Here is a 72,089-nt window from a genome sequence, read left to right as displayed (position 1 = left end):
TGGGAAGATTTATTTTTACCTAAAATCTGATGGTGATGTAGATTTTAACCTGTCTGGTGGGACTAAGTACAATAAGATATGCTGCTTCCATGTGTTTAAGCTTCCCTCTGGCCTGATGGCTGTACAGTACATGTGTAAATGAATATTTAGTGCTTAAATTCCCAAATGCTTGATCAACCCCGATAACCCTGTGAACCTTTTTAGTATTGTTTTTATTTATTTATTGATACTCCAGACTGACGGTGATTGTACTAAACCCTTTACACTGAAGTGATCATATCCCAGGCATGTCAGAGCCCCTTGCTAGCCCCACCAATCCTCTGTTATCACCACTGTGCCAGTGCTTACATGGTGAATGATAAGTGATACGATGTGAGTTCTTGATCTTCGCTTTACCAATTACCATCACTGAACACGTACACTTTCTCTCTTACACTCTTTATCGTGGCACAACACACACTTACACACCACCACCGTGACAGTGTCGCTGCAATGCTGAGAATTATCTTCCACCCAAACATTACCTGCTCTGTGGGGGTGCTAACCATTAAAGAACAGGGTTACAAACTATGCAGAAAAACAGATGCACTACAGTCTGTAATTGCAGAACTACAACGTGCTCCTTTATGGTCAGTAGAGCTGATAAAATGGAGTGTGAGTGTAGAAACAAGGAGGTGTACCAAAGTGATACAGAAGAATATGTTAGAAATATCTATTTACAGAATGTCATGAAGATCACTGTTACAAAAATGTTTAGGGTTTGGTCATCATAGTAGTTTTAACTTCCGCTCAATAAAATAACTGTTACTTTATCAACTGTAGAAATTTACTGCAAATATTTGTGCCATGGTTAAGTTTCATCCACAGATATTATTTTATATTTCACATGATTTAAGGTACAGGATATAATGCAAGTATATATATATATATATATATATATATATATATATATATATATATATATATACTTGCATTATATCCTGTACCTAAAATATATATATATATATACACACACTACAATACTGTAGTGTAGGTATGAGCTGTACAAGGTTGTCTTACTGGAAGCAAGTAGTGTCCTAATTCTGTAAAGTTTACACTAAATCAGGTGTGCATATTGGCCAATCAGAAGAACTCCAGGATCGCTACTGAGCTCAGACAGTTACCCCAAAATGACTCTGTGCTCTGAAACTTTTAATTTTCCTTTTAATACAAAACAACAGGTAAGTAAATAAAACAAAACAAAACACAACACATTGGTTTTACTACTACCCGGGTAGAAAATAAACTATTAACTTAAGCATACCCTGTACCAAATTATCAGTGTGTACTTTAACTTGGTAACAGTTCAGTATTTAGGTAATTGATCTAAAGCTTTCACTGACAGTGCACAGTTTATGTATGTATAGGTATTAATCAATGTCTTTGTATCCCACAGGATATGGAACTCTTTGGAGTCCAGTCCGTGGAGAGTACAGAGGTATACAGTTCAACAAAAGGAATCAATGCACTGCAATTTAAGCGATGTCCAGGGAACTGAAGAATCACCCTCTAGATTAGAGTTTGGGAGGCTCACCATCAAAGGAAAGTTGAATCCATCACAATCACCAGGACAAAAGTACCTTCTCCGTCAGGGTGTGGGGGGGTGCTGGAGCCTATCCCAGCAGTCATCGGGCGGAAGGCAGGATACACCCTGGACAGGTCGCCAGTCCATCACAGGCCGTGTTTTATCATATAGTTCTAACCTTTAGCTTTTTTTCTCTCTTTTTACTGCAGGAGAACCTTCCGTCTCGTCTGCTGGGTGGACTTAGCTTAGTTTTAGTTTAGCTGCCATAACATTTAGTAATATTATGATATTCTGGTTCTATAACCTGGTTTACACAAGCGGGTACCATTTGGGTGCATCATTCTCAGCACTGCAGTAACACTGATGTGGTGGTGGTGTGTTAGTGTGTGTTGCGCTGGTCTGAGTGGATCAGACACAGCAGTGCTGCTGGAGTTTTTAAATACCTCAGTGTTGGACTGAGAATAAGCCGCCAACCAAAAATATCTAGCCAACGGTGTCCTGTAGGCAGCGTCCTGTGACCACTGATGAAAGACTACAGGATGACCACCACAAACCGTGCAGCGGCAGATGAGCTGTCGTCTCTGACTTTACATCTACAAAGAGGACTGACAAGATAGGTGTGCCTAACAGAGTGGACAGTGTTTAAAAACTCCAGCAGCACTGCTGCGTCTGATCCACTCATATCAGCACAACACACACTAACACTCCACCACCACGTCAGTGTTACTGCAGTGCTGAGGGTCCATGGGGTCCTGACCACTGAAGAACAGGGTAACAGAGTATCAGAGAAACAGATGGACTACAGTCTGTAACTGTAGAACTACAAAGTGCAGCTATACAGTAAGTAGAGCTGATAAGATGGACAATGAGTGTAGAAACAAGGAGGTGGTCATAATGTTAAGCCTAATCGATGTAAATAGGCCTATAAATGTCTGCCTTAATACTTTGGAAGAAAAAAACCCATCACTGTAAAGTTCTGTAGTAGCAGCACATTTATAGGGTTATTGTGGTGTCTCATCTGGAGATGTTTTCAGTCTGAGTTATCTTTTATCTCATTGTATGGTGGAGGTCTTTCCATTGGTGGACTGTTCATAGTGGCACCATTGACTGCATACATTAGATACTGTAAAGCAAAGAATATGCACATATTATAAAAGCTGTAGACTGTAAACTTTATACAGTAAGTAACCGGCAACCTACTTCCCAATAAACGGCTGTAAAAATACACCAGAGAACTGTAACGCATTTTAAAGTAAGTTTGCTCTAATGTTAAAGTATTAACTCTCAGGCTAATTTTACATGTTATTACCTGTTCACCGGGGTAATCAGGACATCCTGCTTGGTTTGGAGCCACAGTGATATTCACCTACAGACGTACAGAGAGATTCATAAGCTGCATAGTTTATACAGAGCAAGTCACTACACAAGGTCATTACAGCAGATAGAAAATGTATAAACTATGTTCACTGACAGTCATCTCGATCAAAGGGAGGCGATGTGAACGACAAAACTCAGCAACAGCAATGAAAAGGAAATCATTGAGAATTCTATTGCATCTATGAAATTGCACTTATTTTACTGAAATTGTACACCTACAGAAGGTTCATCACTGCAGGTGGCTTTACAGGCAAAGGCTGAGATGTAGATGGAGATGATGAACTGAATTATGGAAGAGATCACCAGCAATATACCAATCACAAAGTTCGGGCTCTAAAAATAAAACAAAGTAAAGTTCATTTCATCATAATATGGTTTGTTCTTAAGGTGTAGGAACTGAGCAGTTTACAAAGTCATGTGAAGACATTTTTTGGACACAGTAGTATATGTTGTGCAAAAAAGAAAGCACCTTTCATTCAAAAAACAAAATGGCAAATTCTTATTTTTTTCAGCAACAGATAAAAAGAAAATGCATACAGATTCACACACACACATAAAAACCTGTAGATTTAAAGAGTTTTTAATTAAGGGGGTAATGTGGGGAGGCAGGCCTACTGCCAGGAGAGAATTCTGAAGAATCCCTCTGACAGCAGTAGCTCACTCAGCCAATCAATTCTATCTAAGTATTTGATTTTTATGGTGAGAACTGAGATCTGCATTGCTTTCCTGAAGATCTCTGAATCCGGCCTTGACCCTGATTTTCAACACCGCCATATTCTACAGCAGCAAGCTGGTCTGATCGGATCTGGAAATCGGCTCTTTATTCGGAATGTTTGGGGCGCAAGACTGTACAGTTTGACTGATTATAAATCAAACCCTTGATAACTTAACCAGACAGATTTAAACGAAAAGTCTGAAACATCAACAGATGGTGAGGTCTAGTAAGTGGTAAGTTTTTTCTCCATATGTATGGTTGCTTTCTTTTTTCTAGTTTTTGAATAATGCGTGCCAAACGTTAATGTGTGTACATAATCATTTTTTGTAAATAAGTCGATCAGCTAATATTTCGTTTTTGTTTGTTTTGTTTTAGGGCATTAGGGCTTTAGCATCAGTGGGCATCAATGTACCACCATGAACTTTCCTGTTAAAATCACTCAATTTGTTTCTTAAGGAGTAAAACTCATCTTTGTTTTAAATATTTCCATATATTCCTCCACCTATAATCTAGTATTCTGCTTCATATTACAGTGCACTCTTTGTTTTTGGCATGTGTTAAGTTCAAATCTTTTTAAGAAGTCTTGTTGAAAATATGTTCTTCTTTTCTTTTCTTAATTAAACATCCTTAATTAAAGTATGTCATTAAAAAGTCATTCAAAGTAATCAGACAACATTATTATAATAGTCCTTTGGATATTGTTACAACTCCATTTTTAACATGGATGCTATGTAAAATGTAAATCAATGTGAATAAAATCAATGCAATGATTTGCAAATCTCATAGACCTATATTTTATTCACAATAGAACATAGGACAATGTCAGATGTTGAAAGTGAGACATTTTACCATTTCATGAAAAACATTAACTAAGTTAGAACTTGATGGCAGCAACACATCTCAAAAAAGTTGGGACAGGGCCACGTCTACCATTGTGTAGCATCCCTTCTCCTCTTAACAACAGTCTGTAAATATCTGTGAAGTGAGGAGACCAATTGCTGGAGTTTTGGGAGAGAAATGTTGCCCTATTCTTGTGTGATGTAGGGTTATAGCTGCTTAACAGTCCAGGGTCTTTTTTATCAGAGTTTTTGTTTCATGTTTTCTGAACAGCAGGCAGGTCAGTGAAGCATCCCAACTCTTCTTCTCCAAAGTCTTGCTGTTGTGATGGATGCAGTATGTGGTTTAACAGTGTTTTGCTGAAATATGCAAGGCTTTCCCTGAAAGAGATGCTGTCTGGATGGGAGCATATGTTTTTCTAAAGCCTCAAAATACTGTTCAGCATTGACAATGCCTTTCCAGATGTATAAGCGCCCCACACCATAGGCATTAATGCAACCCCATACCATCAGACACACAGGCTCTGTGCTCTGATAACAAGCTGGATGGTCTTGAGTCCACAGGACATGGTGGCTGTGGTTTCCCAAAATAATTTCAAATTTTGATTCATCTGACCACAAAACAGTTTTTCATTTTGCCTCAGTTAAATGAGCTTTAGCTCAGAGAAGGCAGTGGTGTTTCTGGATTGTGTTGACATGTGGCTTCTTCTTTGCATGATACAGCTTCATCTTGCATTTGTGGATTGTACGGTGATCACAGACAGTGATTTCTGGAAGTGTCTCTGAGCCCATGCAGTGATTTCCAGCACAGAATCATGCCTGTTTTTAATGCAGTACCTAATAAGGGCCTAAAGATCACAAGTGTCCAATATTGACCATTGGCCTTGTCACTTGCATACAGGGATTTCTCCAGATTCTCTGAATCTTTTGATGATATTATGTACAGTATAAGGTGTGATATCCAAAGTCCTCAAAATTTTACGATGAGGAACATTTCTGCAGATTGGTGAACCTCTGCCCATCTTTGCTTCTGACTGACGCTCTAACATGTTCTTTTTTGTACCCAGTCATGTGAGTTTCTTGCAAATTGCTCCTCCAGCTGTTTTTTTTTTATTGGTAACACTTACTTTTCCATTCTTTTGTTGTCCCTGTCCTAACTGTTTTGAGAGGTGTTGCTTCCATCAGGTTCTAAATGTTTGAATGAATGTTTTCATGAAATAGTGAAATGTCTCACTTTCAACATCCAACATGTTCTACGTTCTATTGTGAATAAAATATAGGCCTGTGAGATACATTGTTTTTATTTACATTTCACAAGTCTCTCTCTCTTTCTAATATGTATATTAAGGGTGTGGGAAAAACTCAATTCTTAGATGCATGTTGAGAGAATGTAAAAGGCAAAACTTAGAATTTTGTCCTTTCAACAAAGTCAAACCACCTTGGGAGACATTTCATGTCCAGTACGTCTCAGTATGTGTTGATGTCCTAATATAGGCTAAAAAATAATAATCGAGAGCTCAGATTTACTTTGCTCTGTTTGAAGCTTTAATTCAACTATAATCACTTTCCTCCCACCTCCACCAGAAAACCTTTTCTCAACACTAGAACAGTTTCTTGTAAAATGTCTCTCAATGTTCAACTGAAGTCGCTTCTTGTTCGAATTTTCCCGTTCTACCTTAAATTCTGCCTGAGGCACTGAATGTAACCCCTGGAAAGGGAAAATTCAATTCAGAGAGATACCGTCTCTCGTTGCACATTTAAAGTACCACAAAACTAACATTGCTGCTTATAAACGCTTGTAACCAGGCCGTTCACGCTATGTTACACACTTTTGAGCCAAGATTCAGCGTCCAGTCTCGAAAATATTGTACTGCCACAGCGATCCTCCTCCCTCTACAACGAGACCAAAACCGAAAACTTGCAGGGCGGCTGTAAAGTGCTGTGTATATACATATATGTATATAAAGTTTGAATTATCTTGAATTATTCTATATGTAATCTAGAGGTCCTGAAATATCGCCTTTGACTGTGAATCAAATAAAAGGATGTGATATACAATTGATTGTCATGCGGTGGCAAATAAAAAAATCTTACCGTAGGACAACCATAGTAGCAGGGCCTAAACACGAATGCCAAAAACAACGAAACAACGGTGATGGTTATTGTTGCAGTTATTGCGCTTATCACATTCATCACCAGAGCACCCGTCACCTAGATGAGAATCCAAAAACAAAATCAGAAGTAACAATGGGCACCGATAAACACATTTCAGTAAATGACTTTGATTTCCAAAATTACAGTCATACTGAAAGACAAAAAGCAACTGAAACATGTCAGAAGTATGACGCTATGTTCAGAGAGGGAGCGTATGCTCTCCACTGTACTTCAGTTTAGAGGCTTGCAAGCAAAACTGTTAGGAACATAGACCCTTAATGCTAACTGTTGAGCAAGGCTTGCCAACAGGGAGTTTGTTTCAGGAAAAATAAAAGGGCAGATTCCACCCATACTGAGACAGATTTTGCATCCAAAGGTCTTCAGAACGCATCTTGTAAGTAAATGCCTGGTTTATTTGACGTACCGGCAGTTTTGTAGTCTAACATTTACTCAAACCTAATACTATGATTTGTTAATGTTGAACTCATATGTTAAAGTGAAAATGGCCATCAGGGCACAGGCCACTTTCTGCACAATTAAATCCTTAAGATGTAAACAAAACAGATTTTAGGGAAATTGTTTTGTCAAGCACACGCTGAATTTTACAAACGATCGTATTTAGATCGTTGTTCCACCTCAGTGTCATAAAACTTTCCAATTACTTAAAAAGTATTAGCACCCCTGCTATTAAGTAATATAAGTTATCAGTGTATTAGGTAAAGGCAGCCAATAACCTATTCAAACGGCTTTTGTTCAGTACTAAATGCTTAATATATATCGTGTAACAACAAGGTGATGTATTCACGGTTACAGATGGATTACAGTAGTGCATCTTATGTAAACACACACATGGATCAACTTCAGGTTTTACTCATTCAGCTGCACAAGATTATCACAATAATCATAAAAGCTTATTGTCTCATATAATTATCAGTATGTCATAGAGTCATATATGATTGTAACAGTTGTGTAATTAACTGCATAATGAGAGTCACTAAACTAACCCTCTGACTTTAAAGCAATTTAAAGCACAACAACACTTATCTGTTAAAGTAAAGTAAAGTAAAGTTAATAGAATTCATTAAAATAGGTGTTGTTTGCAGTAATATCCTAAAAATAATATGTAGATGAGCAAGCTTCAATTTCACTGCACTTGCATACAGACCCACATGAACACATTCATTTCAGCCCTGTAAATTCACAGAACCTACATACATATCTGTAAATCAAATCAACAGAGAAATGGACATATGCTGTTGCTTTGTAAAGCATGTTAACTTAAAGTATGTATTGATTTACACAGCAACAGCTTATATACCTCCGCTTATATAAACATAACTACCATAACACTGTTACGTGTATTTACCTAAGAAGAAAAATGCTTTTACAAGAATATGCTTGTGTTACTACATGAGGAAATACTGACGTAGATAAATATGACTGCACAGAAAAAGTGGGACCAAATTATTTCTTAGTTATTAATGCTGAAGCTCCGTTATTTATGAATCCTACTTTGACAATATAGTAGTTTTAATGATTTTTCATGTAAAGTTTATTGAAACTCGTCTCAAAGCACCTTTCTGCAATTAATGTAAAAAACAATAAAACTGGTGTTTACATACCACACAGCGGTGAATGTTTGTACTTGCAGAAACAGCCAGAGAGCCAGTGATGATATACTGGGTGAGAGGAAAAAGGGAAGAGTTTTCCTTTAAATCAGTATTGGGGAGGGAATACCTCTATATCTCAATCTGATGGAATACCAGCAGATAAAACTTACCATCAAAGCACACCAAAAGGCAATTCCGATGATGACAGTGAGTGAGAAAGCGTTGAAGAACATCATAAAACCAAGCAAGAATTTCAACATGCCGATCATTATTTGAAGTGTCTTTGGGAAAAAGAAAGAGACAGGTGTTTGACTGATTTCTATATTGGTTGAATTGGAATACTGAAAGTTGTAGATGTCGATTGCAGCTGATGGAAATTTTCAGCAAACCTCAAGTGAGTCATTTTAAATAAACATCAGTGCTTTAGCGCTTTTTGGCTAAATAATGTTTCAACAAAATGTTTGAATTAGAAAAGTCATGCGATTTCCAGGGCACATGTTTATATTCACATAAGCAAATATATGACTATATTTTATAGTAAGTTTCATACTCAAGGCTCACATAGACATTAAACGCTGTTCTAATTGTCAAGTAACATTCAATCTTAATCTTAATCTCAAAATTCAAACATTCAGCAAATCTGAATTCCCACTCCTGAAATTCCCTCTTTCTAAAGCCATCACCACTTCACAGACTCTTAAATGGCTGTATGTGCAACTGTATTACATTCTGACATCCACTGACAAAAGTCTGACACACAACTGCGTGTAATCAGCATAGCTATCACAGCTAATCTCATGTCTTCTGATGACGACATCTGCCAAGAGGTAACATACACAAAGAGAAAAGCGAATGTCCGGATACCAAACCCACTGTGACCTCACAGGAAGTTTCACAATGTAGCCAAGAACTATTTATTCATTCCATGTAACCTGAACCATCCACTGACACGGTTAAGCTTCCGCAATAAACATTCAGGCTTTCTCCCTTCTTCCCTCCCTCCCTTCTGTAAATCTTATTATTATTTCTGGGGTTGTGTTGACTCACCAAGTATTTCTCAAGAAATTGAAACTAGTTTCTTTTTTTGTGTTTCCATGTTTCCTCATGCTCATCTGCCATAAATTACTTTGTATGAGGATCTGAAACAGCTTAATGTGACAAATATACAATAACAGAAGAAATCAAGAGGGGCCAAACACTTTTTCATGGCAGTGTGTGGCATCACAAAACCAACCAATGTAAAGCAAGCTGTATTTTTCTGCAACTAAATTTTCATACATGGACTGGAAAGTGAACTATATGTTTTAAAATAATAATAATAAAAAAAACATCAACGCTTAAACACTTCAAGAAACTTATTTCAACAAGGCAAGAGATTCTCTATGATGTGTGTTACAAGTTGGGTGACTTACTCCGAATAACTTTGGTTTTCCTTTCAGAAACTTCCGAAGTGGGCCTACAGCATAGATCATTTGCCCAGGTTGAGTTGATGTTGGTGGGGAGATCACTTGGGTTACAATTGTGTAGCCATTCCTCGCGTTAGAGAGCGGAACTGCAGTGGCCGACATCTTTAAAGCCAACTGAATTATTCACCTGTGAAAGACCAAACATTCATCACGATGTCAGTACAAGACAACTAGACCTGAACTGTTAAAGATCACAGTTAGACTGACCATGTCTGTGGGCAGTTAAAAGCTACTGAATGGCCAATGTTCACTTTTTATTTTACTTTAAAATCAATTACCATGTTTTGAAATGAACGTTGTATTTTTATGAAGACACTGTGTATTCCAATGGGCGGAAAAATCGACTTTTAATATTGCATTGAAAAGTGTGTTCGGATACTTAGGAGTTGCTATTAAAGTTAATATTAAATACTGAAAATTAGGTTAACACACACTAAATAAACCAAGACAAATGAAAGATGAACAGCAAACATCAAGTACACACAAGAGAACATCCTGTCAGACTGGAAATCAGTATAGTCGTATAGTTTTTCTGTATTTGAAATGGCAAAAAAAAAAAGCTATAAACATTCATAAAAGTGTTATGTTTTATTTACTGTAAATAAGACAAAAACTATAATAAGCATAAAACCAGGCTTACAGGCAAACAGCTATAGGTATACTTATTATAAATATATTATTGTGTTAAACACATGAATGCTTAGTACATATTCATGAAATAAGTTTATGAACCATAAAATCAATGAGTGTTACCTCGAACCTGTTTTCGTCGTGGAGTGCAGTCGGTGTTTGCTGCTCCTTCCTCTTCTGAAAGACTTTTCTGTATCCCTCAGGAGGAGTGGCTTACACATTGAATTCCACAGAAAATGAAAGTACGTATTCCTGCAGGCTGGAACACGTCCATGCAGGAGGGGCTTAACTCGAAATGACTCAGTCTGAGCTCCAAACAGGTTTGCATTGTGTTAAAGGTTTTGTTAGGGCTCAAAAACAAATATAAGCAAGCAGCTTGAAGTCTAGGAGGTCCAGCACTCATTATGATGATTGGCGTTGATTTAAAACTCATTGCTCATCTCAATGCTATGAAATGTTAAATGTTAAATATTGTACAGGAGGAGAAACTCAGAGATGTCACAATGTCTGTCCACAACTGGGCTTAGAACAACACACAGAAAAGGGAAAATCGCTGTCCTCATGTAGGCTTACTCTCACCGTCAGCCTCAGCTCTCCTGAAATAAAGGTTCAATTAAAGCTACAGAACAGAATTACTTAAGTAAAACTAAATTAGTGGATGCCAAGATGCCACAATAGCTTCAAATTGCAGTATTTTCTGGAGTAAAAATCTGTCTTGGCTTAATCTTTAGTGTGATCTTCCAACCAACCGACATAAGAACTCCTCTGGGTGAGAGACAGTGACACAATAATGGAAAAAAAAATATTATGATCTCATGATCCCTCGTCGACTGAGGCTACACGATTGGTTTAATGAAATAATATGAAACAGTTGTTTGTTTCTAATAAATACATAAATACAGAAGCAAATGTCTGCTTGCAGCTCAGGCCCTCATTACCAATTTTTTTAATGTACTTCATTTTTTTATTTGAGAAAGGCAAATGTCCACAGGTCACTTTTAGGTCAATATAAAATAGCAATGACACTGTTAGAATAATCAATTTCAATATCCAAAGGCATCCCGACTTTAAGACATTTAACAAGAAAAAGGCAGAAGAATTCCATTAGACTCGGGATTGGAAGGATTTCTCTGAAAATGTATTGGCAGTAAATTCACTCACAATAATAACAACAGGTTTAAGTGAATTCATAACCTTTACAAACTGACAATGTCACAAATTACAAGAAAACAACAAACATGAAAATGAAAAGACAAAAAAGGAAGGAAGAGCGTTTTTCACAGAGTTTTTACCTTAATGTAGAAACCTTAGCAGAATTCTTAAATGTAAAATCCAAAGCCCACACAAAAAGTTTAAGATTAAGAGACTCTTATGAGTCCCACAACAGGGAAATTCCACCTCTGCATTTAACCCATCCGTGAAGTGAAACACCAGAAACACTCTAGTGAGCACACACACACACACACACACACACACACACACACTAGGGGCAGTGAACACACTTGCCCGGAGCAGTGAGCAGCCCAAAACACTGCTGTTTTGTGGAGGTTTCACTCAGCATTTGAGTGTAGCTTCCAGCTTTTACTGCTAGCCTTACTGCTGCTTATAATCACCGCTGCTAGTTGTTTTTGCTGCAGTATGGATTATACAGAAGACTAATTACTTAATTTAGGCGTAAGTACATTTTCCTGAACCATGCTAACAAGTCATTCATGAGAATTTGGTACGTTTTGGTACATTGTTAATATTTATAACGTACCAATGTTAATATTTGTAAGCTGAATGTTAATGTGTGTGTTTTCATAGGTTTATTCAGCTTGTGCACTGAGGCAGCTCTTCTACTGTAATAGCTTTTGAATTTTACTGGAGATGCTGTTAGGCTAGATACGTTTTTCTAAATGTACTTTTATTTTCTATGTTTACTCCAGCTTGGGTGGGTTCACATCAGGGGAGATTGGGGTCTAATTGATAATTGAGGGAAATTGTGCTGTGTTTGTGTGTGTGTCACGGTTGGCCCCTCCCAGTCCTGTCCATGTGTTCCTGTTTTGGTTTTGTAACTCCGCCCCTGATTGTTTTCACCTGTCCCTCATTGTTCTGTGTATTTAAGCCCTGTGTTTGCCAGTCTTTGTATCTTTGTATCTGGTCTTTGTTTGTGTTCATTCTGGTTTTTGTCATGTCTGTCCACCAATCTGTCCGCATCGGCTACATGAACCTGGACTGTTTTGACCACGACCCTGGATTTACCCATAATAAATCTCGCTTATCTCAGCGTATGCGTCCGCCTCCTCACTCCCCCTTACACTAGAGTAGCAGGCATTTGCGGTGTGTTTGGGATGATTAAAGGGTTAGCATGTATTGTTGGATTTTTTTCATCAGTATCTGCTTTAAGAATTTATTGTCTAGTGATACTAAGATCATAATGTTTGGTAGTTGTATTAATATTTAATAATACTTGATTAACCCCAGTAATGCTGTGAACCTTTTATTACTGTTTTTATTTATATTTTTCAAACTGTGGTGGTATGACCTCAGGAACATTAAATAAATATTAGGTTTGTATTTTTTAAACCTGTCTTTGTGAATTTCTTGTGGAGAGAGCACCCATTTGCTCTAGCTATAAACCAAGGGGTGGTGTAGCCTGGTTTACATGAAGGCAGTGCCACAAAAAAGAAAGACGGTGTGTTTGCATTCATATATGTGTATTCAGCTTGTTTTCTCTACAAAGCATAAGTTCTCAGCCACAGAGTCCAGTAATATGGAAACCTTATACAGAATTATTATTTTTTATCATTTTTTTTTCATTTTTTTTCATTTTGGATGCTGCGTGTCAAGTGTGTTGTGGCAGTAGCAGAGGATATTCTGCGCACTGATAATACCCAACACTGTTGCTGTGGTTCTACATGCCTTATTTCATAATAACTGCTAGGTTCACAGGGGTCCAACACCTGAATATATCCAATCAGTAGCAGCTCTGTGCTCATGTTCACACACAGTGTGATCCAGCAAGCTACATGTGTCCAATAAAGTGATAGTAAGTCTGTATTATGGCGAAATATTGAGGTAACACATAAAAAGAATTCATTAGTTCTTGACATTTAAGTTGCATAAAGTAGGTAACTGTTCAGAATTAGTCAGAAGTTTGTAAATGCTTGTAAACTATATGTTGAAGCTATACATTCATCAGTTGTTGGCTTTTTAGCAGTACCTGGACTAAAGTCAAAACTCATCATTATTAGTTAGTGCTTCTAAAGGTTTCTGACCTATTCATGAATATGGATTTTAATGCCCTGTACAGCTTAACACTATCAATTACATGACATAAGCTCATGTACAATCGGGCATCTCCATACAGTAATTTGTAAATGGAAACATTCATTTATCATGTGTAAACCTTTTGCCAGCTATGCAATCTGTGTATTTCTCCATTTTTATCATTTTAAGCTAAGGTGGTCTTCCAAGTTGACCCATCCATTCTGTTTCCCCTCAACATCCACAAATTTTCCCTATATGTGCGCCTTGTTCTCTTAATATGCTGAGAATGGGCACCACTCCTGGGGTCTACATAGCAGACACTGTGGTTTACAGCGATCATATTATAGGCATGCCTTAGCCCTTTGATAGCTTCACCACTCCCCCTTATCACTGCTGAGAGTGCTCACATAGTGGACAGTAAATGATACGATGTGAGTTCTTGATCTTCACCAACACACACTGCCCTATTATCAACAGATCGTGAGTTTGATTCCTGGTGATGCTACAGTCATCCAGGGCTGGGAGTCCAGCAAAGCACAATTGTCCTCCCTCTCTGAGTAGGTAGGATGGCCTCGTCTCTCCCCGTTATTCAACATGATACTAATCAGTGCAGGTGTCTTTTAGCTGACATAACACGACTGGTAGTTGGCACTTTCCTCGGAGCATGTTCAGCTGTCCAATGACGCGGCTTGAGTGGCAGTTCGAAAACATGGTCTTGGAGGAAGACCTTGCTAGCCTTCACCCTCCCAGTGCTGGTGGTGTTGGAAGTTGGGCGAGTCCTAAATAGTGGGCGTAATTGCATATGATTAAATGGGGGAGTGTGGGTGCAGGTGTATCATGTAGATCTGCAATCAATCTGTGTCAGCTCTTCCTGCTGCATCTTTATTATACCATCCCTTATCATTAGCAATAATTTCGTCCCTTAGAAACATGAGTAACGCCTTACTGTAGAGTACTGTTCATAAGGCTACATGACACCTACGTAAGTTTGTCATGACAACTGACATTACCCTACATGAATGTTTAAAAATGCCTTATCTAACAGGCGTCATTCGCTATGAAGGTTAAATTTGCCCATTTTGATCAAGTAGCCTTTATGACAGATGATGCCTTATATCAGTTAAGAGCTTATGTAGGTGTGATCTAGCCTTATGAACAGTTCACTATGTTTAAAAAAAAGAGAAAGACTTCTGGACTGGTTCAGTGGACTGGTGAGTCAAAAGTGGAACTATTTTAAGACAGGAGTCTTGTTACACCTGGCATAAAGCTAACACAGTATTCCACATAATGTTTTGGAGTGGTCCAGTCAAAGTCCTAAGTTAACCTCATTGAGTTACTGAGGCAAGATGTTAAATGGGCGCTTCATGCTCAGAAGTCCTTCAATGTGGTTCCTCCACAGAGATATGAAAGACTCATCTCCAGTCATAAGAAGTGTTTGGCTGAAGCTGTTGCTGCTAAAGGTGATACGAATGGTACAACACGTGGCTGATACAGGTCACTTACTCCTGAGGCTTTGTGTTCTACTTTCAGAAATCTCTGAAGTTGTCCGCCAGTGGAGACAATCAAACTCAGTTTCCTGAAAAGAAGTGCTGTTGTTTTCTTTGTGGAGTGTGTTTTGGTGTGTCCCATCTCTCTTCCTCTTCTGAGTGAATTTACTTCCAATCTGCTGTTATCTTGAATGCACGGTAAATTTCAGATCTGACGTCTTGGGAAAAGCAGCTCTCTGTTCTTCTGTGAACCATAGATTCCGGGAAAGGGCATGCATGTAATCTACGAAGGCAGTGGAAGCTGATACTAAAACACACCCCAAGGCTCTGTGCTGTGACGCAACAGCTTGTTTTGTTCACTACATCCTCAGTGAGGAGTGGCTTATGCTCAGTTTTCCATAAAAAAGGAAGTGGGGGCGTGGGCTCATTTCTGTGGCTTTTCCCTGGAAAGCCTGTCATCAGTAAAGTCATATAACCTCACATAAAGTCATACATAAGTCCATTATGTATCCAAAAAAGCCCATTTTTCACAGTGCATGTACAGTATTAGGCTCAAATCTAAACTCCAGTGTCCTTAAACAGAAAATGTAGTTCTTTGAACTTGCACTTACGTAACAAAGCGTCAGCCTTGATTCTAACTATGATAAAAACCTGTGAGGTGGAAGCAGGTGGACACTTACATTTACTCAGATGTGCTCAAGGAAAAGTTCACGGTGAAAAGTGACTCATCAGATCTACCTAAAAACATTACTTTATGTAGTAACAAGCAACTGAACTCATTTTATTTGACTTAAAAACTACATTGCTTGGAAAAGTCATTCGTTCAATGTTATTTAGGTTGAATAAAACTAGTTCAGTTGCTTGTTACCACAAAAGATCTGATGAGCCATTAAGATACTGATATGGTAGTATGTGTGTTTAATACCCATTTGTGTTGCTGTGCTTCTACATGCCTCACTGTCCTTGCTAGGTCAAGAGGGGCCCAATACCCAAAGATATCCAATCAGTAGCTGCTGATCACCTAATGAGTAAAGCTAAAACTGATCTGCATCAAGAAAAGCATTCATTAATTCTAGACCTTTTTGATTGCATAAAGTAGGTAACAGAATTAGTTCAGAATTACTCTGAAGTTTATCTATGCTTGTAAACTACATGTTGAAGCTATGTATTTATCAGTTAATGATTTTTTTTCAGTATCTGAACTAAAGTTCAAACTCTTCATTACTAGTTAATATTTTTAATATAAAAATGTATCTATTTTTTCCTCCATACTGTAATTGATAAATAAAAAACAGAAATTGGTTATATTTAAACATTTCACAGCACCCGATCCAAAGGTAACCAGGTTAACCGTTTTTAAATGTTTATATCCCAGTGGTAAACATTTAGCAGACATTTGCAGAGTGAATTCAAACTAGGCCAAGAGTGAAATAAATTGGTGACTTTTAATTGGAAAAAAAGATGAAATCTGCTCAACAATTACAAAAATGAAGTCATTTACTCACTGAAAGTAACAATTCTGCTAACATTCTTTCTAAGAATAAACATATTTTTTCTCAACATTACACTTTAAAATTTCAGTATCAGAAATGCCCTGAATGTATTTCTCATTTTCCTTCATTTTTGTCTAAGGTGGTCCTGCAGGAAATCCTTCAGCCCTGTTTCCCCTCAACATCCACACTTTTTCCTTCTATGTGCACCCTGCGCTCTCAATATGCTGAGTATGCACACCATTTCTTGGTCTTACGTAGCAGACACTGGGATTTACAGTGATCATATTCCTGCCATTCCGGTGCCATTTCATATCCCCACCACTCATTCATCACCGCTATCCCAGTGGTCCAATGTTCTTGACTTGTTTGTCTTTTGCCTTTAATTACTCCCAGAATTCCAATCATCCATGTGTCCTCTTCCATACTTAATATGATATAAAAAGCCCTTGTCCACGTTTTAAGGCGTATTATTCAGTATTTACTTGGACCCCTATGCAAAAACACTGAACACCTACACTTAAACTCTTTATAGTAGCATTTCTTTAAATGAGTGACCACTGATGAAGGACTAGAAGGTCACACACTGTCTCTAACTTCACATTTACAAGGTGGACCCAAAAGGTAGGCGTGACTAATAGAGTGGACAGTGAGTGGACACATTGTCTAAACACTCCAGCAGCGCTGCTGTGTCTGATCCACTCATACCAGTGCAACACACGAACATACCCCCACCACATCAGTGTTACTGCAGTGCTGAAAACAATCCACCACCCACATAATACCTGCTCTGTGGTGGTCCTGTGGAGGTCCTGAACTTTGGAGTACAGGGTAACATAGTATGCAGAGAAACAGACGAACTACAGTAGAACTACATTGTAAGTAGTAGAACTAATTGTAGAACTACAAAGTGCTCCTATATGGACAGTGGAGCTGATAAAATGGTCAGTGAGCATAGATACAAGGAGGTGTATATAGTGAAGTGACACATATAGAGCTATTGTGGTGTTTTCATGTGGAGATTGTGTTGTGTCTCAGTTCTCTGGCTGGCATTTTATCTCAGTGTACTCCGGAGGACTTTCCATTGGTGGACTGTTCATGCTGGCACCACTGATTGCATACATTGGATACTGTAAAGCAAAGAATATGTGTGTATTATTAAAGCTGCATACTGTAAAATCTGCATAGCAAGTAATGTAATGCCATTTTTCACTTTTGTCATTTTTAGAAGTGCCACTGTTTGTGAAAATACACGGCCTTGAGATGTCTTCATTGAAACCAATATACGTACTTTTAAATTTATTATTACAATCTAAAATCTAGAAAATAGCCATGCAGACAGCCCACAAAATATAGAATTTTATCCATTTTTGTCAGTGAGACCCTGTTTACAGCTCAAAGAAAGACTTGATGCTGTCACTGATGCTGTTTCTTTCTCTTGGCTTATGGCCTTTGACCTATTTGTGTACCGGACTGTGTCTTTGGATTTGCTTTTGCCTTTTCTTGATCACGTTTGCCTGATTTTGTTATGCTTTTCACCATGTTTTGGATTTGAACTGTGTCTGTGTTCTGGCCATGAGTTTGGATTATGTTCTAACCAGTAAAGCCTTCGTTTCTAATTTTATCTGCAAGCGTCTGAATTGAATTACATTTGGCTGACGCTCTTATCCAGAGCGACTTACAATTTGATCATTTTACACAAGTAGGTGGTCTTAGGAGTCTTGCCCAAGGACTCTTATTGGTATAGTGTAGGGAGCTTACCCTGGTGGGGGATTGAACCCCAGTCTACAGTGTAGAAGGCAGAGGTGTTAACCACTACACTAACCAACCACAGTCTGGTCAGTTGAGTCGAGTTACAGATTTTTTTTTTTAAGAGGGTTGTTAATGTATAATTGTACTGGTAAATGATGCACTCGTAGAAAAAAGATTCTGTGCAGGAACATTTTTTGATCATTAAGGTACAAACCGTGTAAATGTACCTTCAAAGGCATAACAGTGGTTTTGAGGTTCAGTTGTGTACCTTTACTTTTTCCAAGGGGAAAAGTATATATTTGTACCTTTGGACATATTAATGTTTTAAAATAGAACAATACAACTGAGAGAATATAATTTCAATATATTTTGGTACAGTTATGTTCCTTAACTACTGAGGACATACCCATGTTGGTATCACTCCAGTCATAGTTTGGAACCTTTTTTCCGAGAGTGTAAAGAAATTATACAAATTTAGGACAATAGACATTTCAACGACTCAGCTGTACACAACTATAACCATAGCATCAACCTACTGATTCACTGACAAACATCTACAGTGCTTTATTGCTATTATGTAAATATTTATGTAAATTTTAGCCCATTAAATGGTCAGGGCCCAATGGCAGGCCCATTAAATGGTCAGGGCCCAATGGCAGGCCCATTAAATGGTCAGGGCCCAATGGCAGGCCCATTAAATGGTCAGAGCCCAATGGCAGGCCCAAAGTTGTGTTATACACTTCTATAACCTATTCTATAAGAAAAGCTTGACTACTTTTTATCGACATCCCTCTGGTTACTGAATAATAAGGCTTAGTATGTCATAATCCTGGGATTTTAAGAGGTTAAATGTATTTAAATGGTTCACTGGGTTCATTTCAAGAAGCCTTGAATGCTGTGGAATTTTAACCAAGTTCTTTAATTTTCCTGATTGCTTCTGTAGAATTTTTAGAGATCCTGGAATACGTACTATAACTCATGAAAATGAAACTCAGCTCTTGGACATTTCCTTCTCAACTCACACAATTAACACAATGTTAGCACAATAACGGTGACTTAGCATGATTAAAGAAAGTATAAAGTTACTGTAAATATTTACTGTAAAATTACAGCAGTCCTTTACAATGTAAGCACAAATTTTTGTGTTTATTGTCTGACACACAAAACACAAAATATAAGCACTAGTTTAGATTAGCATTTCACCATCAGTAAACAGTGTTTCTAACAAGGCTGAGGATGTTAGACGGGCACCATTGGTCATCTTTCTGACCACTAGAATATCAGCCAGCCCCACAAATGGAAATGTACTGTTTTTTATTCATACATCTTTAGTATTATTTTGTTTCATTCTGCTTGTAATGCACTTTGAGAACTCTAATACAAGTGATATTGAGTGAATATGTTAAATGAATAAGGTTTATTATTATTATTATGTTACAGGCTATGAACTTGCACCAAATGCAAAAGATCTTGAAAGTTGAATGTGTTGGATAAGACAGGAACTCTTATCAGATGTGTACAAGCCTCGCTTACCTGTTGGATGTCATGGGCAGGGAACGGATTGACCACTGAACAACATCCTACTCGGTTTGGAACCACAGTGACATTCACCTACAGACATACAATGAGTTTCATAAGCTGCATAGTTTATACAGGGTGAGGCAATACAGAAGGTCATCGCAGCAGACAGACAATATTTGTAAATCATCTCCATGGACAATACATGGTTATCTCCTGGACACAGTGAGGACAGTCAAAACAATAAGTAAATAATAATAGTAAAGACATTCTTTCATCTAAGATTTCAACTGGTATTAACTGACTTTATCCATTGTAATACCCACAGAAGGTTCAGCTTTGCAGGTGGATTTACAGGCAAAAGCTGAGACACAGATGGAGATGATGAACTGCATTATAGAGAAAATAAGCAGCACTGCGTTGATCCCAGTGCTCTGGCTCTGAAAAAAAAACAATATTTCATCATAATCTGTTTATTCTTAATCTGTATAAAACTATGCAAAGGCAAAACATCACTAGCAGGTAGTTTGACAGTGTTGGGCTTTATACTTTATATTACTGTGCAAAAGTTAGAAATCACCCTTCATTTATTTGATTTCCAGTTATTCATTTATCAGTGCCAGGAAACAGCTAGAAATATATATATATATGTGTATGTGTGTGTGTGTGTGTGTGTGTGTGTGTGTGTCCTAAGACAGCTGCAAGAACCCATGGGAAGGCAGGGCCTGAATCCCAAACACTGCTGAGGGATGTGAGTGACAGCAGGAGGAGGATATCAACGGGTGGACATTAGTCCAGAACTCCACTGCCCAGGCCCCACCTCCTCTGCTGCAGCGAAGCTGCTAAAATATGCCTTATAATTGATCCAGGTGGACGAGCTGTGGAGTGGGGATGGATGACGAGGAGGCAGAGCAACAAATTCTCCATCCTTCTCAGGTCTTTTTAAATAGCACTCATGCTGCCGTCGCCATATCAGCATTACCTGGCGCTCATTAAGGGCAGCATGAGCACCTGAGCTGAGAGGGACAGAGTTGCTTGTCGCACCACCTCCATCACCATCCCAGTTACAAATTTACAATTCATTAGCCCATGAAACCTTCCTCCACATCTCAGATGTCTAGTTTTGGTGTTCTAGTACGAATATTCTTCGTTTGTGTCTGTCTGCTTTTCTTTAAGTGCTATTTATCTGATGGGGACACCAGATTTTGGTGTCCACCAGGTCTTCCAGGTGGTTGTTAGGAGTCCCATTTTCTCTGTGGCTTTTAATCACTTTTTGTCCAGTAGGTGGATTGTCTTGTATCTTTTCTCCTCTGAAATTTCTCCCAACCAGTAAATAACTTGTATTTCATGAGCAAATGATAATAATTCTGTCTGTTTTTACTGTAGGGTGGTCTCTGACCTTTGCACAGCACATTGGTCAAAAAAAGGAATTAGTGCACAATTGAATATGCCACATGATGAAAGTCAAATTATCTCACCCTGTTACAGTTAAAAGTGCCATCATAACGGCAGGGCGCGTATAATGCTGATATGACAAAATCCAGGGAAAGCAGAATGATGGCTACTCCTGCAACTATTGAGCTCAACACGTTCATCACCAGAGCACCCTTCACCTAGACGAGAAACCGAACGCAAAGGTGCGGCTTTCAGTGTTAAGTGTTATTGAAAAATGTCATTTCTGCACTGAATATAAAAACACTAAAACTGTAGTTAGTGTTTACGTACCACACAGCGATGAAGCTTGTTACTTGCTGCAACAGCAAGAGAGCCGGTAATGATGTACTGAATGACAGAAAGTATGTAAGAGTTCACTGGCGGGTATTAGGATTTATTTTATTTACTATGGAAGTATTTCTATGTGGGGGGGATAATAAAAGACAAAGCTTACCATCAGAGCACCCCAAAATGCAATTCCACTGTAGACAGTGATGATGAGATCAACATAGATTGTTATCACAATGCCAAACATGAATGTCATCAATCCAATCATTATTTGGACGGTCTGTGGAGAAAGCAGATAATTGAAGTTGGGACGCTGTGTAAAATGTAAATGAAAACAAAATACAATGATGTGCCAATCATTCAAACTCCATATTTATTTGAAAATAGTACAAAGACAAAATACCAAATGTTGAAACAGAGAAATTTTATTGTTTTTTGAAAAATATTTGCCAATTTGTAAAGCTTAAAAAACACCTGATGGTTTATTGGCAACAGGTCAGTAATGACACTGGGTAGAAGAAGAGCATCTCAGAGAGACTTTCAGAAGGAAAGGTGAGAAGGAGTTCACCACTTTATGAAAGACTGCATGCAAATACAATACAAGAATACAAAGAACTGTTACTTTTATATAAATAATATCAAAAAAATTCTAATAATCTGTGGACGCAAGGCACAAGGCCAAAAACCAGTATAGGCTAGCCACGATCTTTCGGCCCTCAGGTGGCACTGCAATAAAAACAGACAAAATTCTGCAGTGGACATCCAAACATCCAAACTATTGTTTTTTTGCCGCTCAGATGTAAAATTTTAGATGTAAACAGTTGGGTTTAAATATATAAATTTAAACATTTTAAATGTGGAAACAGTGTTCCTTTGAGCTGCAGACAGGAATGCCAGCCTCAGCCGTCTCCTGTCTGGGTAGATGCATCATGTAGGCCAGATATATTTACATAAAGTTCAGATTCACTAAAGTTTTTATGCTCCAGATTCCCCACTCAACATGCTGAACCCCTCAAGTGTGAATAGGAAACATGGCCAGAGCAGCGTAAATGAAGCATTACAGGCTGTGGGGCAATTTATAAATCAATCATTTCATTCAAGGGTCCATATCCTAGATTTTATTTATGTATCTTTTTGTCCACTTAGACCGATGAGGCACAACATTATGACCAACATTAGGACCTTGTTTCTACACTCATTGTCCATTTTATCAGCTCCACTTACTGTATAGGGGCACTTTGTAGTTCTACAGTTACAGACTGTAGTCCATCTGTTTCTCTGATACTTTGTTACCCCCATGGACCCTCACAGAGCAGGTACTATTTGGGTGGTGGATCATTCTCAGCACTGCAGTAACACTGACATTGTGGTGGTGTGTTAGTGTGTGTGTTGTGCTGGTATGAGTGGATCAGACACAGCAGTGCTGCTGGAGTTTCTAATTCTAAACACTATGTCCACTCACTGTCCACTCTATTAGACACTCCTACCTCAGTAATCTACCTTGTCAGAAAGTCAAAGACAATAGCTCATCTGCTGCTGCAGGACGCTATTGGCTGGATATTTTGGGTTGGTGGACTATTCTCAGTCCAGCAGTGATACTGAGGTGTTTAAAACTCCAGCGGTGCTGCTGTGTCTGATCCACTCAGACCAGCACAACACACACTAACACACCACCACCACATCAATTTTAGTGCAGTGCTAAGAATGATCCACCACCCAAAGAGTACCTGAGGTGTGAGGGTCCATGGGGGTCCTGACCACTCAAGAACAGGATAAAAGGGGGCTAACAAAGTATCAGAGAAACAGATGGACTACAGTCTGTAACTGTAGATCTACAAAGTGCAGCTATACAGTAATTGGAGCTGATAAAATGGACAATGAGTGTAGAAAGAAGGAGGTGGTCATAGTATTATGCTTGATGTGTATAATGTTTGTGTGGTTTCATGCAGTAAACAGCTACAATTTATTAAAAATTGTGATGACCATTTTGCAACCTTTCTTTGTCCCTTAGACTAGGTTTTCTTTAATATATTTTATTACTGATGTGCCTTTAAGTAATATACAATATATTTCGAAAAGTATTCACTCACCCATCCCAATCATTGAATTCAGGTGTTCCAGTCACTTCCATGGCCACAGGTGTATAAAACCAAGCACCTAGGCCTACAGACTGCTTCTACACACATTTGTGAAAGAATGGGCCTTCAGATTAGCTCAAGAACAGCATAGAGAGCTTCATGGAATCTTCATGGAATCCATCCAAGCCTTACATCACCAAGCGCAATGTAAAGCATCAAATGCGGTGGTATAAATGCTGCCACTGTACTCTAGAGCAGTGGAGACGTGTTCTCTGGAGTGACGAATCATGTTTCTCCGTCTGGCAATCCGATGGATGAGTCTGGGTTTGGCGGTTGCCAGGAGAACGGTACTTGTCTGACTGTACTGTGCCAAGTGTAAGAGGGGGTATTATGGTGTGGGGTTGTTTTTCAGAAGTTGGGCTTGGCCCCTTAGTTCCAGTGAAAGGAACTCTTAATGCTTCAGCAAACCAAGAGATTTTTGACAATTTCATGATCCCATCTTTCTGGGAACAGTTTGGGGACGGCCTCTTCCTGTTTCAACATGACTGCACACCAGTGCACAAAGCAGGTCCATAAAGACATGGATGAGCGAGTTTGGTGTGGAAGAACTCGACTGGCCTGCACAGAGTCCTGACCTCAACCCGATAGAACACCTTTGGGCTGAATTAGAGCGGAGACTGTGAGCCAGGCCTTCTCGTCCAACATCAGTGTCTGACCTCACAAATGCGCTTCTGGAACAACGGTCAAACATTCCCATAAACACACTTCTAACCCTTGTGGAAAATCTTCCCAGAAGAGCTGAAGCTGTTATAGCTGCAAAGGGTGGACCAACATCATATTAAACCCTATGGATTAAGAATGGGATCTCACTCAATTTCATATGCGTGTGAAGGCAGATGAGCGAATACTTTTGGCAATATAGCGTATATGCAAATTACCTCTGCTCTGGTGATCTGCCTAGTCCTGGAAATCTACCACTCTAGGGAGTTCAGATCCAAACATGTCTGGCTCTTAGATTCACTTGCCCCTGAAGGCCTTCATTACCTGGATCAGGTGTTTTAGATTAGCGGTGGAGCTAAATTCTGCAATGTGGTGAATCTCAATCTCAATGGACAGAGCTAAACTATAATTTGGCTCATATATTTTAATACAATGGTTTCGTGGCATCACAAAAACAATTCATTCAAAATGCACTGATCTTAGTTTCCATGCATGGACATGGAAAGTGCTGGTACTACAGCAAACACAAAGAATTGAATCATTATGGAATAAAATGAGCTACATTTGATTTAAGCAGATGTGAGCTTGCATGACTTACTCCTAGTGCTTTTGGTTCTCCTTTCAGAAAATTCTGAAGTGGTCCTCCAGTGGAAATATTTTCCCCAGTTTGAGTTGATGTTGGTGGGGAGATCACGTGGGTTACAATGGTGTAGCCATTACCCGGGTTAGAGAGTGGAACAGCAGTGGTCGACATCTTTAACAGAATTATTTATTCACCTGTAAAAAATGTTATTAATTATAAACAATAAGTTAGCGGTGCAGAGTGTCATCATCTTATATTAACGCTGTCTTATTCAGGTGAACACTGAAAATATATCACTGACAATTAAGCTAAAACTTTCAACCATGGACAGTAAACAAAGAGCTTGCACAAAACAACACACTGGAAAATAATATAATAATACAGCTCCTTTATATTTGTACGGGTGAAAACTTCCTTATCATAACACATTCCAAAATCTGCCATTTATTAAGTGGTCATTGTAAACAAACACTTCAGTTGTAAAAATTGGTTTGTTTAAACCAGCCACCTGCATGGAAACAACTATATAGAGATGTCCATGATTAACAGATTAACACTTGTGTTAATGAAATAAATGTATCAAATAAACCAACAATTAAATGTTACCTGCTTTTGTTTTCTCCTTTGGGTGCAGTTTAGAGTCCTTCGTCCTCTTCTCTAAGTTGCGGTCGTCTCAAATTTATTATGGATTTCAGATTTGATGTCTCTTGCGAAACGGCTTAATGAGCTTTTGTGAAGGGTAAAATCCAGGAAAGCGGTTTGAAGGCAATGATCTGCTGTACTAAACCCTCTCCTAGCCTCTGTGCTGTTATGAGAGCAGCTTGTTTTGCTTACCGTATCCCCTCATGAGGACTGGCTTCTTGAGCTCAGATCTCAATAGAATATGGGCGGTTGGGAGGGAGGGCCAACAGGCCTTCCTTTACTTTTTCTCGGAAAGCCTGTTTACAGAAAACTCACATGACCTCACATCACATGGCCTCACACACAATGTTAACATCAGAGGCACAGGCGACAATAAATTATTGAGTGGGCTTGTAAAAAAGGAGGCGGATATTTAGATATCTATTTATCTTGAATGAAAAACTTCTTCTCCTTCTTTCGGCTGTTAATATGTAAAGATATATGATGTGGTCCTGCCAAATGAGTCCCAGTATCTCTGTCTCTAATTTTAAATGATCATTTCGTCCCTAATAGAGCTCTTGCAACATTCACGTTCACCATGTTTAGTGTTGTTTTCTTCTTAATCAGTAGTGATGCTTCTTTTAGTTTAAACAAAAAATTATTGCATAGTGCTGCTTTAGGTAAAATTAGATATTTACTCTGACATTTTTCTAAAGCATTTTTTAGGTTTTTCTGTCAAAGAGCAGCTTCAGTATCAAATTTTCAGTAAACTGACGACAATGTTTTTAAATTTGGTTTTGGTTTTTGATAGGTAGAGAACAACATACTCTTTGTGGCATTATAAAACTCTTGGTATTATAAATGTGCTTATAACAAACTAAAGGCTCAAGGCCGTGGATCGTAGCTGCTAAGCAATGATTGGAGGGCTGCCAGAGTAGGCGGAGCCTTGTGGAGAGGATAATGGTCTTAATAAAATTATAGAACTCACATAAAATACATCCTAACATCTTTTCAACATCTTAAAAAAGTCAGTATATGAAAACTTACAGTTGAAAACAAACAACATAAACATCAACAAACATCACCTCTTAAGAGGTAAGCACACACAAAAACAACAAACAAAACCCAAGACTAATCCACACCCACATCCAAACCCTATTCATCAACCAAAGAAAGACAATAAAATACAGAGGAAAAAAAGGCAGAGCTAACAAAAACAACACTAACTGCTTCATCAGAGACACATACAAACCACACAGCTCAAGTCATCTTTGTGTTACAACTCTGAAACACTCAGCAGTGCTGATTACATTAGTGCATTACTTGTGCGTAAATTGACAAAGCACAGAAATTACCAACTGAAAATTATCATTGTATTTGAGAATTTAGGTTTTATAGTCAGAACCATTTAAGAAGTTGGTTTTTGATATTATGGTCAGGACCATTTAGGTAGTTTGTTTTTGAAATATGGTCAGTATAACTAAGGAAAAAAATATTTTTGGTATTTTAAAAATATCCTTGTTTTTGATATTATGGTCAGTATCATTTAGAAATGCATTTTCTGATAGTATGTTTTTGATATTATGGTCAGTAACAGGAAAGTTTTTTTTTTTTTTGTATTATGGTCAATGTTCTTCTTCTTCTTTCAGCTGCTCCCTTTAGGGGTCGCCACAGCGGATCATCTGCCTCCATCTTGCCCTATCCACTGCCTCCTCTACTTTTACACCAACCATCTCCATGTCCACCTTCTCTACATCCATAAACCTTCTCTGAGGTCTACCGCTTCTCCTTCTACCTGGCAGCTCCATCTCCAACATTCTTTGCCCAATATATCCACTATTCCTCCTCAACACATGTCCAAACCATCTCAACCTGGCCTCTCTGGCTTTATCTCCAAACTGCTCCACCTTCACTGTCCCTCTGATCTGCTCATTTCTAATCTTGTCCATCCTTGTCACTCCCAACGAAAATCTCAGCATCTTCATCTCCGCCACCTCCAGCTCAGCCTCCTGTCTTTTAGACGGAGCCACAGTCTCTAAACCAAACATCATAGCAGGACACCAAGAGTCTGATGGAGTGGGGTAAATTACTCCGCCACTGGACTCTGGAGCATTGGAAACATATTCTGTGGAGTGACGAATCAACTTCTCTATCTGTCAGTCAGATGGCTGAGTCTGGGTTTGGCGAAAGCCAGGAGAACATTACTTACCTGACTGCACTGTGCCTACTGGAAGGTTTGGTAGAGAAGGGCTGTGGAGTTGTTTTTCAGGTGTCGGCCTAGACCCCTTAGTTCCAATGCAGGGAAATCTTCAGCAGAATTTCACAGTTGTATGCTTCCAACTTAGTGGGAACAGTTTAGGGAAGAACCTTTTCTGTTCCAGCATGACTGAGCCCCAGTGCACAAAGCAAGGTCCATAAAGGCATGACTGGGTGAGTTTGGTGTGGAAGAACTTGACTGGCCCTCACAGAGCCCTGACCTCAACCGCATTGGACACCTTTGAAATGAACTAGAACAGAGATTATGATCCAGACCCTCTCGTCCAACATCGGTGTCTGACCTCACAAATGCTCTTCTGGATGAATGGGCTGAGATTCCAACAGACACACTCTAAAACTTTTGAAAAGAATCCTGGAGAGAAAAGAAAGCTTTTCCAAAGAGTGTAATGCTTATGGATTTAGAATGGCTTGTCATAAAAGCTCCTGTAGGTATAATGTGGCCCAATACTTTTGTCTATACAGTGTATTCTAGCTCTCTACTAAGCACTTCCAGCAGCTTACTTTTCAAGCGGTGATCACTGGGGTCCAAGCACAGCATATAGAGCCAATATAGGCCTTTTAACGGATAGAACACAAATTATGGGCATTATGAGTTTTTAGAATGACTACTATTCATAGTAACTATTGAAGAGGAGATGCAAAACATTTGACATTGGTATTGTAAGCAGTAGCAACTGAAAAGTAGAAGAAAATTGGAAAGCACGTTCTTTGTAATGGCATAGTTGTTGAATTCAGCAAACTTAATTATGCAACAGTATTTACCCCTCTCCCTGTATTAATTCTCAAAGTGCAGAAGAATACTTAATGTCAAAGTCAATAAAATCTTCTCTGGGGGACCAAGCCTGTGGGCTTCTTTAAAGGGGGATGATTTCTGAACTGTGTATTTGAACAGGGTAATTGCATTAGCCTCATGATTAGATATTTTACTATGTCTGTGTGATTCATTTCAACAGCAATGCTATGAAGGAAATGAAGAAATCTTCGCCGACACCGTCTCTGTTGTATGTAAAGATTTGTTACAAAGAAGAGCAATATCAAACAAAGCCATCCCAGGCAGCTTGGGAGAGGTTTTGTGCCAATATGGAACACGTCTGAGCAAAAAGGCTTTGAGTGGCCCCTTTATAGGGTACTTGTTTACATGAAGATATGGCCCACATATGGTTCCTGTTAAATGACCTCCACTTATTTTGAAACTAAAAGAGAGAAAGGGAGAGAAAGGGAGAGAGGGGGGCAGAAGAGGGGCCTAGGGAACTAGAGCTTTTTAAAACGTGCCCCCCTTTACACATTCCTCATAATGCATATGCTGGATGCATATGTGAGGCCCCCTTACTCAAGCTAAACATTGGATTTCATATGAAGTGAAAAACCACACATAGAGTTTTATATCAAGGCTCAGACACTTCATCTGCAACCAAGCAAATAATTAATGCAACAAATGTATCTGTATTGTGGATTATATTTAATAAAGAATTAACTTTATCACAATTGTAATTAGAGATATCATGAGATTATTATGAAGCTCTTTGAATTTGAAGGCAGCTCTGGCCCCGTTATAGCCCCACCCTAAACTAATCCTAGAAGGGCCACTGGGTTCACTACACTCTGGTTTTAATTATTGCCCTAACAGGGCATTTTCAGGTATGTAGCCACTATTACTTGCCATTAAATGTTTTATCTTTCATCAACCTTTTTCATGTTTGCCAAATGACGAAAGTCTAATCCAAATGGTTCAACAAAGCCACCCAGTCTGATCTGTCCTCGCCTGTATCTCAAGGAATTTCAGGCAATAACTGACTGGGACTGACTTCTTTGGCACTGACAGTATAACATGTTATTAACAGTACTTATAATGCATTATATTAACAATTCATAATGTATAATAAACATGGCTATAAAGTTTAATTCAGTGTAATTCATTTTATCAAAAAATGATATTTATGAATGCATTATATCATGTTATAAATGTGTTTATAGATGTTTACAAATGTGACATTCACAGAAGGTTTTACCTATTATAAATGGCTTGTTTAGCAGATATGGAGCAGAATCTAGGAAGGTGGTGTGCAATTTAATGTATGTAGATGATGTGGGCTGCGCTACTAAAGCAGAAACAGAGCCTCGGGACCACTGCGAGAGAAAATGCTTGCTGTGATTAGTGAAGCCCCCTGTGAGAAGTACCGTCTTGTGCTGTGCTTTCGGTGGAAATTTCCAGCATCTCCCACCTCCCCACACCCCCTGTTCTGCGGGGTGTGCCTAGCCAGATGTCTGCTAGACTCAGGACTTTACTGTGGGCTGTTTTTGCTCTTCAAGTTGAGAAGAATCTTAAAGCAGTATCATTGCCAGGGATACAGGGTGCGGGGTGTTGAAGGGGCTCCAGCATTCCCAGCTTTCAGAACTTTCTTACTGCAACTGCTGTAAAAACAGAAACAAAAGCGAAACCAACAAAAAAAAATTACATTTTCCCCAATTTTGTCATGTGATATTCCACCTGCTAACTACCCACAACACAACCAAATGGGAAGGGAGAAGGCTAGCACAGGAATTGATTGTGGTTTTGTGAGGCCCCCCCACATTCCAGCAAAAAAACAAAAAACTAAAACAAGACCTGATTATATGAGATTTTATATGAGATTTCCATGCATTTCAATTAATATTTTGTACTATGACTGGGAATATTTTATTTTATTTTATTTTTTGCCCGTCAAACCAAGCCATGAAAGCATAAACGAAACAATAATAATATAAAACTTTAGAAAAGATTTCATTCATTCTCAGCTCTTGACTTACTTTGGTCTCTGGGATGTTGTTTTCATAGAGCACCTGCTATCCTTAGTTCTCTTAGCAAGCCTCAGTGGGCGTCCAGTCATTTTAGCTTTTTCAGCACTACTGACAGTCCCTGCTAGCTTTAGCCTGCGCTAGCTTCAGCCCTTTTTAGCCTCAGTCCCAGCTAGCTTTAGCCTGCACTAGCTTTAGCCCTGTTACCCTCAGTCCCTGCTAGCTTTAGCCTGCGCTAGCTTCAGCCCTTTTTAGCCTCAGTCCCTGCTAGCTTTAGCCTGCACTAGCTTTAGCCCTGTTACCCTCAGTCCCTGCTAGCTTTAGCCTGCGCTAGCTTCAGCCCTGTTACCCTCAGTCCCTGCTAGCTTTAGCCTGCACTAGCTTCAGCCCTGTTACCCTCAGTCCCTGCTAGCTTTAGCCTGCGCTAGCTTCAGCCCTGTTACCCTCAGTCCCTGCTAGCTTTAGCCTGTGCTAGCTTCAGCCCTGTTACCCTCAGTCCCTGCTAGCTTTAGCCTGCACTAGCTTCAGCCCTTTTAGCCTCAGCCCCTGCTAGCTTTAGCCTGCACTAGCTTCAGCCCTATTACCCTCAGTCCCTGCTAGCTTTAGCCTGCGTTAGCTTCAGCCCTATTACCCTCAGTCCCTGCTAGCTTTAGCCTGCACTAGCTTCAGCCCTTTTAGCCTCAGTCCCTGCTAGCTTTAGCCTGCACTAGCTTCAGCCCTTTTAGACTCAGTCCCTGCTAGCTTTAGCCTGCACTAGCTTCAGCCCTTTTAGCCTCAGGCCCTGCTAGCTTTAGCCTGCACTAGCTTCAGCCCTTTTAGCCTCAGCCCCTGCTAGCTTTAGCCTGCGCTAGCTTCAGCCCTATTACCCTCAGTCCCTGCTAGCTTTAGCCTGCGCTAGCTTCAGCCCTTTTAGCCTCAGGCCCTGCTAGCTTTAGCCTGCGTTAGCTTCAGCCCTATTACCCTCAGTCCCTGCTAGCTTTAGCCTGCACTAGCTTCAGCCCTTTTAGCCTCAGTCCCTGCAAACCTTAGCCTGCGCTAGCTGCATCCCCTGCTAGCTTCAGTATTGCTAGTTACAGTCCCTACAACCCTGACAGCGAGCATATACTGAGAGAGAAAAATAATGACTAGGCCTGATATAAAATTATTTTATAGAAAAAGTTGCTGACCCTGTGATTAAAAAGATTTACTAAACCCATTTAGAAAGTATAACTAAAGAAAAGAAGCAAGGGGAAATCTGTAAATTTGACTGTGAGGGAAAAATGAGAGATAAAAAGTCAAATTATGTCTATTATTCTGCTTTAACCGCTGGTGGGCTGCTGAGAAAACACTGCGCTAAATGCCAGTGGACCTCCTTTGGCCTCCTTTGCCATTAGCGGGCCAACAGTGGTCCATTATCCTCTTTTTTTTTTTTTGCTAGCATGACAGGGCATCCAGGCCATCACCAACTACAAGACACCTCCATCTGCTCGTGACAGTGTTGCCTCCCTTCCTGATGCACTAAATAACTTCTATGCTCGGTTTGAAGCACAGAATAGCACGACAGCAAGGAAAACCACACCTCCTCCAAATGAACAGGTATTGTGTCTGCCCACAGCTGATGTGTGGAGATTACTGGGCAGAGTGCACAGAGAATGTGCTGAACAGCTGGCTGATGTTCTCACAGACATTCTCAACATCTCTCTGAGCACCATCATCATCCCTGTGCCAAAGAAGTCTCCAGTGTCCTGCCTTAATGACTACCATCCTGTTGCACTCACTCCCATCATCATGAAGTGCTTTGCAAGGCTTGTCATGAGGCACATCAAAGACCAGCACCCCCCCCTCACTGGACCCACTTCAATTTGCATATATGCAATAATATTTGCATAACTGCTCAACAGATGAGGCCATCTCCACCACACTCCACCTGACTCTCTCCCACCTGGACAATAAAACACCTATATCAGAATGTGTGCTCAGTCCACTGCTGTTTACTGACTCATGACTGTACTGCAAAGTACAGCTCAAATCACATCATCAAGTTCACTGATGAAACGACTGTGGTGGGTCTGATCAGCAAGAATGATGAGTCAGCGTAGAGAGGTGCAGCAGCTAACGAACAGGTGCAGAAACAACAACCTGCCAAAGGAGATGGCTGTTGACTTCTGAAGAGTGCGAGGTGCCCATCTCCCACTGAACATCACTGGTTCTGCTGTGGAAATTATCAGGAGCACCAAGTTCCTCGGTGTCCACATCACAGAGAACCTCACCTTGTCCCTCAACACCAACTCCATAGCCAAGAGAGCCCAGCAGCACCTCTACTTCCTGCAGAGACTGAAGAAGGCTCATCTCCCCCCATCCTCACCATGTTCTACAGGGGGACTGTGGAGAGCATCCTGAGCAGCTGCATCCTCAACTGGTTTGGGAATTGCACCGCCTCAGAGAGCAAGACCCTACAGCGTATAGTGAGGACAGCTGAGAAGATCATTGGGGTCTCTCTCCCCTCCATCATGGACATCTAGACCACATGCTGTATCCGAAAAGCCACCAGCATTGTGAACGACCCCATCCATCCCTCACACTGACTTTTCTCACAACTTCCGTCTGGTAGAAGGTACCGGAGCATCCACGCCGTCACTGCTGGACTCTGCAACAGCTTTGTTCTGCAAGCAAACTGGTTTTTGAACTCACAATGACTGAACTGAAAGCCCCCATCACACACATACTACACTCACACACTCTACTCTTTTGGTGCTCTTTTGCACCACCTGGAACTTGCTGCTAATACAGTGTTTACACTTTGTTTACTTGAGCACTGTGTATATCTTACCTCAGGAACTGCTGTGCTCACAGCATCACAGCATGTTAAATAATCTTTGCACCTTATTTCACTACCTCATGCCCAGAGTGCTGTGTCAGCACTGCACTGTTCTGTCTTTTTGCCGTGTCTAACATCTGTTTTATTTATCGTATTTATTGTATTGTTTCTAATCTAATTTTTTGCACACTTATATTTGCACATTGCACCTTGTACTGCTTATTCTGTTTCATGTTGCACCGTGTTGTTCCTTGGAGAAATGTTCTTTCACTGTGTACTTGTACATAGATGGAATGACAATAAAAGCCTCTTGACTTGAATCTATCAAATCTGTCTATCTAGTAGTAGTAGTAGTAGTCTTGCTGTTACTGTAATTAAACATTTGATAGCATTATTTGAATTCTTTGTCAGTCTGTACAGTAACATCTTGATAAAAACTCTCATAAAGTATCATTACTAAGTGGGAAGAGTAAAAACAGGCTAAAATATGGTGAGCACACGCTGTTGTGAGTCACCCTGTAAAGCTTGAAATAATAATTTAAATGTTAGGGGCATCAAGTTAGGAGTTTTCACCCCGTGTTGTACATCTGTATATATAAGCATCTCAAAAAGAAGGTCCGACTCAATATTCAGGTCTCAAATGATCTCAAAATCAATGCTGATGAAGATATGATGACAATAGTAAATAATTCAATCATTTCTTCAGAAGATAAGGCCTCCACCAAGTTTAGACTGAATTCTCTTTGAGTCCTCTTTCAATAATCAGATTCATCTGCACAGGCAACGGGTGCAAAGCACAACCCACCTTACAAAATGTCTCTTTTGTAAATGAATATGAATATCTTTAACTAAACAGGAATGCAATTTGTCATTCTTGAATAAGAGATAATAATGAAGAAAAGTCTGTACTTACCCTGAATGCATTTACATACACTTAATACTCTGATGAATGCAAATCAATTGATAAATGTCAGTAAGTGGTTGAGAAATAGAAATCACTCAACTCAAATGTAATGCATCCAAAAGTGCTTTGTTGTCATCTCACAGATACTAGGTTAAACGCCGTTTGCTGTTTCCAGCACAGCGCTCAGTTTTTACACATGCACAGACTGAGAAATATGAAAGAAATCAGAGTGAGGGTTCACATGCGCTGAGAAATCTGATTACTGGGCTCCAGCTTTCTTCAGATTTCTCAATCAAATATCTAGAGCTTACTCTGATCTAAGAAGTCAGAGTGTGCTGTTAACCCAATCTCTCACTGATACTCACATTCACTGATAATAGTTAAGAAGGGGATCGCATTGCATTTTTCTGAAAAATATCCTAAAATCTTCTTGGCAACTTCAGGTCAATAAAATAAGCCTGAATGACTCAATATGCTTCAAATTGAAGTATCATTTAAGTACCATTTTCCAATGTAATTGACCAAATTCTCATTAGTGCAACGCAGTAAGATTTGAAGATGAATCTGTAAATCATCTTTGTTGAATAACTTTCTTTTCACACTCTGTTTATTGCTGTAAACCTAAGTATTTTAAAGCTAAAATTAAAACATATACAGTACTGTGCGAAAGTCTTAGGCACCCAAGACATTTTCAAAATCAATTTATTTGTGTAGTATGTGTTTATTTGCTGAGAAAAGTGTTATTTGAATAAACAAAATGTATAGAATATTAATTAATAAGGATTGTGTATGTATGTATGTATGTATATATATATATATATATATATATATATATATATATATATATATATATATATATATATATATATATATATATATATATATATATATGAATGTCACGATTGGCCCCTCCCTGTCCTGTCCATGTCCTCCTCTTTTGTTTACTTCCCAGTCCTGTCCATGTGCTTCTTTGTTTTGGTTTTTAGTCCAGCCCCTTGTTTTGTGACTCCGCCCCTGATTGTTCCCACCTGTGTTTCCGCCTGTCCCTCATTAACCCTTGTATTTAAGCCCTGTGTTTTCCTGAGTTTCTTCTTGGTCTTTGTTTGTATCGTTTTGATCGTGCTGTTGGTTTTGTTTGGTGTTCGTTCCTCCAGCCCCCGTTGTAGTTTACCTGTGTTTGTCATCATGTCTGCATATCATTCTATCCGTGTTGGCCATCTCAACCTGGACTGTTATGACCACAACCCTGGATTTGCCCTTAATAAAAGTTGCTTATCTCCGCATATGCGCCCGCCTCCTTGCTCCCCCTCGTTACAATGATTTTATATATATATATAATATAAATAATAAATAGTGCTTCAGTAAATTGAGCTCATTATGTAATTGATGATATTAACAAGTCTCAACAAGTGGCGGCTGTGAAGGTGTCAAGGAAAAATATGGACCCAAGAAATTCTGGTTACTTTTTATTGTTTTTATGTTTATTTGAAAAAGAATTATATCCGAAAAAACATTGTAATAGAAAAAATAATAAAATTGCTTTATTAAACTAAATTATTTTAATTTTAATCAAAGTGATACTTTGGCTCTCAAGTATTTATGAACTTGAGGCAGTTTTGTGAGAATGACCCATTTATAGTCATTGCAAAGGTTTGAACACTTCTATTAAAATTACATGACATCCTCTACAAAGAGCACACTTAAATATGGAACAATGCATCATTCTGTTTACTTCAATGTATTGGGACCCCCACAAGAGCAGGGCCTGAGACAATGCCCTCACCACACCACCCCTGCTGGCTCTGCCTCTGATGACAGTGTATGACAAGGAAGGCAGTTTTGAGGTCACTCACAAGGGCTTGTCTTATTTCCTCATTACATGTATTACCTCGTTTATTACTGTACTGGTATCTAGTTCACGGATAAGGCCTTGCACAATAATTGGTGCACACGCACACATGTGCCAGTACAGCTTACTGATGGTTTTTGAGACCTGCTTGCTACCATTATCTTACAATAGTCCTGCCAAATCATCACTTTAATATTTAGCAACAAAGAAGCAATCTATTTATAGACTGAACAAAAAGAATGTGGCACTACAACACTGTGGACACTAACATTAGGTACTGTAACAGTAGAAGCTCCTACATTAGGGACGCCAACAGTAGGAACTCCTACATTTCATCACGAAATGTCTGTACAATGTAAAGGTCAGGTGACCATTCAAATTGTTCAGAAAAAAATTGAACCATGAGGTAGGGTCCAAAAGTTCCAAACCACAATATAAATCTGGGAATGTTTTCACTTAAGCCTAAAAAATAAGCCACAGAATGTTTAGAATTATGAAAAATAAAACTAAAATAAAATAGAAAATCTTGAAGAATCTGCACTGTTTTGCACTATGTGCATAAATGTATAAATTTCAAAATTGATCAAATTGAAGTCTTTATATAGAGTGGTCATATTGTTTGTTAGTCTTATCTCGTCCACTGAAGCTTGTATTCAGTAGACTCATTTGATCTGCTCACCACAAACTTGTGGAGTTCATGCAGCTCTAGTACATGTTGTCCCTAAAAGTGAAGCAAGATATATGGTTCAAATTCTGTAAATATTTTAAAGATTTTACTTTTCCTTCAAATTGCTACGCTGATAATATCATTTGTTAAAAAATACAGTGTAAAATAGAAATGTTTTCATTAATGGTCTTAGACTTTTCAACCCCACTGTATATTATTTAAAGCATTATAACCAAAATCAAGCTTCCTCAATCAGCATGTTAGGACTTGTAGTTCTTCTCCAGGCCTTTTTCTGCCTTCATGCACAGGCTTCTGGTTTTGGTAAGGTCACACTGTACGCTGGAGGATTTTCTGTAGGGGGGTTGTTCACAGTCACGCCAGAATTTTGGATGTATAGCACATCCTGAAATAAAATAATATTTTATGAATTATAAAATACATTCATGATTCACACTTGTTTTCTGCTTGTATTAATATAAATCCTTCTGGACAATTAAGTAGTTATTTTATTTTAAGTAAAGTCGATTAGATATCTAGTGTAAACATTTGTAAACATAGACTTAGACTGCAGTAAAATAATAGGCCCTCATAAATAACAACAATCATTATGTCATACTTTTGTAAATGGTGGTTATTTCCTGGCTCCACATGCATAAATGCTACCATTTCAGTTGTGATTAATCATATAATTAAGCGTTATTAACCATTTACTTTGTCACATACAAATAATGAACAATAATTAAATTAACAATAATTTACACTACTTATAGTACATTACATTAAAAAGTCTTATGCCAATTTCTTTCACAACTTAAAACATCAAATATGACTTTTTTGTGTACGTATATATATATATATATATATATATATATATAAAACAGAAACAGATACAAAACCAAACCAAAAACATTTTTTGCGAAGTAGACCCTTATACTGATAGCCCACAGGCTTCTCTTACCTGTTGACCACTGTGAGTTTGGAATGGATTGACCCTTGAACAGCATGCTGCATAGTTCGGAGCCACAGTTACGACAGAGACCTTTAAAAAAAAGAGTTTAAGAGTTCTATTCCATAGTGCTATCTCACAGATTTATATACCACAGATCAGAGCTTTCCCTGAATACTAAACTTCAAAGTAAGATGATTAGAAGAAAAGTACTTGCACTTGAACAAATTAAGAAATTCACCAATTTCACCAAAGAGAAACCTGTAGTACTGGAAGTATTTGTGGAGAAAAAATTATATAAATTGTAGGGAAATTGTGATTTCCTAAAGCAACAGATTTCCACCGCACCGCTATAAAAGTGACAAATAGATAAATAGCCCGTTTCTTTTTTGAAAGTCATTCATGTAAAGAAAAGTTTCCTTTGGAGTTCCACAAGGTTTCATTTTAGGGCCCCTTTTTTCAGTGTACATGTTGCCTCTAGTAAATGTGATGAGGAAACATGGGATTAAATTACATATGCGCTTTGACAATTTATAGATATACATTTGCATTTTTTGGAAAGTCAAGACAACATTGATTGCCAACTATAGCCCCAACTCCAAAAAAGTTGGGACAATGTTTAAAATGTAAATAAAAACAGAATGTAATGATTTGCAAATCACACAGACCCATATATTATTCAAAATTGAACATAGAGCATATACTAGATGTTGAAAGTGAGACATTTTACCACTTCTTAAAAAAACTAACTCATTTAGAACTGGATTGCAGCAACACATCTCAAAAAAGTTGAGACAGGGGTAATAAAAGGCTGGTAAAGTAAGTGGTACTGATTAACTGCTGAATGAGCAATTTGCAACTAATTCAGTTGGCTGGTTATAAAAAGAACATTTTAGAGAGGCAGAGTGTCTCAGAAGCAAAGATGGGTAAATGTTCACCAATCTGCAAAAACTAAAAATTGTGGAATAATTTCACAAAAAATGTTTCTCAATGTAAAATTGCAAAGACTTTGTATATCCCACCATCTACAGCATATATCACCATCAAAAGATTCAGAGAATCTGGAGAAATCCCTGTACACGAGGGACAAGGTTGACGGTCAGTATTGGATGCTTGTGATCTTTGGGCCCAGAGATGGCACTGCCTTGAAAATGACTCTGTACTGGAAATCACTGCATGAGCTCAGGAACACTTCCAGAAATCGTTGTCTGTGAACACAGTTTGCCGTGCGATCCACAAATGCAAGTTAAAGCTGTATCATGTAAAGAAGAAGCCATATGTCAACACAATCCAGAAAAGCTGCCATATTCTCAGGGCCAAAGTTCATTTAAAATGGACTGAGGGATAATAGAAAACTGTTCTGTGGTCAGATGAATCAAAATTTTATTTTCAAGAGGAGACCATCAAGCTTGTTATCAGTGCACATTGAAAAGCCTGCATATAGAATCATTCTATAGAGCATATAGAATCCTACATCAGACAAGAATAGGACAACATTCTTCTCCCAAAACTCCAGCAATTGGCCTCCTTACTTCCCAGATATTTGCAGACAGTTGTTAAAAGAAGAGGGAGTGCTACACAATGGTAGACGTGGCCCTGTCCCTTTTTCTGAGATGTGTTGCTGCCAACAACACCTAATATGTGTTTTATGTTCTATTGTGAATAAAATATGGGTCTTTGAGACTTGCAAATCATTACGTCTTTTATTTACATTTATTTGCATTTTACACAGCAACTTTTTGGAATTGAGATTGTAAATTTTGGATCAATTTTGGAATTTTCTATTTCAGACAGATACACAAAAACTTATCTATTCATTTGTTTCAGACAGAATTAATAGTCATGATGCTCTTTTACCAGGCTTCTTATGAAAATGGTGCTTGTATTTGTTCCTAAAGCTCTATATGGCTTAGCACGTACATATCTTACAGAATACCTATCTATTCATGTTCCAACATGTGATCTTAGCTCTGCATATACTGGCCTTCTGTAATTCCTTTCCATAAAATACAGAAAAAGTGGAGAGGCCTCTTTCTCTTATGTTATTAAACTGTGGAACCGAATACCTTTCACAATTAGGCAGTTAATGTTTTTAGCTTCAATCTTAATTAATGTTTTATTTAGATTAATTCAAAATTAAACTATTGTATTGTAAAAGAATTTGAGTGCTACATGTATGAAAAGTGCTCTGAAGCTGAAGTTACTGTCATTATTATATTGAACGTGCATTTTGAAGAAACAAAATATAATTGAGCTCATTAAATTGCCAAAGAAGTACAATTTTTAAGGTCCAAAAGAAGTTTTTTGATGCTATTATTTAAGTGGACAGAAGTGTTGACGAAATGTACGTGTTCAAATCCAAACATGTTCCATGTTACTGTGATACTCACCACTGGTTCAGTGCAACAGGTGGCTTTGCATCCAAACGCTGAGATGAAGATGGAGATGATTAACTGAAGCAGAGACAAAACCAGCAGCACTCCACTGATCCCATAGGTCCTAGTCTGCTATTCAGTACGACATCAGAATAATAAGCTTTTATTAATAACAAAAAAAATCAACTAATATTTTAGACCCACAACTTCACGCAGTCTGTTTAATGTACAAAACTCAATTTCAAAAAACTAGACGCTCTTTAATATGTTGACTGATATGCAATTTTTAACATAACCATGTATTTTCAAGAAACAAAAAAAAAAACATAGTTCATACAATAACACATCAAATCTCATGCTTTTGTACTGTTACTGCAGGTCAAAGTGTATTTGCAAATCCCTGTTTTGATTAGCATTTCACACACAGCATTGTAAATTGATTCAATTAAGACTGACTTCTGACAAATACAAACACACATTTGGCCATCAAAAACAATGTAAACATGACATTTCTCACTTAGGTACAGCACAATAAAGCCATGTTTAAATCCAGTCAAAATGATTTAGACTAAGCATCTTATACAAAAAAAGACAACATATCCAGCACTTACCAACAATCTATTGTAAATCTCACATTCATAGTAGTTGTAGCAAGGGTCGTATTGATATACTAAAAGATCCATTAGCAGTAGAATGAAAGCTGTTGCTGCGATTATAATACTGACCACATTCATTCCCAGAGAGCCTTTCACCTGCAGGACAGAGATGATTAGAGCAGAACGGATTTACAGAATAACTGCATCACTGTTGACTGCACAACTTTTTCTCTGCTAAAATGTAACTGAGATTAGCCTTCAGAGTATTTTGCAGAAAATGCTGTGATTTGTTATGATTTTTTTTGTATGAGTTTAGCTGTAAGAAGATGAGTTACCTATTTTTCACATTTACACAAGTATTTAGTTATTCAGGTTTTTGAAATTATGCAGTTATGCAATGAATTAAATTTTATATTTTATTCATTCCATATTGTGTCCAAGTAAGTGATCACTTTTGATTCTTTCAAAAGTGATGAAATTGTGTGTGTGTGTGTGTGTGTGTGTGTGTGTATACATTTGAATCTCTAAGATTTTCTTTTCACAACACACGACTACAAGAACAATTTTATCAAATCCAATTAATAATAAAAAAATTCTCCTCTTCTACTTACAAACTCAAAAGTGGTTTGGATTGAAAGCTTAGATTCAAAATAAGAATTAGGATATTCTCTTACTAATAACAGCAACTGTTAATATTAACCATTTAAGAAATATTGATGTTGACATACCAAACAGGCATTCAGTTTTTTCTCTGCTGCAATGGTCAGAGAGCCAGTGATGATGTACTGCAAGAGTAAGAAAGAAAAACACAAATTTATTGGAATGAATTTTTATCAATAAAAAAAAAAAAACTACTAATATCTTAGATATTAATTTGAACATCCCTTGTCAAATTACATGTTTTGTTGACGTTCAAACTAAAAATGTGTAAACAAATTATACACTCTACAGGGAACAAACATGGTATTTGTCTGTAAACATTAGGGAAAGACGTGTTTATTTGCTAAATTTACACATATTACATACATTTACTTGCTGTGAGGTGACAATTCCGCACTATTGGAAAACAATAAATCTAAAACATAAAATGTGCCATAACTTTTGCACAGGCCATTTTCTGTTTTATTCCACTTTTATTCCACTTCGTGCATTCAAATTTGCAGAAATGTACAAAACATGGATTTTGACCATGGGTGCCCAAACATTTGCAAACAACTGAACAATTATGAAATGATCGATTCCAGTGTACCCCTGGCCTGTTAGTGGAATCCCCGTCCTGCACAGTTTACAGATCCGACTGACCCATTTTAACCTCAAGAAGGGCTGAGCAGTGAAACATTACTGAGCTGGACTGGACAATATAGTCTAGTACTGCTGCTTTTTAATATGATGAATCTCAGAACTTACGAACAGAGGGCTCCAGTAAACAACTCCACTGTAGACAGAAATCGTTGGCTCGACGACTGTCAACACGATGCCGAACAGGAAAGTTATGATTCCAATCATTATTTGAACAGTCTGTGGGGAAAAAAACAAACATTAAGGAATTCTGGTTACATTTTTGTAGTAGAAAGGATAAAGAAGTGTAAAAAGAAAGTTATTATTGTTATTATAATTATTATTATTATTAGTAGTAGTACTGAAACTAAAGCTTTGAAAGCATTACTTCAATTCTTTGTTAATTCTTTGATTAAAGCTGAAAGCGTCATAGCTCCGTCAGAAGATTAAATACAGGCTAAAATATGGTGTGTGCTAAAACCTGAAATAATTATTTAGAGGTGTCGGGTTGGGAGATTTTCATACTACATCATATGTCTTCAGATATTAGCATCTCAAAAAGAAGTTCCAGCTTGATGTTTAAGTCTCAAATGATCTCAAAATCAACATCATACTGATGGAGATGTGATGACAGTAGTAGATATTTCACCTAAAGCTGCTCTGTGTGCATTGTTTTTTTTTTTGTTTGTTTGTTTCTTTTGTTTTTTTTTTAAAGGAGCGTTAATACTAAGTCAAGGTTGGTTGGTATTCTTTTAGACAACATCAGATGTCTTTAGGCATTAACGTTACATGCACAGGCTAAAAAAGAAGGTGCGGCTCAATGTTTAGGTCTCCAGTGCAAAATCAGCAACTAATTAATTTACATTTATGGCATTTGGCTGACGCTCTTATCCAGAGCAACTTACTGTTTGGTCATTTTACACAGGGACGCCAAGGTGGTGTTAGGAGTCTTGCCCAAGGACTCTTATTGGTATAGTGTAGGGTGCTTACCCTGGTGGGGGATTGAACCCCAGTCTACAGTGTACAAGGCAGAGGTGTTAACCACTACACTATCCAACCACCACTCACGTTCTCGTAAGACGTGTCTTTCACCAAGTTTTAACTGAGTTCTTTTTGAATTCTCTCTCCATTTAGAAAAGGGGTTTGAGACTCCACCCATGTTACAAAAGGTTCTTTGCTTGCAATAACAGATTTCCACCAGAGGGGTCTCCAAATATACATATCTTTCAGTAGACCGGAATGCCATCATTCACATTTGAATAAAAGCTAGTAAGAAAATAAAGTGACTGTTATCTGGTCTGTACTTTGATAATATAGATTATACTTTTACTTACACTTTATTTCCACTTTACAATATTGTAGCTGATGCTGCCATCTGAGTGATGCTCACAAACATGACCACTACTGGCACTTAACTTGAAAAAAATGTACATGAATATTTCTTTTTTAGTACTGCAACACAGCAAGATTTGAAGAGGAATGTGTAACTTTTTCAAAACTTTGATAGAAAAATGATTAACTTTTTGTAAAAGATTTTTTAATCTTTTTTAATCTACATAACGCTTATGACATTCAAATATTTATGGAGATGGTTTGTGGTGGTTTTATGAGAATGACCCATTTACAGTCATTCAGGCTAAACTTTGCACACCCCCATTAAAATGACATGTTTTTTTCCAAGTGAAAATAAATGAGCACATCCTCTATAGAAAACACAGTTAACCTCTTTAACTCCTTGAGACCACTGGTGGTTCCAAAACTGGTGTCATTCTTTACTTCATATTCTATAAGCTTCCATCAAAAGGTGGGTGTCATATGAGGCTGTAACTGTCTTCTTTCCAATAAAATAGATGGGTGATGTAATTTTAAACCCTTATAATAGAAGAAGCTGAACTCACAACTTCTTTTTGTCTACTGAGAGCTTTTTGACCAATTTTTCCACAAATCTGAGCTATGAACTGGGTCTCAGGTGGTGTCTCTTCAGTGATCTGCTCTGTAAAAATTACTTTAAAAAAGATTTTAGCTTTCAACAGTAAATAGTAAGCATATAGCAACATGTTTATGACCATAAAGCACATTTTCTGTTAAAAATGCACACATGTACAGTTATTTACTGTTAAGGTCATATTTTTACTTTTTGATGTTATGAATCCAGCAATAACAAACAGTAACTTTGCATTAAAATGTGCAGAAGTGTTTTCTAATTTTAAGTCAGAAAATCAACAAAACATCATTTGACCAGGGGCGCCTGAACTTTTGCATAGGACTGCTTATCCCTGTATTAGAATTCTGATAAGAATATTTTATATATTTTACTACTAATGTCTACTTTTGATTATGTCAGCAGTCAAAAGTAGACCCCCGTTCCCCAAGGGCAGGCCAAAGGCAACTTCCCTGACCCTTCACCCCCACCCCCACCCCAGAGCCCCACCGCTGGCTCAGCCTCTGATGTCAGTATATGACACATCACTTGAGATCACTTAATGGAAACTCACTGCAGGCATTTATTACTTTGTTTATTACTGTACTGGTATGTAGTTCACTGATACTGCCTTGAACATTGACTGGCGCGCACACACACACACACACACACAGCAAAAAAAAAAAAAACTAGCTTGGTTTAAATACTGTTTTTTTTTACCTGCTTGCTACAACTTTCCATTTCATAGTCCTCCCAAATTATAGCTTTAAGTCAATTTTACAGCAAATAAAAAGCAAACAAAAGAATGTAACTCTATCATAATGAATGGGATCTCTTACCCCGAGAGCTTGTGGCTGGGATTTCAGAAATTTCTGAAGTGAGTCTGGAGCAGATATTACTGTGTTGATGTTATTGACAGGTGTGACAACAGGGACTCCAACAGTAGAGACCCCTGGGCCAGCCCCAACTGCATTTTGCCCTGATGCCACTGTTGGGACCAGTTGGGTCACCACAACGAAGCCATTTCTTAGATTATTGTCAGGTACAGCAGTAGTGGCCATCCTTAATGGAAACGTGTTCACCTGCGAGAAACCAGAATTTTCACATCAGCAGATCTGTAATGGGAGTCATTTTTATCACATTAACCCGTTCAATGCAGACATCTTGTTTGTAATGTTGAGACATATCATTTAGTTGCTGTACATGTCTCGATAATCATCATAAATATTTTGGGGAACTAATGTGTTTTGGAGTCATGAGAGTCAAAAACTGAAATGTGGGTCAAAATACAGACCCTTAAAAAGTTTAAGAGGATTTTAAAAACACATCAATAACAAAGAGCAATGAAAAACATGAGTAGCACAGCTAAACCAAATAGCTCCAAAGTTCAGTCTTAGAAGCTGTTTTGCTTTTTTCTGCTTTTCACACTCCAAGTGGTTTATCTATATGTGTCTTATGTGTGTGTAATTTACTGTTAAAACTACTGATGTCCCAAAAAAAAGTCTCAATTTTTTACATTTTTGAAATAATTTGAGAAAATTGCTATGTATATTGGGTGAAGATTCCATGGTAAATGCAGCAATAGAAATGCTCCAAAACACTTGGGATAAAATCTCTTTAGCTTAACTTACATTAAAAGTAGAAACATTTTCATCTTCTCTTGTACATTTTTCATTTTAGAGACAGTTGTTTTCTTTGGACAGCGCTGATATGTTTTCTACTAAAACCATGGACCAGCGCGCTTTGGTTAAAATTTAATTTCAAACATTTTTAAATACAGTTTGTCAACTAAAACATTTGGCAAATCACAAAAGCCAGTCAATAAGGAAAGGTATTTTCATTTTTTACCTGAAGTAAAAATGTTCGTGTAGATCCGAATGAACTGTTGGGCGTTTTATCATCCGTTTCATTCACTTGGCCCCTTTTAACTTCTTTGGTTTATCCGACCTTTGGAATCATAAAGTAAATGATGGGAAATGGATTGCAAACACACCTGACAATAGTCATGTGATATACTGTATCTATAGCGAAGCCTGGTAAAAGTCCAATTCAGCCTATATTTATTGCCGTTACTGCCATATATGGACATCCGGCAGGTTTTAAATATAGAGATCCGGCTAATTTTAGGTTCATGAGCTTTCAGGTGGATGTTCGAAGATCCAGCAGGTTTTAGATGAGACATGGAGATCCAGCAACGTTTAGGTATATGAAGATCCAGTACCTTTTAAATGGCTATATGGGGATCCAGTACATGTAGGTGGATACACGGAGATCAAGCAGCTGTTAGGTGAATATATGGAGGTGTTACACCCCCCGTGGTGTGCGGGATGGGACATAACAGTTATGCGACCCTGGGGTTAGCAGGGCCTAGATAGAATCTGGGTAACAGGATACAGAAGACACGATGAGACAGTGTGTTCAGCTTGAGCTCTCAGATTCATCTCTTTTTCTTTTTATTCAACAACTTACAAAACTAAATCATCTCTTCTCAACTATCTTTGTTCTCTTCTCTTTTTATTGCAGTTTCACATCAACATTGCATATTACTTGCACTTCATATACATTCACAAAGAAGATAATTTCAACTTCTCAAATAACAAAACTGCACATTGCAGTAAACACTTAGGTCTATAACTCATCAGTATACTTGGGCTCTAACACTCTATCCAAAAATATATATAAAAATATGTAGATAAAAATATTACTCTATATTTATGCATCTATACATGTATATATATTACATACTCCAATGCACATGTTCTGCATTAATTCACTCCATTACACTGTTACAGCTTCACCAAAAATACCTTTAACTCATACTGAGTACACTGACTTTCTCTTAGTGCTTTAATCTCATTGTTAAGTTGAGCTTCATATACTTTATCTGCATAGAGTGTATTTACAATTGACCAAAGCATGAAACCTGAATTAAACTGAATGTGAACAGGAACAATTAGTAGAAAATCCCCAGAGCTGTTACCAACTGTAGCTTATATAGCTTGTAAACACATTCCAGTTGTTGGCAGAGGCTCTAGCTTCACTTAAATGAGGCCGAACAGGCTCTTTAATAGGAAATACAAATAAATTGAATTTTTAGAATCCCCTAACTTCCCTCACAGGCTAATAGCACCCAATAGCGTCGGCCAGACGCGAGGCTAGCGGGCCGCGGTAGCTAATGCTAGCGGAAGGCTAATAGCACCCAATAGCGTCGGCCAGACGCGCGGTTAGCGGGTAGCTAATGCTAGCGGAAAGCTAATAGCACCCAATAGCGGCGCAGAACGTCTGCCAATGCACCAGGCCATAGCAGCTCATATTACACACAGTTCAACCTTCAATAGCACACACACTCATCAACCTTCACTACAGTGGTTTGTGAACATTTATTCTGTCAAATTTCCACATATTTCCCCACCTGGTAGCAGGACACAGAAGACAGGATGAGACACTGCGCTCAGCTTGAGCTCTCAGATTCATCTGAGAACATTCTCCTGTTGCCCACCTAAGCCACAGTCTAGCGCCCGCCCCCTGGCACAGCTCCCTATATAGGACTGGAGGCATCACATTACAGTACAACAACCCATACAAAAACACAAATGAACATATATATAAAATATATGTAAAATAAATAATTACTTAAATGTGATCACACTTTAAGGGTGTCACAGAAGTCCGTCAGCTATTCCATCCATCCATCAGAGATTCAACAGCTTGTAGGTGGAAACATGGAGATTGAGCAGCTTTTAGATTAAATGTGCAGATCCAAAAGCTTTGAGGTGGACATATGGAGATCCAGCAGGTTTTAGATGAAATATGGAGATCCACACACACCTTCCAAGCCACTTCTCCTTCAGGGTCGCTGGAGCCTATCCCAGCAGTCATCATACGGAAAGCAGGATACACCCTGGACAGGTCACCAGTCCATTACAGGGCAGACAGACGGGCACATTCACTCACATCTAGGGGCAATTTACCATGTCCAGTTGGCCTGACTGCATATCTTTGGACTGTGGGGAGAAACCAGAGCAACCAGAGGAAACCCATGCAGAGAACATGCAAGCAAACTGAAAGGACCCTGGTCACTCAGCCGAGGAATCGAACCCAGGCACTACTTCCCGTGAGGTGACAGCGCTACCCACCACGCCGCCTGCATACATATGGAGATCAATAGTCTTTTACATTGAAATTTGAAGACCCAGCAGCTTTTAAATGGATATATGTCGATCCAACAGCTTTTTGATGGAAATATGGAAAATGAGCAGCTTTTATGTTGAGCTTTGAGTTAGATATATGGAGATCCTGCAGCTTTTTTGGTATGCAAAAGTTTGAACGGCCCAAGCCACATTGCATGCTTTGTTGATATAAATTAATAAAAATTTCAGAAAATAGCAGAAATATTTGTTCACTGTGGAGGATGGGTGAACTTTTTTACATATAGGAAATCAACACGGCATGGAGTTTGACAAGGGGCGCTTAAACATGTGACTGTATATGTTTAGTGCATTTAGAAAGGTGCATCAACATCACAGTCCAAAGTAGGAGGTGCAATAACTGATATGTGAGCATGTTTATGTATATGATGTATATGACGTTTTTGACTGTTTTTATAAATTGCACACTATATAAATAAAATTATACAACAGACTCAAAATCCAAATACAAATTTTAGACATTTCAGATATTTGCCTAAAACCAAACCTTTATAGTTAGTCATTATACACTTAACCCCTAAAACTCCAAGTATATTATTCATAATATATTCATTATTTAATGTAGGTATTGATATATGGTGTTATGCTGAAATGCAAATGCATCTTTAATTTATTTTGTGTGATGTATTACTCTTAATCCTGCCTGCACCTGTCACTGACGGTGAACTCCTGCCTACAAACTCCAACTCCCAAAGTGCCCCGGACTCTAGCATCACCGATCACATGACACTCACCAGATCTCAGTCAAATGAGTTTTAGATTACCTTCACCTGTTTCTAGCAGTGTCTATACGTCCTTGTTTCCAGTGGTTCCTTGTTGAGTATTGTATGTGGTTCATTGCCTTCTTGACAAATTGTTCCTTTTTGCAGTTGTGTTCTTTCCATGTGTGACCTCTTTTGCCTGTTTCTCAGATTGTGATTTTTGCCTTGTCTCCTGATCTGATCTGCCGTGCTTCGACCCTGGACTCTCTAATCTCCCTGGTATGTTTTGCGTTTGGTTTATTTGTTTCACGTTGCGACTCTGGACTGTTCTTGACTACTCTTTTGGATTTGCCCCTTTTAATAGAGCTTCAGTAATCTATCCGCACTTGTCTCCTCCCTGCCTGGTCATGATACCATCAGTAACAGGTTGACAATAAAACACTTTCTGAATGTGGCAACTTTCAGAAAATGATGCAAAGTCTGCTAAATGTTTCTGGAAGCATTCATCGCAGGGAGAAGAAACAGAGAATCTGCATTTTTAGCAACAGGTTTTTATTTGGTTTTAGTAATCAAATTTGATCTGAAATGTTTCATATGAAAGCATTTTCAATTTGGTAGCAAGGAAAATTCAAGGTAGATGGTGAGATAGTTAAAAAAAAAAAAAAAAGTAAAACTCTAAAACTTAAATCTTTTCATTCAATGTACTGCAATGTGTCATCTTAAGTAAATCTGTTTTTAATTTGGATTAAATACATCAAGTTTACATTCCTGATATTCCCTGGAACAGTCCTTAGGAGTTTAGGAATTACACAAGAAAAGAATCTCCCACTAACTAAGCTATAAGAAATCCTTGGAGTTTACAGTAAGCCTAAACTGAGCCAAATAGGCTGGACAGTTGAGAACTGTTTAACAACTATTTTCCTTCTCATTTAGTACTAATGACTATAATGTCATGGACTGAAGTGGAATTCGCTTATTGAGCAACTTTTTTCCAAATATAAGATGAGTCATTGTCAGGGTGCTGTTGAGTTTGCTTACTTTCACTATTGAAATACTTTCCTGCTCAATACCACATAATGCTTCCTTTTACTTTTCTCCAGGAAATAAATGGAAATTGTGCACTAAAATTAGCTGAAAAGTGCTACATTTGTTCCCTGTAGAGGTAGATGTGTTAAATCAATAAAACATCACGTAATAAATAAAAAAATGGAGGAGGGACTTCAGATAAGAATAGATGTTCTTAACATTAATGTAGAAAGATTTAATTCCTACTCATTTTGAAGCATTTCTATTGGTCCATTTGTCATTAGGTAACCACAATTTTTAAAAGTAAAAGTATTGATATGACTGGAGCAATAGATGGCAGTAAATGTATAGAGTAATGGGCGAAGGTCCTCCTTCATTTGAACCAAAGTTCAGTCTAAGAAGTTGGTTGAATTTTCTTCTTCTCACAGTACAAGTAATCCCAAACACATTCAATAAGGTTTTCAGATCTGAAGCAGCTTGATTTTCTCGTCTCTCTCAAAGATGAAAGCTTTAAGTGGTGTTTATCTGATTTGGACAGTGTTGCTGGTTTACCAGGTCTTCCAGGTGGTTGTTAGGAGTCTTATTTAACTTTCCTTTGACGACTTCCTGGTGCAAGTGGATTATCTCCTGACACATAAATAACTTGTACTTAATGGCTGTATTTTGAATAAAGGAAGGGTGCCCTGATTTTTACAGTTTACTGTATAATTATTGAAAAGACAGTATTGAAGCAAAGCAATCTTAAACAACATGCTAGGACTTCTCGCTCTTGTCCAGGTCATTTTCTCCCATCGCTTTCAGTCATGTGTGCGAACACGCTGTATGCTGGAGGTTCTTCTGTTAATGGGTTGTTTAGGTTTGTGTTGGGGTTTGTGATGTAAAACACATTCTGTGAAAAGAGAGATATTAATCATTGATTCTGTTCTGTGTGCTGGGTCTCCTTTAGTGTTAGTTCAAAGTGCTGAGTTAGTATAGAGTGCTTCTTGTTAATCATGTCATTTGTATTGAATTTTCTTAGAATAATTCCATAACTGAGGTGCCATTTAGCCCTTGTAACTTTTTTTAAAATTATTTTTTATAATTTTTCAACAATGAATATAATTTTTTTAACCATTAAAAAAGAACAGAATTTAATTTTACAAGGTTTCTTTGCTGACGGTGGTTTAAGTAATTGAAAGGAATTAACTTTTGTATTTTAATTCAGAATCCGAGGCCATGGTTCTCACGCGGGAAAGGGTGGAGAGCCCTCTCTGGGTCGGGGATGAGCTCTTGCCTCAAGTGGAGGAGTTTAAGTATCTCGGGGTCTTGTTCACGAGTGATGGTACAAGGGAGCGGGAGATTGACAGGCGGATTGGTGCTGGGTCAGCAGTGATGCGGGCTCTTTACCGGTCTGTTGTGGTAAAGAAAGAGCTGAGCCATAAGGCAAGGCTCTCGAATTTACTGGTCGATCTACATTCCCACCCTCACCTATGGTCATGAGCTTTGGGTAATGACCGAAAGAACGAGATCGCGAATACAAGCGGCCGAAATGAGTTTCCTCCGCAGGGTGGCTGGACTCTCCCTTAGAGATAGGGTGAGAAGTTCGGTCATCCGGGAGGGACTCGGAGTAGAGCCGCTGCTTCTTCACGTCGAGAGGAGCCAGTTGAGGTGGTTCGGGCATCTTGTTAGGATGCCTCCTGGACGCCTCCCTTGGGAGATGTCACAGGCGAGTCCACCGGGGAGGAGACCCCGGGGAAGACCCAGGACACGCTGGCGTGACTATATCACCCAGCTGGCCTGGGAGCGCCTCGGAATCCCTCCCAGGGAGCTAGTGGAAGTGGCTGGGGAAAGGGAGGTCTGGGCTTCATTGCTCAGGATGCTGCCCCCGCGACCCGAACCCCGGAGAAGCGGAAGATGATGGATGGATGGATGGATTTTAATTCAGATTCCTCAATGAAAGGGTTAACTCTGCTCTAAGCCGATTTTGCAGCAAGCATAACTGCTGTCCTTGGTAGTTTGCACAAACAACTTGCTTCTCTTATCATGAAGACATTCCGTCCAAAACCACTTGTTCCCTTTTGTGGGTAAGATTATCGTACACAGAGCAGAAGCCCCCCTCCCTTGGGCAGTTCCTGTGGTCCGTGAGTGCAGGTGTTTCTGTCAGCTTAGCACTTTATGACTGTTAGACAAGTATTGGGTCCACCCTGTTTGCTTGTAAGCAACAGGGCAGGGCGTGTTTGTATAAAAGAAGGAGTGCCCTTCTTTCTGTGTGCAGAAGACTTAATAAACTCTTTGATTGCTAATGAGAGTGGTTCTGTCTTCCTGCACCGAGCGCGCTCGCTGAGACTGAGAGATTTTACTGGACAGGTGGTAGCAGCTCTCTGGTTCCTCTTCCACGATCGGACCCGAATCGGTCGGTCCTTATCACTCAATTACAAAATATGTAATGAACCATAACCATTTTTTAAATTATAAAATTTGACACAAATTAAATTTCAGGTTTGAACTTTTAAGTAGACCTCAATATCTCAATCAGTAAAAAGGAAGAAAAAATGTGTTTTCCCATGATCAAGAAATTGAGATGATGCAAAACTCCTGTTGAACATGTGACCTGTGGAATGTTTCAGATCATTGGCACCCGAGCCGTGCAGCACGCACACCCCTACTTCAGAGGTAGACCAATCAAATGCTTCTACGCTTTCACTTTTAAAGTTTATGAATTTAGATTTTTATAGAATTTTATTAACATTGCACAAAAAGCTGTTACACAATAAAGAAATTGGTGAAAATGCCTCAGATTTTGCTGTGATGTTTAAACAGACACCCCACAACACAAACATGTATTCATTAAAGGCCTATTCCAGCCATGTACACTCCTTAAAAAAGCGATTCTTCATGGCTTCTTTAATAAAGACAACAGTTCTATACAGAACCATGAGCACCTGAAGAACAATTTGCATGAATAAATGCTTCTTTACATATTAAAATAGTGCATCAGATTGATGGAGAATGTGTTGTAAATGATCCTATATGACAAAGACAGTTTTTCTTTTGTTACAAGATTGACATTGAAACAGTGGCAGTCCCTTTTTTTGGTGCTTCATAGAACCAGTTTCAAAAAGGTTCTGTATATAACCATAAATAACACATTTTCCATCATGCTTTGCATGAATTTCAACAAGCATGCAAATGATTGAGTGTTTATAAAGAACCTTTTGAAGACCCATCTTTTAAATCTAGATTGGATCTCCTACAGTTATAAAGGCACATCTCCTTTTAATAGCCTACAGACTCTCTTACCCGCTGACCACTGTGAGCTTGGAATGGACTAACCACTGTGAAACGTGCTGCCTGACTTACAGCAGTGACCTTTAAAATGGAGAGAGATGGAGTTTCAAACACCATTATCTCACGGACAGATCTGTTTAACATAGATCAGTGCATCTCATGGACTGACGTTGCACTGTTTGCAGTTCTGTAGAAAAACTCATGTCCACAACTAGAACGATAAAGTTATTTATTGGTTTTTATAACTAAAGAAAAAAAGTATGTCTTCCAAGTATAAATGATCTATTTCTGTCATTGTATCTTCATCAGTACATCAACTGTTGATTTTGCTTTGGAGACCTAAAGATTGAGCCTGGTCTTATTTTTGATAGCAGATCTAGGTGGACCAACAAGGTGGGAGTGTGTTAAAGAGTGGACAATGAGTGGACAGTGTTTAAAAACTCCAGCAGCACTGCTGTCTGATCTACTTGAACCAGTGCAACACACACTAACAGACCACCACCCTCTGTGGTACTGCAGTGCTGGATATGACTCACCTCCCAAATAGTACCTGTCCTGTGGGGGTCCTGACCACTGAAGAACAGAGCAAAGTGTGCAGAGAAACGGATGGACTACAGTCTGTAACTGTAGAACTACAAAGGGCTCCTATGTGGTCAGTGGAGTTGATAAAATGGACAATGCTGGTTGGAGCTAAACTCGTCAGGGTGGTAGATCTCTTGGACAGGGTTTGAGCACCCTTGTTCTACAGAGAAGGAATTAATATTTTTTTTTTGCTGCAAATTTTAGTGCACAAATTACAAATTACTTATTTGTTGAATCTAGCATATTGAAAAAAAAGCATAAAACAAAAAGTATAAAATGTTTCATAACTTTTGCACAGGTGATAAGTTATGTTTTATTTTTTCCCTTATGTTAAATTCAGTAAATAAACAGTAATTCTGCATTAAAATGAGCAGAAATGAGTTCTCTGTAGAGGATGTTATTTTCTTTTAGATAAATCAGTAAAAGATGTAATTTGACCAGACAACGTTTGCATACGACTGTATGCATGTTGAAACCTTGTATCTCCAAAATGGACTTACAAGTGAAAGAAACATTCGCTTTTAATGAAAGTCAATGAGACGACGTTTTGGAGCATTAACTGTTTGTCCATTCATCAGAAAAGTTGAACACGGTGTAGACAAGCAGCTGGTGTTTTCGTTTTTTATTTATTTTTATTTTTTTTTTCACTTCTTTAAAAAAGTAGAAAAAATGGAAAAACAGATGTTCTGACAGCGATGAAATATTCTTTCATGAACTTTCCTTAGTAGGAGATAGCAAGATGAGCATATACAACACATTTCATCAACCAAAATGGTTAAAAGGGTTCTATCTCATCACTATAAGGCACCTCCATTCGTGTGGACAGACGTGTTCATGTGAAGTAACAGTGATGTTCATGTTCAGCATGGTATGGTGGAATTTACACTCACCACTGGTTCAGTGAAACAAGCAGCTTTGCACCCAAACACTGACATTGGGATGGAGATGAACAACTGAAATACAGATACTCCCAGCAATGGAAATTTAACCATATGAAGCTGTGTAAAATAAAATATAAACAAATCTGAAAAGCTGTAAAAGAAACAAAATACAATTATTATAGTCCTAGAGTCTGATTGATTTTATTGAGATCAGTGTGGATGTGAGAAATGGCTGCAACAAAGACATTATACCTCCTAATGCGCTGTGGGCAACAGCAATTTTACTTGAGGAGACCATATGAAAGTTGAAATCTAGTCAAAGTCACTGAAATTTGCAACTATACTAATTAACTATAGAAACGGAAGGAATCCATCATACCTCAGCATTATAGCATCCAGAGTTCCAGATGTTATGGCATGGTTTTAATCCCATAACTCTTGCCATATCTACTGCCAGTAGAGCGATGATTATTCCCGAAGTTACAACACAGAGCATGTTCATTCCCACAAAGCTGTATATCTGCAGGAGATGGAGGATTAGAGCAGAATGGATTTACAGAATAAATGTGTTGCTGTTTACCGCACATTTTTTTCTCTCTACTATTTGCATGGACTGTGGGGAAAAAAAAGATACATCCAGATGTTATAGGGACATTTTTGTATTTGCCTCCTCTTGACTTCTAGTTCTGCATACTTGTCACTCCTGCTAAATTCAGATCTTTAAAAGATTTTCAGTATAACAAATGGCAACTTAAGCAACACAATTTCAATAGCATTTCTTTTACTGAAGGAGACAAGTTATCTAGCATTTCAGCCTAAAAATAGATACAAATCCTCTGACTTATGGCATCTTGTGATTACTGACACAAGCTGTTCATAAAAATTCAATTAACTGCTTTATAGATGCATTATTCAGTTCTCATGCATGTGTTATGATATCCTTGTGTAGGTAGTTTTCAAATAAAGTGTTAACAAAATATTGATAAAGAAGTAAAGTACACAATACAAATATTAAAGTGCTCATTTCGAGATGATTTTAAGTTTGACAGGCATTGAAAATAAGTAACTGTTGAAAACAAATTGCATCATTAAGTGATGCGTCCATGAATTTGGACATGTGCGACAAAGAGAGGCAGCACACTAAAGGCCAGGTCCAGCTATAGCCTTTCAGAGGAACTACGTAAGATTTTAAAGGTGCGTCCATCCATCTTATATGCTGTAAATTTAGAGCATAACTAATCACAACGACCACACGCTGCATAATTCTAAGTATTTTTAATCAGGTGACTGTATTGCTTACAGCTTGATATAATAATCTCAGCCTGGGTGCCTAAACCTGGATTAATCATAGTCAGAGTATGTACACCTGGAATAATCTCAACCTGAGTATGTTATATATGGATTAATCACAGCCTGAATATCTAAACCTGTATTAATCAGTCTGAATATCTAAAACTGGATTCATCACAGTCTGATTATCTAACCCCTGATTAGTCACAGTCTGAGGATCCAAACCTGAATGAATCACAATCAGTTTTTCATCACGGATTATCACAGCCTGAAAATGCAAATCTGGAAAAAGCACAGTCTGAGTATGCAAACCTAGAATAATCTCAGTTTAAGTATGTAAACCTGGATTAATCACAGCCCGAGTATGTAAACCTGTATTAAGCACAGCCTGGGTGTCTAAACCTGGATTAGTCATAGCCTGAGCATCCAAGACTGGATCAATCACAGTCTTGGTATCTAATCTCAATTAGTCATAGTCTAAGTATCTAAACTTGGATTAATCACAGAGTATTTAAACCTCTATTATTCATAAACTGTGTGTGTAAATCTGGATTAATCACAGTCTGAGTCTGTAAACCTAGATTAATCACAGTCTGAGCATGTAAACCTGTAGTTTAGTTTGTTTCAAGTATTAAACATGAAATTTTGTCAAACACATGGTCCAATGTAGATACAAGGTTTGTTTCTATAGCAACAGTATTTTATCAGCCTACACCAATGTAAGTTTTTTATCATATTAATTATTTTCAATGGGTAGGGTGGCAAAGCTTTTTGCAAGGGTTGCAGCTGCAACTGTATGCCACCCATGTAGCCATACACCTACCATGGTTATAGATTTCAAAATAGTCAATTTTATCCTTCAGTGTTGAGGTTTTAACATTTATTTTGCTGTACCTTTTAAATATGATTATGTAAATAAGTACATAAACTTTGTTCAAAAGTACTATGAACAATAATGGCTCCTTGCACAAAAACAATGCATGAAATGTATTACATCAAATTCAAACCTTAAGAACACATCTCCTCTTTAATAAACAAACACAAATTTGGTACAGACTACAATTGTTAACTTATTTATAAATAACCTAATAATGAATTAAAAATATAAAAATGTATTACCAGTAATAACATTCTTTTGTTTTGGCCACAATAACCTCATCTTCCAATGATTAATAACACTGTAAATTAAAAAAATGTTAACGTACCAAACACCAGTTACAGCTGTTGTCTGCTGCAGCCAGTGATGCCAGTGATGATGTACTGAAAAAGTGAAAACACTATAAATAACTGGAAATATTAGCCGTCAGGAAATTATCCATTCCAATATATCCCAATCATGCACCTGAAATCACCCCTGCCCTGCTCATTTTAGTGCCCGCCTGATCCAACAAACTATTTATACTGGAAAGTCTTAACAAAAAGGAGTTACAGGACACTTGGTGAGCAAAACTGGAAAATTACTCTCACATACACACACCAGTCCATCACAGGGCAGACAGACATACACAATCACACCTAGGGGCCATGTAGCATGTCCAACTGGCCTTACTGCATGTCCACACAGACACAACATGCAAGCTCCACACAGAAAAGACCCTGGTCGCCCAGCCAGGGAATCAAACCCAGGCCCTCCTCACTGTGAGGCAACAGCACTACCCACCGCACCACTGTGCCGCCCCTGATGATAGATTTATTTAATAGTTTTTGCATAATATAACAAATAATCTCTGCTTACAGTCAACGCACCCCAGAAGCAAACTCCAGTTTCGGAAGAAGATGCTGAGATGGAATTTGCCATCACGCTGCCACACACAACATATATTAATCCAAACAATATTTGCATGGGCTGTGGAAAAAAAAGATACATCTAGATGTTATAGGGACATTTTTATATTTGCCTCCTTTTGAATTATTCTAGTTCTGCATACATGTCACTCTTAATAAATTCAGATATTTAAGAAAATCTCTGTATAACAAAGGGTAAGTTGAGCCAACACAAAACACAGTATTGAATCATAATTTAGACAGATTATTAATCATTTCAATCTAAAATTAGATACAAATCCTAAAGCTCTGTGGCTCCAGCAAACCAATTGAGTAAAACCCTGGAACAGTCTTGCTTCTTCTCAGAAGTGGGCAGCCTACTAAATTCCTGTAACAGCACAGGGATGACTTGTCCAGGAAGTCCCAAAAGAACCCAGGCCTTGCTCACTTCAGATAAGGTCAGAATTTCTGATGGGCCAAAAACCGCAATGATGACCCCAAAGCCTTTTGGAATAATGTTTTGTGGACTGATGAGTCAAGCATGAAACATTTTGGCTTGCAGAGCTCCTGGTATGTGTGTAGTGAAGCTAATACCACATTTCCTCAAGAACATCATGCATGGAGGTGGTAGTGTGATGGTGTGAGGATGCTTTTCCGTTTCAGGGCCTGGGGGACTCGCTATAAGAACTTCAGAAAATTGAGTTTTGCAGTCGGCTAGAATATACAGCCAGAATGTCAGGTCATCGGGGATGTGAATCTTATTTGGGTCATGCAGGAAGATGATGAGCCAAAGCATAAGAAAAACTGTTTGTCTCAAAAGCGCAATGGCTGAAAAGAAACAAAATGAAGGTTTTGAGGAAGCCTAGTCAAAGCTTGACTTGATCTTCATTAAGATGCTTTGGTAGTTCTTGCTCAACAGCTCTCCTGTGTGGGTGAGAGAAAGCAATCATGAGCGGACGATTAGGCCAGAATTCCTCCACAGAGATCTGTAAGATTGATATTTGAATTCTCTGTTAATCTGCAACAAACTCATAAAATCTTGATGGCAGCGTAAAAAAGAATGTCAAATCAAATCAAATCAAATTTATTTGTATAGCGCTTTTTACAACGGATGTTGTCACAAAGCAGCTTTACAGAATTTCAGAAAAGACAAAGTTTCAACAGGACTGTAAGAATGTACATAATGTACAGAAACCCCCCAGTGGGCAATGTGGCCTTATTTCCTTTGTTTTTACTACATTAGTTATACAACAAGGTTTTAGAGCACAAAAAACATTAGAACTGGTGGCTTTAGTGTTAATTACCATTATTCCTATTTATTAGTCTTCTTAAACTATCGCTTTACTGTTTATTCAGTGTAAAGTCAATTTTACAGGTACTACATTTACAGATCAAGAAACAGGGATTTAAAATGATTCTTTTTGATACCACGTTTGATTGAATGAAAAGGCTCACCCCCAATGTCTTTGATTCTTTTCTGTGAAATCTCCATGATGGGGCCGAAGTCAGGACCTCTGGCTCTGCCACAGCACCATTTTGCCCTGTTGTAGCTGGTTGGATCCCATGGGTCACCAAGTTAGTTCTTGGGTAATTAGAACTGGACATCCTTAATGGAGATGTAGTCACCTGCAAGAAACCATCAGTTTCACTTCACTGTCAAGACAACATGCTACTAATAAACAAAGCTAAAAATAAAACAAAATGGATTTGTATGAATGAAAATATCAAAGTATTTTCTGCAATCAGAGTAGTTTAACAGGATTTCAGTAAGTGAGTAAAAGTACAGGGTGAGTAAAAACTCACAGGACACCGTTTTATTTTATTTCATTTTTTTACGCTGTCAGAAGCCTCCAGGGTGCCGTGCTGAAAGTGGTGTTTGTTGCGGATTTTCTAAGCATACACAATTTCTTTGAGATGACCCCAGAGATAAAAGTAGACAATAAAATAAAAAATAAAACTAAATAAAATGGTGTCGTGTGAATTTTGACTCACCCTGTAGACCCAGCAACAGTAAAGTTTAGTTCATTTCTCTAGCATTTAAAGAATCTTGATGAAGTATAAAGCTGATCTGTAATAATGCACAAAAACAAACAGCAAGTTAGGCATGATCCTACAAGCCTAAGATCATGGTTAATGCACTTTTATGAAGCTTTTAATCATCTACATCTTTTTGTACAGCGAATACATTTCACAGAAAAATCTGGTCTGTCCTTTTCTTTTCGGATAATTTAAAAACTGTGTTAAACTCTCGGGATAACTGGGCCAATAAAAATGTCCAAAATACTTGGAAAAACATCTTTTTACATTAGCTTTCATTAAGATTTAGAAATATTTTTTCCTTTTCCTGTAAAGTTAACATTCTGGACATAGAAAGTTTTTTTTCCTGACAGTAATAATACATAATTTCCAAAATCTTTCCAAAGTCTTAAAAGTTGGTTGTATTTTTGGCTCCTCACAACCCACATTTTGATTAATCAGTCTATAAAACTTTCCTCCACATCTCAGATGTCCAGATTTTGCATTCTTGAACTTCTTGGCAGCTAAACATTCTTTCAGACCCATAGCACTGAGCCGTCTCCTCACAGTCAAAGGATGGACAGAAGCAAAGTCATTCAGAGTGGTTTTGTTTCAAAAACTCTGTTCTAGTAAAGCTTACCGAGTCCAACTTGTCGGAAAACTGTGGCTCCATGTTCTATTAATTAAGAAAGGATCCCACCAGTGGGAATGCATAGAAAATCTGCTTAGTTAATGTTAAAAATATTGGTAATACTTTATTTGAAAGCTTCCTACATAAGGACTACATAACACAGGCATAAGCTCTGAATAACATATTTAGGAAGAATATTTATGATCAGCTTATTCTAGTCACCACAAGATGGCATAAGATGTTTTTGGAAGTAAATGAGAGAACAACAACATAAGTAACTTGTTCCATTTATAACAGTATTATGAAGCATCATTTTAAAGCAATGGAACTGAGAGCATAGAGTTGATGTAGTTCTATGTAGATTTGATATTGTTCTACATGAGTTGCAGTACAGAACTCATGTTATTACAGTGACTCATACTCAGACTTACGGCTGACACAAGCTGTTCATAAAAATTCTAATTACTGCTTTATAGATGCTTTATTCAATGCTCATGCATGTGTTATGATATCCTTGTCTAGGTAGCTTTCTAATAAAGTGTTACCAAAATATTGATGAGGATGCAATGTACGCAATGCAAATGTTAAAGTGCTGAAATTTCAAACAAATAATCATAACCACACCAAGTAAAATGTTTTTACATTAAGTTACAATGAAATTTAATGTAAATTTTATTGCTTTGAAAATACATGGAGAAATTTGATAGGAAAAAAAACTTTACCAGCTAATTGTTCTGGTGTTCTGGCCCTTTTTGTTAAATCCTGCATGTTTTCTGATAAAAATTAGTTTACAGAGCACAAACATTTGTTCATAACAGAACATGATCTGTTCTATGAGAGCATCTGCACACATCACAGCCACAATATTTGCCTCTCAAAGCAGGAGGACCTACTTGTGAACTAAAAGAGAAGCGCTGGTGATGTTTTCACTTCTTTACCAATGCGATTCATGCAGGTCACATATTATAAGAGTCTGATTTCATGTAGTCCATCTCAAAACTGGATTTTTCTGATAGTTTCCTGAACGTGTTGTTGTTTTAAAAGAACTTTCAGCCTCTGTTAGAGTTTCAAATGCTTATATTAAACCGGCTGATGTATATTTAACCCTCAAACCACTTATTATTCAGTTATGAGACTTTAAGGCATAACTGAGTAACTAATAATATTTATTCAGTAGCTACACTGAAAAAGAAGTAGATTCAAATGTGAACATTTGTAAAATGTAAACATCACTTTAAATTCCATTAAGTCCATACACATTATATTATTCATTATGTTGATATAACATATTTCAGTTATGTTAAGCCAATATACAGTTGATGCAAAAAAAAAAAAAAAACCAACACATACTGAATTTTACTCATGGTTTTGGCTGGTCAGACTCCAGATGTAAACCCTATAGAGAATATTTGGTCATATGTTTAACCCAAACTAGCTCATCAATGTTTTTCAGCTGTGTAAAGCTGTATAAAGTTAATAGATATATAAATGCCTCTATCAATGTTTTACTGTAATAAAAGTTTATTGTTCTGACATTTCTGGCCAACCTACATGTTGGTTCAAACTAACATGTAGGTTACGTAATTATGAGAGAAAGGGTTTGCAGTTTGGAGACAACTACAGATATTTAGAATTTAACCCATTTAATTTAATAATTCTACAAGATTATATTCACTTATTTTTTTCATATGGTTTATAGTTCATAGCTTATTTATTTGACACAGACATAACAGTAGCATTGGAAGAGCAAAATGTCAGTTATGCTCAAGCATGAGATTCAATGTGTTTAGTGTTTATCTGGAAATATTACAGGGCTAATTTACAACACCTGCCCACATGAGGCTTTTTAGAAGTTGGAATGATTCAAAAATATGTAAAGGAAAAAAAGAAAAAAGGTAGATAGACAGGTCACTTTATTTACCTGTTTATTACAGCAGCTCATTACAGTAAAGAGCAAAATAAGAGCAAAGAAAGGAAAAACACAGCAGAAGTATTGCCATACACTATTTACAGATGAAAAAACAACCCTAAAAAAACTATGTACAATACAAGCACAAATCAATTAAAATAAATCAATTAAAACAAAAAATTAAAATAAAATAAAAAAGTGTATCAGTGAGAGAAGATTAAGTGTGAGAGCAGTATTCTTTCTCTTTTAGACATGATTTAACATCTTTATTGAAAACAGTACAGTAGGTTGCAACTCATGAAACATTAGTCGGATGAGAACGGATTTTCAGTGTGAAGTGGAGTTTTGGCTCAGATACCAAAATTCCATATAGAAAAAGACTATGCAAATAGTCAGTATATAGAAATCATTTCATTTGAAAAGAATTTGTTTTGCTTTTACTTCCTTCACTGTAACCTTTCCTATTTTATGAGCTAGTGATGGATGATATAAAAGTCATGATATAAATACTTTTCATATTAACATTCTGTTTAGACCAGCTCTAATGCAGTTTTTAGAGCCACTGTTAATAAAAATAGAAATAGTAGACTTTGAGATTAAAGTCATAATATTTTAAGAAAAAAGTTGTAATATTTAGAGAAAAATCATTGTAGAATTGTGGTATTAATGCCAGGAAAGGTTGCAATATTGTGGCCAAAGGTGCAAAGGGATAGCAGCACCTTCTCGTTTAAAATGAGGGGCGTTGAGTTGGTGGAGGTATACTTTCATATCAGTTTCACCCATAAAGAAACACTCAGTCTCCCTGTCTCTCCTGGCACATCAGCAACAGCCTGTTATTAGTATAAGAAATGACTGAAATGGCTGAAATGGCTGTGCAGGAAACTGTTTATTTAGAATAAAGAGCCAGGCGGACTTGGAAGAAACGGTCTGCCTGTTTTGATGAAGAAGAATCGCAGGCAGGGTCGTTTACACGGCTATCTGGGGCTACATCTCCGCACCATTCAAAGATGGCATGAAGATTCACAGGCAATGAGAATGGTGATCAAAATGATTGATCCACAAACAGACAGGAGTGTATGGAACTGTATGGAACGCCAGTACAGCAACCAAGACCCCAAAGCATTATTGCAACAGTGGTCTACAGTTAGCTCACTTTATCCTCAGAATATTACAACTTTTTTTCTAAATATTATGACTTTTTTTCTCAAAATATAACAACCTTTTTCTCAAAGTCTCATGTTTTTATTTCCATTAACAGTGTGTAACAGTGTTATTAATACAAAACACAAATAACTTTTTCTGCAAAAGTATTATTCAGTCCAGTGAACTCATAATTATTAGGGAACCCAGGTACTTGTATTTACGTTTAAAAGCTACCTACAGTGTATGCAGTGTACAGTCCACATATAGTGTAGATTTGTTATATTCAACACAACCAGCACCCACTAATCTTGCCTCACTAAACTAGGTAGTCATAACTACAATGAATACTGTGATGCCATGAGAGGAGGTGTAGTAAAACAAACACAGTGACACACAGAAAACCACTACTTTGTGATATTATGTACTAATGTTTTTTATTGTATTTTTAATTTGTATTTATTGTAATGTTCGTAGTCAAAACATGCTTACATACCAGGAAAACAGCTTTGTAAATATACTTTCTCACGTCCCTAAAACCTTTGCACAGTACAGTACATTTAAGATAAAAGTATCTAGTCCTGGATTACTTTCAGCATGAGTATCTAAACCTGGATTAATCACAGTTTAAGTATCTAGTCCAGGATTAATCACAGCATGAGTATCTAAACCTGGATTAATCACAGCTGAAGTATCTAGTCCTGGATTAATCACAGCCTCATTATTTTGATAATAATAAGTTTTGTCAGAAATATTGTCAAATGTGCAAGCAAGGTTTTGTTTTAATAGTAACTTTATGTAATTATTTGTAGAATTGTGGCAATGACTCCTCTTTCCCCAAAAATTATACATTTGATTTAATTAATCAAATTCTGACACCTGTCCTAACCTGTCCTTTTTAACAAAAAAGGCCTGAGGGATTGAAGGTCACGGGCATTCAATGTTGGTTTTCTGCCTTGCTGCTTACTTGCAGAGATTTCTCCAGATTCTCTGAATCTTTTGATGATATTATGGACTGTAGATGAGAGATGAGAAACATTGTTCTTAAACTGTTGGACTATTTGCTCATGCAGTTCACAAAGTGGTGAACCTCACCCCGTCCTTACTTGTGAACGACTGAGCCTTTCAGGGATGCTCCCTTTATACCCAATCATGACACTCACCTGTTTCCAATTAACCTGTTCACCTGTGGAATGTTCCATACAGGTGTTTTTTGAGCATTCCTCAACTTTTCCAGTCTTTTGTTTCCCCTGTCCCAACTTCTTTGCAACATGTTGCAGGCATCAAATTCAAAATGAGTGAATATTTGCAAAGAACAAAAAAGTTTACCTGTTTGAACATTAAATATCTTGTCTTTGTAATGTATTCAATTGAATATAGGTTGAAAAGTATTATATTTTTATTTGTTTTACACAACGTCCTAACATCATTTGAATAGGGGTTGGAATACAGTGTTCCTCTTTTTGAAGATCCTCAGGAATAAAATGTTTTTCCTTTTTTTCATTCAATCTGCCTCTTTTTAGAGTTGTATGATATTTAGTGACCTTTGGAATCATAATGGAAATGTTTTGCACGCCTGACAGTAGTCATGTAAAATGTATTTTGTACTTGCTTGTGAAAGTTTCTGCTGCTTCAGGTGGCTCATAATGCTATAATATATTGCCAAATGTATTCACTCACCCATCAAAATCATTGAATTCAGGTGTTCCAATCACTTCCATGGCCACAGGTGTATAAAGCCGAGCCCCTAGGCCTGCAGACTGCTTCTACAGACATTAATGAAAGAATGGGTCGCTCTCAGGAGCTCAGTGAATTCCAGCATGGTACCGTGATCGGACGCCACCTGTGCAACAAGTCCAGTCGTGACTTTGGTGGCCTCAACCCAATAGAACACCTTTGGGATGAAACAGAGTAGAGACTGCAAGCCAGGCCTTCTCGTCCAACCTCACAAAAGGTCTGACCTCACAAAACCACTTCTGGAAGAATGGACAAAAAATCCCATAATCGCACTCCTAAACCTTGTGGAAAGCCTTCCAAGAAGAGTTGAAGTTGTTATAGATACAAAGGGTGGGCCAACATCATATTAAACCCTATGGATTAAGAATGGGATGTCACTCAAGTTGTGATGTCTGTGAAGACAGACGAGTGAATACTTTTGGCAATATAATGTATTTTTAATTATTCTAACAACAAAGCATTCACATTTTTTTTTTTTTGCTTTTTGCAGAATTGATAAAATCCAGTTATCCTTTGCGTGGTATTAAAATGTCATAATAAATGGGTAAATTGAAATTGTCCACAAATATTTGGAAAAAATCTTTTTATATTAAGACCGTGAAAAAGACATTTAGCTAAAATATGGAGAGCTGTGTTTCGTAGCTAATAGTTTTATTTCACAGTGTGAAGATTAACTAATTACACTACTGTAGTCATCTCTAATCTGCAGGGAGATTTTCACACTTTGAAAAGTTTAGACTTTGATTATACAAACCCATTTCCAAAAAAGTTGGGATGCTGTGAATAATGTAAATAAAAACAAAATGCAATAATGAAAATCATTTAAACTAAAAGCACATATAATAGACATAAACTAACTCTGAGTGGCATCAATATTATGAGTGTGAGGATTTGACATTTAGAAACCACCACAATTTTTTGGAATGTAACCCATTTAACTTCTGTGTGATGATGTTCTTGTTACTCAGTGGTGTGATGGACCCACTGCATTATTGATTTTCTAAATACAACAGTAATAACAATTTATATAAAAATACCAGATGTTTAACATATCATAAGTGGTCAGCTTAGAGCTCTCCGTTAGCAGCTGTAGCCAGTCAGCAGCCTGTCCATGTTGTTCACCCTCATACACACACATATACAAACACATACACACACTAACAGCAGACCATGTAAGAGGAGAACAGAGTGAAGGGACACAGCACCTCCACTTTTACTCCCTATTGGTTCACCCAAACATCATATCTGTAATATAAATGTGTGGGGGGTGAACAGTGTGAAATCGCTGAAAATGTGTTATGTTCTTCACAAAAAAATGGGCAAAGGTCAAGGATTCTGAGGTTGAAATAATAATAAATTGCATAATTTTTTCTTTGGATGAACATTGAAATTGGGTCCCACAGACCTGAACATTACATAAGGGTTACACTTGACTGAAGTATAACCCTTAAACCCCCTGGCTTATTATTCAGTTTTCGGACTTTAAGGCATATTTTTCAGAAACTTACTAACTTAAAGTAAAGATGTTGATATGACATATTTAACTCAAGCTAAGTCAATGGACACTCCCATGCCAAAAAAAAGAGAAAAAAAAAGACAAATGTAGCAGAGCCCAAAATTTACTGTTTTGTACTGATCAGTGTGTCCGGTCAGAGTCCATAAATGAACATTATAAAGAATATTTAGTAATGCTCTTCTGCTATATGAAGCCATTAGTGCCATTTTGGGCTTATTGTTTTCAGATCCAACGACAGGTATTTGGAATTTAACCCACTTCATTAATACATTCTACAATCCCTATGAATTTAAGGTTTGACTCACATTGATGCACATAGAGCTGGGGGAGTTCCAGAGGAATTTGATCTGCTTGGACTGCCTTCATTGTAACATTTCCTGTTTCCTGAGCAAATGAAGGATGACAGTCATGGAAATTAAAAGCATGTGCAAGTGACACTGACAGAAATACTTTTTATATTTGCATTTTGTATAAACAACTGTAAAGCACTGCCAGTAGCAGGACTGTTCAAATGCAGCCTGTATGAAGGTGTGCCGATACAGTGTGCTTAAAATACAACATTTTTGAAAATGACAAAATTCACATTTGAAGTCTAAAGGTTACAGAACAGGATCAAAGACTAACTATTAATAAAGAACATTTCTACATTGACATTCAGTGCACTGCTGGTGTTTTGTGTAGAATTACAGTGATATAATATATTGTGCAAGAGACCAAACTTTCATTTATTTAATTTTATTCATGAAATAAAGTGGAACGCATATGCTAAGAAGTGTAAAAGTCGCAAGCACATTGTTTAAAATCTTGGCAATTCATGTGATTTAGCTTGTATCTTTAAAGTAAGTGAAATATTTGGAAAGCCCCCTGTAGACACCTCGTACATTCTTATTGTGCATTTTCGAGTTATATTATAATGGTTCTAAGTCAATACAGCTAAGTAATTGTAACTTACTTTACTTTACTGCCTTTCCACAAGTCTGGCCACTCAATTTCAGTTAACTCAGTTTCTTAAAAGCTAAACAGGGCTGTAATGTTTATGTAATTTGCTGTTCTTATATTAAAGTGACACATAGAGCAACAAATGCTTAAGTAAAAATATATGTTTTACTAAAAATAATACACTTTTTCCAAAAAAATGGATTTTTATTTTTTAATAATCTCAATAAAAGATAGTACTCCATGTAAGGTTGACTTTCATTTATGTGTTAAGTAGTTTTAAGTCATTTATGTGTTATTTAGACACCCTTCAAGTAAAGTAAACTTCCTCCTATATTCTCTATTTATTTTAGTGACTTAAATAATGGCATGTATTGTCATAGGCCTTTGTTTATATAGACATGTAAGTATGATTTCACTATTTATGTTACAGTTGTATGCACTCTGAATGTTACTATGGGGGTGTTTATCAGTCGGGATTTGTCTCAGAACAAACTCAGAAATCTTCTCTATTAAATGACCTTTTAGGAGGTATGGGGTATATATCTGTATGTATTTACAGCATACAGACCTATAGTAGGTGATAGTGGGGCAAGAAGTCTCATTACAAGGTATACTTTTGTGTGCATGTTTGTTTTGCATGATGATGCTGTTGACAGGTGCTGGTTGATACAGGTTCTGCAGGTTAATTACAGGGCTTCTTCATTTAGAACTCTCTAGTGGTCAGTCTAGAACTGATAGGACAAACAGTCACACTACAGAGCCTGCAAGAGGAAAGACGGCTATTTGTATTTTCAGGTAAACATTTTACATTTCTTTCTTTTTTTCTGTTTTTCTTTTGGAAAAAAAAAGAATAGGGATCCCTATTTTGATGGAGATGATTGGAATTATGACAGAATGATGTGAATACCTAACAAAAGAGACATTAGCTAAAAATTGCTGTTTTTAGAACAAAACCTTGTATTTCCAGGGTAAGGAAGAAAAAACTTTTTATTTTAATGATTGTTAATGAAGAAATGATTCATTCCAAATAATTTTAGGAGCATTTCAATTGGTCAATTCATTATGAAATTTTCATACATTGTAAAGAGCAGCTTGTGATAATTGTCTTAAACAATGGAGACTTTTTTTGTTGTTGAAAGCAACAGAAAAAGTTCAGAAAAGTTCAAACACTTTTAGGTCAAATGACATATTATTGATTTCCTAAAGGTAAGTAAGTTAAGACATCCTTTACAGAGACACACACAAATATACCATCTTTCTGTTTTTGTCCACAAATTCTACGTATTTGCTGAATTTTACATGCTAGAAAAAAAAGTAACATATTATATATGAAATGTGCCATAACCTTTGCACACACCACATTTTATGTTTTATTTTTTTTTCCAACGTGATCAATTCAGTGCAGTAGAGTTTTCTCTGTAGAGGACATGTTAACTTTTTTAAACGTGAAACAAAACATGGAAATTTGACCAGGGTGCACACATTTTTGAATATGGATGTATATAAAATGATGATTTATTTTTTATAGTTTATAATTCAGATGTGCATTATTTTATAATAGCACAATTACACTGAAACATGTGGAATCATATTTTAACGTTATTTTATTTAGTGCACTTCTTGATGCTTTCTTCAACATTTCAAGTATTCAGCAAGCAATAAGAAATCAAATGATTAATTGTATACTGGTATTATATTTGCATATTAATTTACTATAATTATGGAGTTTTGTGCCATAAAAATAGAACTTAAAATACTCTCACTCATCCTTCTGGACAGGACACTTTTTTCCATCTGAGGAGGAAATGTTTCAGAACCTGGAATTCATGGTTAAACTTTTCTATACAAATGTAATGAAATTAAATGCAAATCTCTTGTTTTTCAGAATGTCAGCCGGGGCAGTTCCAGTCGTCACCCATGTGATCACACAGCAAACCATTCCCACCCCTCAGGTGATGCAAAATGTGACTGGACAGGTGTTCACCACTGCCACACCAGTAAATGTCAGCAGTGTTGGAAAGAGCTCCCCTGCAGGCTTTCTTGTGAAGTTTCTGAAAGGAGAGCCAAAGGCACTGGGGGTAAAATCACATTTGTGTGTTTCATTTTTCATTTATTCACTGAGCAGATGATCATATTCAGAAAGACACTGCTGGAACAAAGCAGGTGGAGGACTTGTAAGACTTTATGACCTAAAGAGTTCAAACCTTAGAAACACATTGGGTTTTTGACGTGTAATTCAGGTAACAATTTATTTGTATTGTCCACTTTAGATGCGTTGAAGATATGTTTCTTTTAAGTTACATTCAACTAAATATCTACTAAATTGACCATTATTTTCTTGAACTCTCAACCTGGTTCTAAACCCAACCCTAATGTTAACCTCAACCAAAAATCTAAACCCTTACCCTGGTCCTAGCCCTCGCCCTGGTCCAAACCCTAACCCTAATCCCACCACTGTTTAGAACAAATTGAGTTTCAACAGATAATTTGCTAGCAATTTGACCATCTGTAGATGATCTATAGGGGACTATCCAAATACCTTGAGACTGTAATTCATAATTAGCACATTTGTATTTTTACAGTGAAAATATTGTTTCACAATGCTTATTGGGTGATTTTCACCCAAGTAGGAATCTTTGTATTATTGTGTAACAATGGGGAGTGATGTTGCGGCGGACACATGTGCGGAGACAAGCGAGATTTATTATGGGCAAATCCAAAATCAGGTTCAAGACAGTCCGGGTCTACCGAGCCAACACGGAGAAATGGAGGGAAAGACGTAATGCGATAAACACAGAATACCGATATCCAAATATTTCAAACCAAACAAATATCAAACATATCAAACAAAGACCAACACAGACCAGGGCAAACACAGGGCTTATATAACAGAGGCAAGATGAGGGACAGGTAGGAAACAGGTGGTAACAATCAGGGGTGGAGTCAGACAACAAGGGAGCTGGACTGAACCAAAACAAACACACATGGATGATCAAAAGTAAACAAAAAGCACAGGGAGGAGTGAGAGGAGCCAATCGTGACATATTGTTTGAACCTTGCCAAAACACTTACACTGACAATGTATTTGCCTCTTCCCCCACAGACTGTCCAAATAATGATTGGTCTGTTCACAATTTTGTCTGCCTTTGTTGTGATTACATCAGCTTTTGTCGGCTCTGGCATTTCTTTCTGGGGAGCTTTGATAGTAAGTTTTACCATTTTTTGAAACATACAACATAAAATCTTACAAACAAAGATCACTATTTAAAACTGCTACATCTTCCTTTTTCAGTACATTAGCACTGGCTCTCTGACCATTGCAGCAGAGAACAAGCTGAATCCCTGTTTGGTATGTAAATCATTTGCAGTTCTTTCAGTCTTAACACATTTGTCAGAGAATGACTTCTAATCTTTCCATGCAGTCTAGCCTGAAAATACTGAACATCCAGTAATAAATGGTAAAAGAAAATAAAAGTCAACAACTTTCTACATGGCTCAAATTTACAGTTGAGGTTTGTTCCCTGTAGAGGATGAGCTACTTTCACTTCATTAATATAAAAAAAAAACGTAATTTGACTGGTGGTGTTCATTGTATAAACATTACTATTATTGTTAATTAACATAATATTAGCATACACATTACTGATTTCACACACACACACACACACACACACACACACACACACACACACACATATATATATATATATATATATATATATATGTATATATATATATATATATATATATTCAATGAAATCCAATTAGTAACATTTATGTTTCTATTACATTTATCATAAAATGTTCATACAAAGTTCAAGTAAAGTAAAGTGAATTACTTGTCGATGTATAAATTGATGGTGGGTGTTTGTTGTTTGTTTTTCTCTGTTCTCTCTCTGGTAGGTGAAAGCCTCTCTGGGTATGAATGTGATCAGCGCTGTAACTGCAGGAATAGCCATCTTTATACTGTGTGCAGATTTAGTAACAGGGGATATTTGCTATTATTATTCCAATTCCCATTCCCATTCATCTACCTATTGTGTAAGTATGTGTCATGAAATTGACATTTAATGCTTTATTTTTTATTATTTATTGTTTCTCCAAAATGATTTATGTCTAGGTAAGCAGGACATTGTGTCTACAGTGCTTGAGCTGACTGCTCTTTATGACCAGATTTTATTTTTTGACAAAAAAGGAGCCATTTGCTGTTTAACCTACACTTGCTAATTACTAAATTTGTAAAGAATCTAACCAAAGCTGTTCTTTCTCATGCTCAAAGGAGTTTTTATTTTTGAGTCTTGGTTCCTCTCAGTAGTTCTTCTTTATGCTCTTAGAAAGTTTCTTTTCGTTCCTCTCAGTGGTTCTTTCTCATGCTTTTAGGGAGTTTCTCCTTTAGAGTCTTGGTTCCTCTAAGTAGTTCTTCCTCAATGTCTTAGGGAGTTTCTCCTTTAGAGTCTTGGTTCCTCTAAGTAGTTCTTCCTCAATGTCTTAGGGAGTTTCTCCATTAGAGTCTTGGTTCCTC

At 37.6% G+C, this 72,089-nt stretch overlaps 4 protein-coding genes across 6 annotated transcripts in view; 1 reads left to right on the top strand and 3 right to left on the bottom strand.

Moving 5' to 3' along the window:
* Nucleotides 1–2,538: 2,538 nt before the first annotated feature.
* Nucleotides 2,539–10,550, bottom strand: LOC108424800 (membrane-spanning 4-domains subfamily A member 4D-like). 2 transcript variants are annotated; one of them, XM_017693036.1, is made up of 8 exons: nt 10,476–10,550; nt 9,669–9,849; nt 8,427–8,537; nt 8,269–8,325; nt 6,587–6,703; nt 3,161–3,274; nt 2,874–2,930; nt 2,539–2,687 (listed from the first exon to the last, which is right to left on the bottom strand). In XM_017693036.1, exons 2-8 carry the CDS (start codon nt 9,822–9,824, stop codon nt 2,595–2,597), a joined length of 705 nt encoding a protein of 234 aa, XP_017548525.1. In that variant the 5' UTR covers nt 9,825–9,849; nt 10,476–10,550; the 3' UTR covers nt 2,539–2,594. The 2 variants fall into 2 exon arrangements, with proteins under 2 accessions (XP_017548525.1, XP_037392292.1); XM_037536395.1 differs by having other exon boundaries at nt 10,483–10,526.
* Nucleotides 10,551–16,517: 5,967 nt separating this feature from the next.
* Nucleotides 16,518–25,823, bottom strand: LOC108424801 (membrane-spanning 4-domains subfamily A member 4A-like). Its single transcript, XM_017693037.2, has 8 exons — nt 25,561–25,823; nt 24,970–25,148; nt 21,740–21,853; nt 21,577–21,633; nt 21,330–21,464; nt 20,178–20,291; nt 19,867–19,944; nt 16,518–17,711 (listed from the first exon to the last, which is right to left on the bottom strand). The coding sequence occupies exons 2-8, from the start codon at nt 25,123–25,125 to the stop codon at nt 17,616–17,618; spliced, it is 750 nt and encodes a 249-aa protein (XP_017548526.1). The 5' UTR covers nt 25,126–25,148; nt 25,561–25,823; the 3' UTR covers nt 16,518–17,615.
* Nucleotides 25,824–35,797: 9,974 nt separating this feature from the next.
* LOC108424692 (membrane-spanning 4-domains subfamily A member 4A-like) lies at nt 35,798–45,907 on the bottom strand. 2 transcript variants are annotated; one of them, XM_037536406.1, is made up of 8 exons: nt 45,809–45,907; nt 44,800–45,042; nt 42,169–42,279; nt 41,490–41,546; nt 40,777–40,917; nt 40,181–40,294; nt 37,803–37,883; nt 35,798–37,247 (listed from the first exon to the last, which is right to left on the bottom strand). In XM_037536406.1, exons 2-8 carry the CDS (start codon nt 45,019–45,021, stop codon nt 37,143–37,145), a joined length of 831 nt encoding a protein of 276 aa, XP_037392303.1. In that variant the 5' UTR covers nt 45,022–45,042; nt 45,809–45,907; the 3' UTR covers nt 35,798–37,142. The 2 variants fall into 2 exon arrangements, with proteins under 2 accessions (XP_037392303.1, XP_037392302.1); XM_037536405.1 differs by having other exon boundaries at nt 35,799–37,247; nt 40,181–40,297.
* A 22,403-nt stretch (nt 45,908–68,310) lies between these two features.
* The window catches only part of LOC108424693 (membrane-spanning 4-domains subfamily A member 12-like), a 12,815-nt gene continuing 9,036 nt past the window's right edge, over nt 68,311–72,089 (top strand). Inside the window, exons 1-5 of the mRNA XM_017692879.2 lie at nt 68,311–68,362; nt 69,453–69,645; nt 70,671–70,772; nt 70,860–70,916; nt 71,471–71,608. Of these exons, the coding sequence (XP_017548368.2) occupies nt 69,454–69,645; nt 70,671–70,772; nt 70,860–70,916; nt 71,471–71,608 (489 nt within the window). The 5' untranslated portion in view covers nt 68,311–68,362; nt 69,453. The remainder of the gene's footprint in view (nt 68,363–69,452; nt 69,646–70,670; nt 70,773–70,859; nt 70,917–71,470; nt 71,609–72,089) is intronic.

This window comes from Pygocentrus nattereri, chromosome 30 (genome assembly GCF_015220715.1).
Source record: "Pygocentrus nattereri isolate fPygNat1 chromosome 30, fPygNat1.pri, whole genome shotgun sequence".
NCBI classification, from domain to species: Eukaryota; Metazoa; Chordata; class Actinopteri; order Characiformes; family Serrasalmidae; genus Pygocentrus; species Pygocentrus nattereri.
This window is presented reverse-complemented; position numbering and strand designations above follow the sequence as displayed.

Bases quoted from the DNA above. Each gene is read 5' to 3' on its own strand.
- LOC108424800 (XM_017693036.1), bottom strand. From the start codon at position 9,824: ATGTCGGCCACTGCAGTTCCGCTCTCTAACGCGAGGAATGGCTACACA. The intron at 8,326-8,426 runs GTAAGTTTTATC...CCTCTCACCCAG, and splicing joins CCTTTTGGTGTGCTTTGATG to TATATCATCACTGGCTCTCT. The intron at 2,688-2,873 runs GTAATAACATGT...TTTGCTTTACAG, and splicing joins CTGATTACCCCGGTGAACAG to TATCTAATGTATGCAGTCAA.
- LOC108424692 (XM_037536405.1), bottom strand. From the start codon at position 45,021: ATGGCCACTACTGCTGTACCTGACAATAATCTAAGAAATGGCTTCGTT. The intron at 41,547-42,168 runs GTAAGTTCTGAG...TTACTCTTGCAG, and splicing joins TTTACTGGAGCCCTCTGTTC to TACATCATCACTGGCTCTCT. The intron at 40,918-41,489 runs GTATGTCAACAT...TCTGTCCTGCAG, and splicing joins AAAAACTGAATGCCTGTTTG to GTGAAAGGCTCTCTGGGAAT.
- LOC108424801 (XM_017693037.2), bottom strand. From the start codon at position 25,125: ATGTCGACCACTGCTGTTCCACTCTCTAACCCGGGTAATGGCTACACC. The intron at 21,854-24,969 runs GTAAGTCATGCA...CTTTCTCCACAG, and splicing joins GAGAACCAAAAGCACTAGGA to ACCGTCCAAATAATGATTGG. The intron at 19,945-20,177 runs GTGGGTATTACA...GTATGTCTGTAG, and splicing joins CCTGCAAAGCTGAACCTTCT to GTGAATGTCACTGTGGTTCC.